At 46.8% G+C, this 72,089-nt stretch overlaps 3 protein-coding genes across 3 annotated transcripts; all 3 read right to left on the bottom strand.

Annotated features, from left to right (window-relative positions):
• Window positions 1-42,044: 42,044 nt before the first annotated feature.
• LOC121048225 lies at window positions 42,045-47,982 on the bottom strand. Its single transcript, XM_042287937.1, has 2 exons — window positions 46,747-47,982; window positions 42,045-42,215 (listed from the first exon to the last, which is right to left on the bottom strand). The coding sequence occupies exons 1-2, from the start codon at window positions 47,980-47,982 to the stop codon at window positions 42,045-42,047; spliced, it is 1,407 nt and encodes a 468-aa protein (XP_042143871.1).
• Window positions 47,983-64,911: 16,929 nt separating this feature from the next.
• Window positions 64,912-65,907, bottom strand: LOC121834194 (baculoviral IAP repeat-containing protein 7-B-like). Its single transcript, XM_042287936.1, has one exon. The coding sequence runs from the start codon at window positions 65,905-65,907 to the stop codon at window positions 64,912-64,914; it is 996 nt and encodes a 331-aa protein (XP_042143870.1).
• Window positions 65,908-65,911: 4 nt separating this feature from the next.
• On the bottom strand, window positions 65,912-66,985 carry LOC121834193 (E3 ubiquitin-protein ligase XIAP-like). Its single transcript, XM_042287935.1, has one exon. The coding sequence runs from the start codon at window positions 66,983-66,985 to the stop codon at window positions 65,912-65,914; it is 1,074 nt and encodes a 357-aa protein (XP_042143869.1).
• Window positions 66,986-72,089: the final 5,104 nt, after the last annotated feature.

Raw genomic sequence — 72,089 nt, 5'->3', positions numbered from 1 at the left:
ACTGTTCAGTATGCATCCTAATGTGCGGTAGATGATTAATGTTATTGAGGTTGGACGCTAATGCTTGACGTCACTTGTAGGCTTCTCTTTCCTTTCGTGAATAGGGGTGAGTAAGGCGTGTTGCCAGGTGGTAGGAACAGCTCCCTCATCGAAAATACTTTGAAGTAGACAGCTGAGGGAGGGATCAAACTGTGCTGCGTTATCATCCTATAAAAGGCAGGTGCCACACCATCTGGACAAGGGCATTGTGATGGCTTGATCTTAGACACGGCTGTTCACAGTTCTTCCTTTGAAAAAATGATCCCCTTCACGCATGGTGCATCATTGTCAGATGGTGTGGGTGCGAAAGCAGAAGATTGTGACGACTCCGTGGTTCGTTGGTGTTGCAGACAGTGTTAAGGGCTGGGGGACAGCAAAGGAAGGTGGCCAACTCTGCTGTTTCTAGGAGAACCTTCTTGAGGCATCTTTCGTCTTCTTCAATGCCGGTTTCAAACCTAAGTTCCCTTTCAAAAGCAAGCTGAAATATAAATATATGTTACAAAGTTTCGCAGGCACATACTGGAGTGTACACGTAACAATACTTCCCTACCTGAGAACCCAGTTTGATTTTTTTCTGGAAGCTAATTGGAAAGCCGAAATCCAGAATGGAGAATCTTGATTCAATTCTGGAAATGTCGGTTCCAGATTGGAGAATCTGGATTCGGTTCTGGAAACGTCAGTTCCTAATTGGAGAATTTGGATTTGGTTCTGGAAAAGTCAGTTCCAGAATGAAGAATCTGAATTCTGCTCTGGAAGTTTTCAGTTCCAGAATGAAGAATCTGAATTCTGCTCTGGAAGTTTTCAGTTCCAGAATGAAGTTAGTGGAACCATCACCTGAGAATTGATATCCAGTTACGCCATGTGATACATATTGTGGGAAAACAAATCCAGGAGGTGAAACTATAGTGGTCACATACTGGGTTTTTTTTAAAACCACCTAGGTATCTGGCTCTATACTTGGAACCTCCATTCAGGGATCTGTTCTGTTAACTTATCCCCAAAGCCAGTTTGTGCAAACTGAAATGAATATTGAAAACAAAATGTGGTTCCTAGAAACCTGAATGTATTGTAAAAGACCCACTTAGCAGAAATTCGCTGAAAAACCCTCAGGCATCCAGGTAAAACATTTCGCGAAACAAAAAATCTCGGATATGTATGTCGTTTATATTTTTTTAGTTGTTAGGCTGGCCCAACAAAGTGCAACCAGCTATGGAAATTTAAGTTATAGGTATTACATTTGGTGGCAGAGTTGCCTATTCTGTAAAGCATATATACGAGTTTGTGGAAACTGGAAATAATATAGAACAAATGGAATTCCTGCCAACCAAAACTTACAGTATGCCTAGAATTGAAAATGCTCAGTCCAGCTAGTGGATAGTGAAATTGATATAGAGCTGTCTTAGCTAAATGTCGACACAGGTTTTTTAGTGGCATCACCTACTGCTATTATGTCTTGCTAAGACGAGCTAAAAAAGGCACGTTCTAGGCAGATTCATGACAACTTGAAGAATGCAGCTGGCCCATCAAGTGCAGAAGGCATTTTTAGAAGCATTGAAATGAAAAAAAAGTAATTGTTTTTTATAATGAAGTCGCCAAACATTTCTACCTTATTGGAATTCGTTAACAGCAGTTAGCATCCTCTGCATCCGCTCTACATTTATTTCTATACTATGATTGATCTCAGAAAAAAATATTACTAGAACCCCCAAGACACCGAAAGGCCATTAGACACTACATAAATTTAAACCAACTTGCACAAATGCTTACTTCAAGTAATAACCTCAAAGGGCAACTCCACCCCAGAAATACATTGCTATACATTCTAATGTGCACGCTCTATTTAATATTTGTGTTTGAAAGCTCACTAGACAAGCATCAGTAACTATCTTGCTGTTCAGTTTTACGTGTGCCAGTTTAAGATTTTCACAAGTACTTGTAGGTGTTAAGAGACAAATCATCGAATGACAGTACAGTAATTAAGAGAGCCAAGAACTTATAACCCTCATACATAACCTATAGTTACTAAAACAATTAACTAGTCAAAATTAACACAGAAGTATGAAAACAAAATCAATCAAATCATATGTGAAATGCTATTAACAAAAGCCTATTTTGTGGTCCACGAATACAGAAGGTTTTTGAAGCTATTCAATTATGATGCAATGTAGACAGAATAACGAAAGGTCTAAGTCTATTTCAGTCTTTTCAACTTGCATTATAATAACAAAAGAGTGATTTTCTCATTTGCCTGCTTGCAGTTAAAAACAAGCCTACCCTACTGCTACCCCTAGAAGCTTCACACATTTTTGTCAGAAAGGTTAGGGAAAGACACATCAGGAGGCTGAGACATGGAATTGATTTACTCAAACAATAGCCATCTTCCACAGGTCGATAATCAAATTAGCCCGACTAGTCTCAGAAGAGCAAATCAAGCACACGAAGTATAACAAATTGTAAACAAAGAAAATCACTTATGAATGTAGAGTTACCTGAAGGAACACCTTAGGAGCAAAACAAGAAGTCTGAAGATGTGAAAGGCACAATCTCGATAGATTTCCCTTGTTGACACAAAGGCAAAACAGGGACAAATTATCACAGGATGTTTGTTTTGAATATTTCAACTCCTAGGGAACCGTCACTTTACTTCGGCACACCTGGTTACATTACATCAATCGCGCTCAAGAAGGTTTGACAGATCACAGACATGGCATGCTGAGGGCTTCCTGAAAGTGAGAAAAAGGCATGGTGCCTTCAGCTGCTGTGGTTTAACAGCCTGCAAGTTCACGTGAGAAAGAAAACAAAGCCTGATGTGCTGCGGGAAAGCACCTGCCAAGTGATGACAACTTCCCTGCACAGAAGTGTTACCTCACCTTTCAAAGGCAACACTCTCAAAATGGTGAAATCGCACATATCCTTTATTTGAATGACCTAGGAGTCTGTCTTTTTACTCCTGGCATAGTTTCGGCTGTGACAAATCTGCCCTTTCCATGCGAAGTGCTTGTACTCTGTAGCCTGATCAAAGGCGGCCCCAGATCCAGCGGAAAGACAACTCTGTTCCTCTTTGCTCAAGGATGCCTTCGAAGAGGAACCGAGCAGGCACACTTCGTTTGCATACTTGAAGTTTTGGTGTTTAGTGTATCCCAGAATATCACAGCACATCACTTTGACGCTGTCACTTAGAAGCGAGGACACCAAAGTTTGATCCCAACTGCTGATACTTCACTACCCTTTCCGGAAGAGCATTTGATCCTTTCACCAGCTTCACAAGCTGCCCGTTACCGCTTTCAAATTCAAAAGCAGAATGGCCCCACAATGGCCCCAGTTGCTGCACTGCTTCCGCTAGGTGGAGTAACTGGTGCAGGCTGAACGTCATTGCTGGAGCTCCATACAGCCTTCCTGTCATGCCCACAAAGGTCCAGAGGAGTTTCTCTGAAAGCACAATATGACATTATTAAAGCTGGCCCGAAGCAGGACACAAAGAAACCGAAGGGGGAGAACTCGCGTGCAACATCAATGGATGCTGGAGTTACGGTGTCCCTCAAAAGTGCATGGACGGCCTCCACCAGCTTCTTTATGTACGGCCAGTATTGGTCCAGAAGGACCCTGTACATGCAGGGAAGCGAGTGGTACAGCAGCCAGTGGCGCCATTCGGAAGCCTTCCAGAATAGGCGTGTGCTCAGTGCCCTTGGGAGTCTCGTGGAGCTGTGTGGTGGCTTGATTTCAGCCAGCTGGCTGTTGATAACAGCAATAGAGGCAGTGTTTCCTGTAAATAAACAGATCAAATGTTACTAAATAAATGAAAGCATTTGCCAGTCTGTTTTTGAAAACTGGGGCAGAATCTTTGGCAATTTAGTATGAAACAATTGGCTTAGATAAATTATCCCTCTTAAAAAGAGTGCAAATTCTATGTGCCATTACTCCGATAAAACATACGCTTGGTTTTCTAATACAAACGTCTAGCTTTATGGTCGAATCCACCCAATATGTAAGTGAAATCAGTGCATACTGCCTGCTAAAGATGACAGAAAGTGCAGCAACAAAGAAAATAGTTTAGACGAGACATAGCACGAAATGCCTTGCGTGGTTTAGCTCCCCAGTTTTGCCCATGCTCTTTTCCCGGTTTATCTTTCTACGTTACACAATCCAGCTGAATTCTTCGTTTTATTGCTCAGTGCAGTCAGTCTGCAGAAGTCTTACGAGGCTTAGCCTCCACAATTCATTGAGCTCTTTTGCGAACTAATAAGCTAGTTAAAGTACCTAGAAGCCACACTGACAGATGTAATGATCTGGTTCCAACCGGCTTGGTGTCCTGTACTGTACTGTTGTAAAATCTCTAGAATTGCATAGCGAACTGACATAATGCCTCCTCTCCTTTTTCCTTCCTTGTGCTAAAAGTTATTTAAAGATTGTACAACATGTTTCGAAATTGGCACCCTGGATTAGAAAGGATGAAACAGGAGATTCTCCTGATGTTCACTTCCAAAGTCTCTTGTTTAAGCTACCGTGATATACTGGGCATGCACCATTGTCGCATAACTGCCTACCCCATATCACACTTTTGAACCGTTTGAAAAGTAAGCAAAGTACATGCAAAGGACTCCCATTAAACAAAAGGGGCAGAAGTCATTTCCAACGAGAAAGGAAATACCAGTGATGCTGATATACTTTTTAGTAAGCTGGTCTCCTCCACCTCTTCCATGTGACAGGGCTATATAACACTGGACGCAAATGTCACCACATGATGTGAGAAGAGCCTTGAGGAACTGACAGAATGCACTGAAAGAATAAAACACGTAAAGGACAAACACAGACACACACAGTTCTTTCAATGAGCAGCGAACATTTATGAGATGCCCATTACGCTACGACCTTGAACGACAAAGAATTGAAAGGAAACGAAAATATTCAAAATTTAATATAAAACCAATTTACTCACAAACTTTAAAAATACCAAATTAAAATGATAGCAAAAAAATTATAGGGAAAAACTTAAGGAAATTTCGTGAAAAAGGGGGAAAGGAAGAAAAAAAAGAAAGGAAATTAATGACGAAAATAATCCTGGAAAATGGGAACAAGAGGGACAAAGGACAAACACAAATCTCCAAATACAGCTAGGTTCTTGTCCAGCTCGCTTGTACCTTTACATTAACTGCATTATAATCAGGAAATTAACCCCTGAAAAGGGGGGAAAATAAATAAGAAAAGAAAGGAAAAGACAAAATTAATTGATCACAACAAGCTTTTTACGATAATTTTTACGCTAGAAATTCCAGCTTTTTTGACGACAAAGCCAAAGATGTCCCAGAGACATTGCTCACGGCATATCTGACCTTAAACGCTTCTATTGTTTCGGGCCCACATTTATCTATGTGTGAACTTAGCTAAGTGGTGTTTTCAAAGTGTGGGGTGCAATCGTGGCAGGTACGGGCATGCAGAACTATTGGGTGGAACGAGTCCGATGATGCCTTGGTAACATCTAAATGGTGTTCCCTAAAGCGAGCATTTAGGCATCTTCCGATGGCCGATGTATTCGCCTTCGCAGCTCAATGGACTCGAATCAAGTTCAATTTCAAGTTTTATTCGCCTCAAATACGTTCGTTCAAACGTATTACATGAGGGGGGGTAGAAAAATACAAACAAATGCAATGATATAATGGAAATAAAAGAACTAACTAAGGTTAAAAATTAACAACAAACAAAAACTAAAAACAAACTATACCGAATTCAGAACAAAGTTTACAGAAACCGGGCACAACAGAACTGGGGACTCAGTGCACAATTTATAGGAAACACAAGCAGACATGGCGCTGAAAACATAGTACCAAAGCCAAAAATTTTTTGCGGAATATTTTTTATCATTTTATTCAGTGACTATGTCGTTTGGGAGAGAATTCCCATTTTTAATGGACAGAGCAAGAGGAGAGTATTTGTATCTATTAGTGCGACCAAATATAGGTGCAATTTTCAAGGAATGATCATGACGCAAAGAAATGTATGAGACAGACTTACAGTGAGTGAGCATAAATGATTGCATGTTGTAATAAAAGTTATGAAAAAGAGTAAGGCGAGCGACTGTCCGACGTGATTCAAGAGAAGTTAAATTAGAAAGAACCAAGTCTAAGTGGGAGACACTGGTTTTCGTACTGTAGTTTCGATAAATGATTCCAATGGGTCTTTTTTTTTATTTTTAAGGCCTTTTGCAAGGCGTTTTGTTCGGCCACGCTACCCATGCATTTGCGACCTCGCTGCACCAGGATAGAAAAGTGCGTTCATTTCGCGCGTGTGGGGAAAGGGGAGGGGGTCAAAGTTTTGACTTCCCAGTTGGGGGTGGGTTTAATATGCAAGTGAAAAAAAAGTCGAAATTTTGGAAGCCGACTTGGGGGGTGCGTTCATTACGCGAGTGCGTTCATTGTGCGAGTAAATACATACCTTACTCATAACTGTTGCAAAGCATGACCTGATGCACACCTCCGCTCTCTTTATATAAACATTGCCCTCGTACTCCACTGAGGTTGAGTGGAGGTAAACATCCAGGAGATCCAGGAACTGACACGTGCCGTGTTTGTGGATAACGTTGTTCATACTGAAATGTTTTTGGTTGACAAACTTTATTACGAGAACGGGAACGACTCCAGGCACATAGCTGTTTTGTGGTGTAAGGCTAGCTGAGTCGCACGTGTGGGTATCAACGCCGATTTGTGAGAAACTGCGAAGTGGGCACCACCAACCATAGTTTTCTAAATACATAACAGATCCTTTGTTCCCTTTTATTTTGCAAAAAGAAAGTTTATGCGAATTTTAAGAGTTCAGAGTCCACAGATTCGGCGATACCTTGCTGGCTGAACAACTTGATGGCTTGATCGAGTGGTTTCGGGTATGCGGGACTACTGGGCAGGACATTGGTGAGGTTGGTCGTTGAACGTGAGTTGGTAGTAGTCCTCAGGGATCGCGTTGTTGTTTCAAGCGAATGGTCAGATGGGGAATCGATTTCTTCTGTAATGCCCCCCCCCCCCCTCCCCTCCCCCGTCTTCCGCTCTGATTAGGTATGATCGTGGCTGTTGTCCGACTTGGACCACAATTCCGGGTTCCCATTTGTGGTTTCGACGGAAATAGACTCTCTCGCCTTGACTCAGAGGACGTAGTGGTTTGCTGTGTGCGTCACCATGTCGGTGCTGACACTTTTGACGGAACTGAAGGCGTGCTTGAACCTCCCTGATGTTGTAGTGCTGCTCAAGTTAACGCGGAGCAGCTGGCTTGAGGGTTGTGATCCTGCGGCCCATTAGCAGTTCCAATGGGGACAGGAGCTGATCCATCGGTGTGTCCCTAAGCTCCATAAGGACAAGAGACAGGTCGTTGCCTTCCTTCGGTGCCTTGGTCAAGCTGTTTTCATTCTTTGAACTGACCTCTCTGCAAGTTCATTCGACTGTGGGTAATCAGGAGAACTTGGATTATTTGTCATGTCCAAGCACTTGAGATACCCTTTGAATGCTTCAGAGTTGAATGGCAGGCCGTTGTCACAGACCCCTTCTAGAATGCCGAATCAAGCAAACTCCTTTTTTAGGGTTGCGATCCTTTGATAGCAGAGGTGTCCCCCTTTTGCTCTATCACAATGTACTTGCTAAAGTAGTCCACTACAAGTAGGTAGGTGACACTGTGGAGATGGAAGAAGTCATTGGTGACGATTTGCCATGGTTGTGTTGGAGACCGTCTGTCTCCCAGGGGCTCCCGTTGGTTCGACCGCTGGTGTTGCTGGCAGAGTTGGCCGTTGGAGACCATTCTTCTGCCAGCACCCGTTCTCCGAAACAATGCCGCGGAGCGGGGCGTTTTCTGCATGGGTCTTTGCAGAAAAAAAAGGCACTCTTATGAACTGATGTGCGGGCAAAGCTAACGCATTTCTTTCTCAGAGCGGGGAGGTTCAGTTGAGAGCATATCTCCCTAGCCTCAGACCTTAAAGACCCTGAAGGTCTTTCCTTGAGTAAAGCAGTTCTTTTTTCGAGTGCAGCTTCCACCTTTTCCTCTTAGATGTCCTCGTTCATAACAACGAAAACTACCATCTTTTCTTACTCTAGCAGCTTTAGCTGGGCGTTGCGGAGCTCCTCTACTGTTGAGTATACATATGACTTGCCTGGAGGAGGCAGGTGGGCACAAACGGAATGCACAGCTGTCCCTACGAAGTTCTGACGATCCTTTTCAGGGTTACTTGCTGCTACCTTGTAAACGGATGTCAGTTGGTCTACCCTCGATGCTGGAAGGTCTTGGGCGAACTTGGGCCCGTGAGACAGAAGTCCCACCGTGTCCGGGGAAAGCTGTTTGTCCAAAAGTACAACAGGGGGTTTCAGTTGAAGTCCGAAGCCTTCTGGCAAGACTTGCGTACCTCCCCAGGATTTTTACCCCTGCGGCCTCCAAGAGCCCGACTGCAGAACTCCTGAGGAAGAGGAACGAGGGTCTGTGGCGTAAAACGTATCGAGGAGTGCTGTCGTGGCCGGGGAGAGTCATTCTCATGAGTCGAAGTTCCTGGGATATCTCTATTCTTGAAATCTGCATGATCCTGTAGCTTGACAACCAAGTATGGGAGTGGAATCCCAGCACAAAGTCCACGGAGGCGTGGGCCACGTTTTTTCGCAAGCAAAGCCCCAGGGAGCGTAGACGGAGCCGCAGAAAGTTAATTATTGAGATGTAGCTGACGGCTTGAAAGAAGTTGCGGGGATTGAACACAGGCTGACGGGCGGACGTACTGAGTCAGGACATGAAGCTCACACAACTTGAATTAAAATTTAGGGAGCTTGTTTATAGAGACTTACAAACACAGAAAGAATAAACCCAAAGAGGTCAGAAACACAGACAAGTACATATCTTTCTTTTTTAAAGTTATTATATGGTTTTCCTCTTATCTTTTATCACGGAGACAGTATAGACCTTTGCAGAAACAGCTCGCTGGCCGCCGCCATTTTGCGACTCGAGTGACCTCTATTAGCCAAAAATTTCTGCCACCCGCCTGAGCTGTGGAAACCCGATCAGCGCGACTCCCCACCTGCATCGTGTGTTCGGAGTTTGCCGGCTTTCCTTCTAAGTGTTTACTCTATTTGCCTGTTCAGGATGCTTGCGTGTTTTTGTAATCTTCCACTGTGAGAACTTGGGAATACCAGGACTTATAGCCTTCTGGACCTTCGCATGAAACGAGCGAAGAGAACGGGCGAAGAAAGCGAACGTCAAGCAGCCCGCGACGCAGGCCGTTCGACGTTCTTCGAGGATTATTTCCGTTGAGATAATCTCCGAAAAGCCTTCCCGGATATGTTCCCGGTCTTGGCGAGAAGTAGCTGATAGGGTCCGGGGAATGGGAACTAAATAGACACGTTCGTTCATTCGCACTAGTGCTGTGTATAAAAAACATCACTCTTCAAAACGTACCCCAAGACAAGCCGGATTCCGTGCGATCGTCGTGAAGTGACTGTCGTCGACACTGTATTTTGGATATGCTGTGTTATTTGAGACCTTTCTCAAATCATGTCCGGATAACGCGGCACCGTGGGGTACGCGTACAATATATGTTGTTCGATTTATGAGACTCGTTGAATTTCATATAGTGAGGGGGCAATACCCATGCAGTTCGGCTATCCTCTGGTGTGGTCAAATATATTAGGCAGTTAAGGTTGACACGGCTGAGTGTATAGTGCCGTTATAATCGCCACAGAACACAAAAGAAAAAATAAAGTGAGGCGATTTTGCCGCCACCAGCATTCAAAATTGCTCCTACGCAGGCTGCCACAGCCTACTGACGAGAAAACCCACAGCTCAGCGCAGTCGGGCAACACTGACGTACAGTCTCAAAACCAGGGATGCGCGCTGGAAATCGCTTTGTTCGAGACTGCCGCTGGAAAGGTCTATATCGAGGTCAGGGGGAGTAAACCTTGTGCGGTTTTTGATCTGGTCTGGAAACTTCAGGGAAGTGTTCTGGGTCTCTTTTTATTTTCGATATTTATAAACGATCTACCCAATGACGTTTCAGTTCAAATCAAACTTTTTGAAGACAATTGTGTGGTTCATAATAAAATGAAAACAAAAGATGATCAGATCAAATTAAACCGTAATTTACAAAAAAATAAAAAAAAAAGAAAATAGGCATTGGTGCGACAAATGACGAATCGTGGGGTTTCCACACCATATCAAAAATCATTATTTATGTCTATAACTAAAACAAAAAATCTGCTGGCCTATAATTATGACATGAATGGTTCTGAGCTTTAAGAGTTAAAGAATTTAAGTACCTAGATGTAGTATTTAATCTTGACTTAAGATGGAATACCCATATAAACAACGTGTGCATCAAAGCTAAAAAAGCACTGTGGGGCGACAGACGCAACTTTGCTGAAGCGACTCCTGAATGCAAATATGCTCCAAAAGCCAGGGTAGTCATAACGGAATAAGTTTACAGTGGCTTAACACAACAACAAAAAATTAACAACAACACAGACGTTTCGCCACCTATCCGGGTGGCATCATCAGTGTGAACTGGCCCGGTGGTTGGGAGAGTCAAAACCAGTCGACTCTAATCTACAAGTCCCCGTAAACGTCCGGTGGGGGGCCCCGGTTCGTCTTGCACGCCTCGGGGTCTCGGCGGATAAACCACGATTCCACGAACTTCCTCGGGCCTCACCTCTGCTCACGAGCAGCATTGTCCAAGTCAAACGTATGCGCAGTCGTCCAGCTGTGGTCAACAAGCTCAGACTTGCTTCTCGTGGCATGCGTGGCCTTCACCACATCCCTTCTGTGTTCCTCAAGTCGGAATGTACCACCACCTCTCAAGCTGAGGGGCAACATTCCGACGTAGTCTCCTGCCGAAAAGTTATACAATGCTTGCGGCGGAGAGGCATCAGAGTTACTGCGAGTTGGGTAATTAAAAATAGAGATCACTACATCAAGCGCGGGGTGGTACATATCCTCAGGCACCATTGGCATTTCACTCCAAGTCACACGTACACCGTTCGTATTTGAAAAACATAAATCTAAAGCATTGCCTTGCTTATTAAGAACATTGTTGAGCCGCTTCAGATCCAAAAAAGAAGAGAAGTCTAAAAGATGGTTGCATTTCTCCTTTCAATAAAAGTTAACAGTCAAAACGTTGCACGCCTGTAGCTCGTTGAGTTTTTCTAACCCAACCAGACAACGCTGAAAATCACCAGGTGGCTTTTCTGGGGGGAGATAGAACAGACCAATAAGAACACGTTCTCTCTTTGCATACTCAATTTCGACGAACAAGCTCTCAGGAAAGTTTTCTAAATCTTGACGCCTCCTTGAGCTGTCGACCGCGACCAACACACCGCCTCCCGCTCCAGCTCCTTGAAACAAGTCACGGTCGTGCCGGTACACAACAAAACCAGGCGGAAAGTAATCGGAGGACCCGATGTTAGGACGCAACCAAATTTCCGTTAGACAGAAGATTGCATAATTAGACACTGTAACGTTACAAAAAAAAGCAATCGGCTTTTGTGCGTAAGCCGCGGACGTTTTGATATAATAAATCTATGCCAGGCATCACTTGTCAGCGGTTGTGGGATGTCCCTCTGAAGCGTGGAGCATGTCTCTCTGAAGGGTTCCTCTGAAAGGTTTAAAAAGGCTGGATTTAGGCCACACAGCTGGATCAGCAAGTTTCTCAAAATCCTCCGCAGCCGCGGCCACATGAAAGGAGCCGTAAGTGTCGAAACGGGTCTTTAGGTGACGGCACTCCACTTTGTCGATTCCAACGGAGGACAGGCGCGAAGAGTCGTCCTTGCAGATAATATCCGGCGCCAGCTTCGTAACAAACAGCGCTCTCAGACTCGTTGACGGCGAAACAACGCACAGCTTGTTGGTCTTGAATGCCCCGGTCAAATAATAATAAATGTAATAATAATAATAGTAATACTAATAATAGTAATTAGACGAGCCATACACGAAAAATATGTATTTTTAGCTCACCGTTTGGACAAAGTCTACAATGCTGTCCGAATGTACTTCTATGTTGCATTCAAGTGCCGTTTGATGGTTCTGCTACCGAGGACCCTCCTCCCTCAAGGCACGGGAGAAGAGGACGCCAAAGCGGTGTTTGCAAGCCGACGGGAGGCTAAATATGTTTAGTATATAGAGACATGGGCCGCCTTTCCTTTGGGGAAGGATCTCTACGATGTCGTGCTCCACGTCGACTCCGCCAAGATTTTTGTACGAAGCGGTTAGATGTCTACGAGTGAGGATGGCGGTATTGGGTTCCTCGTTGTCAGGAGTTTGGAAGGCTCTATAGATGGCTAGTTTGACCGCGCGGCGGGTTTTCTGAATCAATATGATATCGGGGGGAGTTTGGAGGGACTGGAGGCAGTGTTAAAGATAGCCACGCTTCAGTCGGAAGCTGTGGTAATTCCATTGCCAGATAGTGGTTTGGTGCCTACTGAGGCGTGGCGGGCGTGGGAGAGGTAAAGCCATATTGAGGGATGCACTGTTAGAGGTAGGGTATGGATGGTGGGGGTGGTGGAGGAGTTTAGGACCCCAACTGGGATGAGATGTTGGTGAGTTGGTTTATTTGACTGGTGAGTTGGGCCAATCTGGAGGAGTACTTTGAGACAGCGTTTTCTATCGCCGTACAACGGCTGTAACGTTTTGCTCTAAGGTTTGCAGTCTGGCACTGAAAATGCGAGACATTTCGGTCATTGACGCTGAGTCGGTGTAATTTGTCTACGATTTTGAGGCCATAGTATTGATTACTCTACGCTTGACAGACTGGGCGGTGCTGTCAGGTGAGGATATGGCAACTGCAACGGGTAGTGGGGGAGGAGTAGGAGTGGGCGCTGGAGGGGTAGGAGTTGGCGCTGGAGGGGTAACCTTTCTGTTTAAGGAGGGGTCGTAAGTCTGCATTTTCCTTCTAAACGGCAGTGATTTATTGTGTGAGGGTTTGGACCTTTTGCCGTAGAGTTTGGACCTTTTGCCGTAGGGTTTGGACCTTTTGCCGTAGAGAGGGGCGGTGATGAGAGACATCCGACGGGCAAGGAGAATAGTCGGGTCGTGATTGCAGTCGATTAGGTATTGGCTGATGTTCTCCGGTGGACCGTAATCTGGCACATTAAAGATGATTCCGCGTGAGATCTTCGCAGGATTTGCCATATATGTGGCCAGAAAATAGTTCTCTTCGCCCTTCAGAGGGGGTGCTGAGTAGTATAGTTTTGAATGGCATTGATTCGAATTTTATCATCGCGTGCCACGTTGTAATTGGTCTGGGCAGTGTTAAAGACGAAGTCTTGCAGCTTGCCTGTGCTCATCGAGCTTAGGTTGAGGCCACCACGTGCACGGATGATGATCTTGTAGTAGTCAGGGAGTCTTGCGAGCTGCGGCGGGCGCGTCTTGAAGCCAGGCCTTGGCGAGCTGCGGAAAACCGGACGCCAAACGCGCCTCGCCGCTCGACTTGGTCGTTTACGTCGCCATCCGTTGTTTACCCTTGCAAGTTTTTTAGCCCTATGTTTTGCAGAAAGGGAGCTACGCTTTGTAATTTTACAAAAACCAACCTGTGAAATATACCTTTGACACAAAGTTCAGATTGCTATGTGCAGGCGCCAATTTTTATGGCTCATTTTAGATCGAGCCTGGTTATTTCAGTCACCCTATACTTACTGCCAGGTTGGATCACATTGGCATCTTATTAGCCTTCCTTTTCTTCACTTGGCTTTTACTAGTATGCTTTCACAAAAGTAGGAGTGAGGTCCTCGGTCGACTTCGGCGCGAACCTTAGGATGAGAGAAAATGGCAAAATAGCCCGTTTCCCGCCTTTCATGTACTTTATGTACCCGTAGATCATTGTGAACACTACGAATTAGTTTTTAACCTCTAGGTGGTAGTGGAACGACTGGTTGGCAAGAAGCTATCGAAGGAACAAGCGAAAGTGAGAAACCAGAGCAGCCAAGGCGAGCAATGCTGGCGACACGCACGGAGTGACAGCGGATTGGATCTCGGATTGGATTGAAAGTGTCAAAGACAGTTGGTTGTAAATTAGAACGGAGCAGTAACTTGTTACCAGTATAGGGTTGTTGCACAATACCATGGTTCAATGCTGCTACCTCTTCGTGGATCTGATCAAAACCCACTGGAATCCATGTTGGAGGCATTCATTGCTGTTATCCTATGTTTTGTGTCCTTTGGGGCCTTGTCTGCATGGTACTTTGTGCACCCACTCGAGGTTGAAGACAGTCAGTTGCTCTGTGATTGTTTTAGCCGTAAAACTTGGTGTCAACGGAGCCACGGCCAGCAATATTGTTTTTTCTAGAATTCCGGAAATCATTAGGAACCAGGACAAGGCGACGCTCGAGCAATCGGTTTGCCGACATTATGAATGGCTCCCAACGGACACGCCGGCACAACCTCAACCAGGCGGGTAAAGACAGGAGTAGAACACGGCAAGTCCTGGGCGCTAACATCTCCAGTCCCGAGAGAAAGAGCGAAAAAAGGCAGAGAAATAAAGCAAACAAAAAGTTAGGCGTGTTCGTTTTGCCGCGACAAGTTGAAGTTGCTCGAGCACTTGTCAGGTTTATTTAAATTTATCACTGCGCGACTCCTGTGTTCTTCTGCAAAGACAGAAAATAACAAGGTAAAGACTTTACTGGTGATGTTTGGCTGCATCTTGGTGCATATAAAGGCCTCGGCAGCGATAGGGCTCATCGAAATCGCGAACTGGGACCGCCGATCTCCGCTTCTATGTTCCGCCATTTCGAAGCGGCCAAACGCAGGGGACCTTTCGTTTCGGATTATTATGTTAACTCTACACTCTTAAAAAAAATAATTAAAAAAGGAATGGACGGGTGTTGACTGTACTCTTTTTGGAGAGAATCCGGGTTATCGCAAGCTATACTCTCTCTAGGGACCAGGAATATGAAAAATACATGCAAATATGTATCAAAATACAAATACAAAAATACTTCGTCAAAAATGTATTTAATTACGAGTCTAATTACATTTAAAAAAATTGCGGTGGCTTAGCTCGGCTATGCCAGGATATACGCAGCGTGAGCTTAGGCGCATAAAATGAGAGGTGCTATCAAGCAGCTCCGGTGCAGCGTCAGACTTGGCTACTGCGCAACGGATTCACAAAGCTGGGCACGCGGCGCCGCCAGTGCGTCTGCCGTGGCTGTGACGTCACTCCTCTGGAATGCGAAGACTGGCGAGGCGAGCGCGGTGGCGGCGGATCCCGCGGCGACTTGGCCTCCGCCCCGCCAGCTGTGCGCCGTGCGACGTCACTGCTCCTCGCACTTGCGCAGCACGGAGCATGGCTCATTATGCCAGCCACGCGAAACTGCTCAATTTCGGCCAGTGTAGCTCACGCTACAAAAAGCATTTAAATACAAGATACAAATACAACCAAATGTATTTGTTCTCTTCCAAATACTTTTCTAAATACATTCCTCAAAATTTGCGAGAGCGACTTCAGGGCACCTGCAACGGGTTTCTACGTATCTCTACGCACACTCTGGAGTAAGTTTGCGAGGCTCTAGTAACGTAATAGAAATATAATCACAAAAAATGTAATCAGCTTGGACGTAATAGGTGAAAAAGTACAGAGCCTCAAGCAGCTTTTTTTGTCGATTACATGTTGGTATATACCAACAAAGAACCGAGACGACCAAGACACGGAGCACTAGCTAAAGAATTTTTTATTGTTGCAACTCGCACCAGTTAACGAAAATCTAGACGACACGCGCATTTAGAATGTTCCAGGCAATATTATGGATGGAAATCAGGCTGGAAAGCATCACAAGTTGTCACAGGCGCTTATTTAGCCAGTCTGCCTGTGAACGTCGATTTCATCACTATTCTTGCCCTGGACTAGCACCGTAATCACAAAGTCACTAAACGCTTGTGCTTGATTAAGAGACACTGCATTCGGTGCAGAACGTAGTTTTCTTTCTGCTCTGGACAGTGCCAATAAATTTGAGGGATGTATTTTCGCCCACAAAATTGTATTTAATTACAATTGTATTTGAAATACCCACCTTTTAGTATTTAAATACACACGTCAAATGCATTACCCAATTTGTAATTAAATAGAAATTCAAAATACACAAAGTATTTGAAATACATATTTCAATTACTTGTATTTGAAATACCGCCTATCCCTGCTAGGGATAGGTAATCGTTACCTTTCCACGACTAGTGTATGTTTTACTCTCCCATACGAGTGCTCACTTAACTTTTCTATAGTCACACAAATGGTTTTGCAAGAGTCAGGACTGTCTACAGGTTTTGAATTTCAGAGTTTGGTGCATTATTTTAACTGCCCTTTTTTGCTCCTAAATACAATTGTTTAAGCGACAACCAGTCTGTCGTATGTAAGAAAAAGTGTTGCCTGAACTCTGTACTAAAGAGTTAAGCACGCTCTCCAGGAAGAGTTATTGTAACCTTAGAAGTGGTGCCTGCACTCCGTATTAAAAAGTTTAGTGTGCTCTATAGCAAGAATTAATATTACATAACAGCAAACTTAGCAGTTTATATGATCCCTTCCTGGAGACTGCTTTACTCTTTCATACAGAGTTAGGCAACACTTGAAGTGGGGATTTAATTACTCGCACTAAAGAATTTTGTAGAGTAAGTACAACCCCATTTGGAAGTGTTGCCTAAACTCAGTATTAAACAGTTAAGCACACTTTCCAGGAAGGGTTCACACGAACTCTGCTCAAGTATAGTGTTATGTGCTGAGTGTAAAATCACCCAGTAAAAAGTAACGTAAATGCCTGCTAACAGAATTAGGGGAAGGGAAGTCTACAATTGGCTCCTTGTTAGTCAAACGTTTGCTGAAACAAAAAAAACTCTACTGGCAAGTGGCATTTTTAGCCTGTTGAAGTGCGACCACTGTACTTTTATTTTTGCAGCTGTTGTATCAAATTTCAATACCTCCCTTGATTTCTCTGTAATGTGGAATAGTACTTCTGTCCTTATTATGGGAGCTGTTACATACAACTTGAGACAACTCAAGCACTTTGCAATGAACAGTAGCCCTAAAATCTAAAAGCAGCTATGTATATGTTCACAAGGGGAGGGTTGCATTGGAAATGTGGAAGTGCAGCTGAAAAAGGACATAAAAGAGGGAGCATGAGCCTGTTCGGAGGCCATAGGTTTTCATGAAAAGTCAGCATAGAAAGGATAAAAAAAGTAGAATAGAGCTCAATAAGCCAACACTTTAATGTTAGGACATGGGAAAAAAAGGCAAAAATGGCACACATATTCCCTCTGGTGAACAAGTTTCTTACTTTGTGATGAGATCCAAAGCCAAGGCAGACTTTATATCGTACTTCAAATCAATGAAGTGCCCAATCCGTCCGTCACCTCAAATAAGTGGTTCTCCAACACCGCAGTTATGGCCTTTGAGTCCTCTTTGTCAATTCGCATCAGCGGATAGGTCAATCTGTCGTGTCGGTCCTCCTGTGAAGAATGAATGCTTAAATGTAGACTCAGCAGTATGAGAAGGGAGGAAGCAACTCACTAAGTGTAGAAGGGTATGCACTTGGGCTAGTTGGTGATCCATATTTCCGAGGGAAAAAGCGCCAAAAACAATGAACAAGTAGAAGTGTTGTTGGTTTCTGTTACTTTTCCATTGTTTTTAGTCTTTTACCCTCGGATATATAGCTCGCTAAGTGCCCTTAGTTAATAGGAGTGCATTCATTTGTAAGACAAGAGACCATTTGCGAAAATCCCAGGAGCCATTCACAGGATACGTTCCAATAGTTGTCTGGTACTTGTTTTCTTGCCGATTAAACGAGAGTCCGAATCGAACACTTAGGCAGCACTCACTGCTGGCTCACTCAGCCGCAACTACCCACGACTGTTTGTATCCCCTCTGATATGAACATCTAAGAGAAAAATGAACCACATCTCTCTTTTTTTCCTTTGTATGCAGTGGCAGCCATAAGGGGTTGCATTTATTTATGGCAGGGAATCCCCAAGTTTGCATACCCTATTAGTGGCATCGGAAGAAGAGGGCAAGGCAAGGGGGGCAATTGCCTCGCCCTCCCGCTTCTCTCTGAGTGACATTTTAAACTATTATAGCAGACAATATGGGAGACAGGGACGGGGTTTAGCTCCCTAGCACATCACCCCTCCACCTTCCAAGCAATACAAACTCAGCTGGCTCCTGCCCATAGCGATGAAAGTCATAGCTCTATATAGACTAGCCTTAGGGGTAGGATGAATGGAAGTTCTTAACTTGAAACGTGAGATCATGTCCGGTTTTCAGTTTTGAAGGCGTGAGGTCGCATCCATGGATAAGGACATAGGGGGGCTGCGAATGCGGCCGAAGCGCCACCGGCTTTCACACCCGAACTCCGACCAGGCAGCGTTAGCTTTATATGAACGGCGGGTGCTACGGCCGGGGACGCCCCGGGCACGTGACGGTTAGTCTCCCCTCTGGCTAGGTCAACGAAGGCCACCAGGCTAAACCTGCTCTCCGCGAACCCCCTCTCAGCAAGGCCCCCCGGACAGCCCGACGCGCACCACGTATGCCTAACTTGGGCCCGACTTCCTTCGTTCACCTAGACACCGGCGCGGCCGCGCCATCGCCCCCAACCCCATCCCGGTGTCCGGCCGACTATCCGCCGACCCTCTTGGTCCACACCGACATACGAAGGGTCCAAGCACCCCGCTGGGCCAGGAGTGACAGGCACGAGGAGATCGGGGGGTATGATATTGCCCCCGATCCGCTTAAGGCAGGCCATGGCAGCTAGGGCCACCTCCTCAGCCGTCCGGGAATAGCCCATCGGAAACGCCTTTGAAAACTTCTCCTTCTGCTCTTCGGGAGAGCCAGCCAGGCGGCCTCACCGTCTTCGCCTCCTCGGAATTTGAGGCTCTCCGCCGGAGAGAGCGAGTTATGATCTTTGGCGACAAGATCCCTGACATTGAACGACAAGGGCAGGATCGGGCAGCCCCCCTCCTGATGTTTCCCCGCCGTCTGCACCAGCCGGAGCAACGGGTCCCAAACGAATGGGGCCCGCGGCGGCGGCTTAGGGCTCCTCTCGACCGCGAGACTCCGACAGTCTCGCTATGACGTCGAGTCTGCTGTACCCACTCGGCCGGGAAGTCTGGTATGTCAACGGTGGGACCGTTGATACATTTAAACAAGTCGAAGGTCCCGACCACCTCAAGTTGATCTCCCTTCCACGTCACTGCCAGACCCCGCTGCGTGGCCACTGCCGACAAGGTCGCGCGAAGACCTTCCTTGGCCTCCCCAATGTCTGGCAGCGTCACGGACCCGCGTTTGCCAGCAAAGAAGTCGTCAACCGAGATATCGGCCAGGACTGGGTCTGGTAGATCCGGAAAGACACGACGCACTCTGTGAGTGCCAAAGGCACGAGTTATAGTGGTGGACAAGGCCATAGGGTTAATGAGGCTCGGGTCGGCAACCCAAGCCGCTCTGGCCTCCAGCAGGTCCCTGATGAGCGGGTCCTGCTCTGCCTCAAGTGCCTCGACACGCTTAGCAAACAGATCATCTTCCCATGATCCTTGCAGGTCTATGATGCCAGTCAGATTGTTGGTGCAAAGGGGAGTCAGTGGAAAGCGCCGAATGCTAATACGCGTGGACTCTACCAGACGGTGCCGGACAGCCCACATGACAGTAGCAAACGGGTCATCGTCAAGCCTGGCCGCATCTCGGCCCTCCACTGTTCTAAGTTCGACGGCATTCCCCTTCCCACGGAGAATGAGGCCATACTGCCTTTTGAGAAGAGATTTGAAAGAGAACATGGGAGTTCTTAAAAACTTATTCAATGTCCTCTCTCTGAGACTCAACCACGAACGGATAAGAACAAAGCAGCCTCACGAGCAACAACTGTTCTAAACCGTAATTCGCGTAGATGTACGACGCTACCTCAAGTGCGTCCAGGATTTCTCTGGAACGTCCTTCTCCGACCCTTCTCCCACAGATCAGATGTCTTCGATATCGGAGGCCCCCGATTTTTAGATTGGGGCCTCCGACATCGGAGACATTCGGGGGATATCGGGGGGCATTCGTCCAATTGGTATACAATATGTTAGGAACGTTCTTAATATTTAATTAGTTTGAGCAACCTATTGTATTTCAATGCTGACTACCGTATATCATAGTTTATTTCACAACTTTAGAAGTTAGCAAATGCAGGTCACCTCTAAGTTTGGGGACACCATTGATTAAATATTGTAATTACAGCTCTACATGAAGCTAATTTACTATAAAGTACCATTAAACCTTAATAATATAAAAAAAAAACTGTACCTACTGAAATTCACAAACTCAAAAAAAAAAGAAGCAAAATAAATATAACAGTAGCCCAACCAAGAACATACAGCTTCGATTGGTCAGTGTTAAAAAAATTGAAAGAAGTGCCACATTCCAAAACAAAGCACGCATCGTGGCGAGCCCAAGCTGTGCCATAACTGAAACTACTAGATAGCTAGTGAGCTGCTCACATGCACCACTCCATCATGCATGTGCACAATAGATGTGGGCTCTGAATTTCTGATTTGCATGTGGCATGGACTGGTTGCACCACTCTGAAGGCAGGTGTGGGCACGCGCATTATGTGCCAGAGCGCATCCTTCAGTGTGTCCAGTAATGCTGAGGTGAAGTTTGCCCAATAAGTTGAGTTTCTACATGGCTTCATCTGTTGAAAACTGCTCTGCCAGCATTTTGTGATGCTTTGTGTGTGTTCATCAAATTGAAGATTATATATTTATGTCAGAACCGCTGGAGCCTCCTGCTAAACAGGCGTGTTAGTTTTATGAAGGCAACAAGGGCGGCAGTGGCTCCCCGCCCCTGTCTACTCCCCCATCGGAAAGCAAAGAAAGTTCTGTTGAGAGCTGGGGTCTTAAGAGATCGCCAGAAGTTCCATACCATAATTCCTCGACAAGACAAGTTGCGAAGTCCTTCAAGATCATGAGGGTTTTGATTAGCTCCATGGCAGGAGCTGCAAGAACAGCAGTTTCCCTTGTTTAGTGAGCAAACATTATCTCCAGCAGTCACACTGTAATCAATAAATTGTTCATATGCAGTAAGGTTCAAGGTTCAAGGTGTTTAATGGCACAACTTCCACACAGCCGAGTGCCTGAGGCAGCCAAAAGGCAGAAGCCCATACAACCAAGTGCTGGCTGCTTCCTCTCTTTCTCCCCAACTGGAACAAGTTTCTGCACTCTTGGCATTCCTAACTAAGGAGACAATCAGGTCTTTATATGACTTTGATATGGAAACTTGTCATCAGCGTAAGATGGCGTGCAAAACGATGACACTTGAAGAGGAGCAGCCAGACGCTGAATCCTTGTATCCCTCACCATGGTCGCTGAGCAGGTGGCACCATGGTTACAACTGATCCTCGGCCACAGCAGTAACGGTATGACCTAGGACGGTACCCTGGACTAAAGGGTGTTCTGCTGCGGTTCGGATCCAGCTGTGCGGGAAATTGGCACCTTAGAGATTTCTTTTTCTAGGACAGGGTTTATGCATGTTGAAGCATGGCATCAGAAGTTAAGTTGTATCAAGAGCGTTGAGAGTAAGTGCTCGGAGAGCTTGTCCAGTTAACTTCTTGTCCCAGCATCTCAGCATGACTGTAATCTGCTTCAACATTAAAAATAAGTCTGTAGGTAAGTAGCTAAACATTCGGATGGTTACTAATCTGCTGCACCTCTTCTTTTTGTGGAGTGCATGACGACACTCAGCTTAAAAAGAGCTACTAGAATATGAAGATGCCATCAGTACAACGAGAATATGGTGAATGTAGGCATAACGGAATGGAAGTCCTTGTTACACCTGGTCCACAGATCACGGAAAGTTCGTCGGAGTGCTTTTCACTCTGAATGGCATGCACACGAACTCGCAAACCGAAAGGCATTGTTAGGCTCCTTTTGAATTACCAATGGCTTGTCTGGTATTGGTGCTAGGACTTACCAGATCGACCTTGGAAAATATGGCAAGCTATTGTTGAGCAGTGTAATGAAGGTGCTGATGCAAAAGAACTGTGTTTTTCTGTTTTGTAGCAGCTGTATATGGCAGAACTACATCGTACAGCGCATGAATTATGTGCAAAACTAGCTTTTTTAAGTTGATGAGTATAATCAGTGCGTAGAACGCACACATTCATACATGGATATGTTAGCAAAAATAAAAACTAATGTCTCGTTGCAAGGACTCACACAAAAAGCGGAATTTGTTGAGAACCACATGTAAACTGGTAAAATCACTGCAGTACACTAACAACAACAAAAAAGCTATTTTTATGTTGGCACACCACGCTTCCTCCGCATTAAATTGTGCATACGACCGCTGCTGGAAATTCTGAGGAAAGCAGTCTGAGTAGCCGCAGTCGGCAGCGACCCCAGACATGCTCAACGGGGTGCGAACCGGACCTGGATTGGCCTCGACATCATTGTCGTCGCACCCGTTTCGCACCCAGGCCGAGCCTGGGGCGCTCAGCACGTACTGGGCCGTGGCGGGCAGCTGGGCGAAGAGGCCAATAACAGCTGTACGTGTTGAAGTCTTGGAGAAAACACAGACGGCAAGCGTCGACGAGTGGCTTAAGGCTAGGTACTTCTAGCAGAGTGTGTTGGATAGACTGCAGCTCACGCAGGAAGAACTGTGTCTGTCCCTCGTCTATTTTCAGTGTTTTTATTCTCACTGTGTGAACTGTGGCCTAAGGCTGCAGCGTCACGTGGCGAGAGTAGCAAGGGGGCGTTGCCACTCGCAAGCTTGTTGATGTCTGTCGAAGGGCAGCGGGTAAAGATGTATTTAGGAAGTTGTTTGAGCTTGCCTGTCCATAGTCTCAATACTCTCTTTAAAGCGGCGTAGGACTGACGGGATCATGCAAGCCTTCTTTTTCGGGCTCTTAGAAGGCCACCTCTCCTGAGACTCCACCTCACAAGCCTGAGCCTCGCGGCTCATCGCTTCGGGACAGGGGCCCGTTCGTCTGCAGCTCCGCAGGGTGCGCACTGGAACCCGATACCCGAGCAAGCTGCCTTTAATATTCACCACTCCAGGCTTCTTGCGCATCTCGATGAACTCTGTTGACTTTGCGCTTGAGAGCGGCCTTTTCTTCGTTCACCTCACTACATCGCACAGTTCTTCAGATTCTGGAATTGTTGAATTAAGGTGCATTTGGTTATATGCACTTCGATCAACCAGTTACTTATAAAAAGAGGAATGCTAGGGGGGAGAATTTTCGGCATACCTGGCACGTTGACAGTCTGCGCGTGGTAGTAGCCCCCCTTGGTTGTTATGTTGCCGCTCCAGAAGACATTGTACAAAAAGTCTGGGTTGAAATCCCCGCACGTAACGGGGCGGAAGTCTTATATTTCTTCTAGGGACAACCGCTGTCGTCACGGTCTATCTTATATCCCACCAACGCAAATAATTCGCACATCACTAATCCAAGCTCTATGTATAAATGGTAACAAAGCTTCCATGGAAGCTCATAAGGCGCGAATATGGCGGCTCATTGGGTGCAGCGCCATTTGTGAGGTGTGCGGCATTGCCGCTAGTCATGCTGGCCTGCGACGTACGGGAAGTGACGCCTTATTAAAAACAAACAGAAAATGACACAATTGCCTCTTGACTGCAACATCACGATTGCTCTTCGCTAGTGACACAAAATTTAAATGCCTTTCGCCAGTGACACGAAATTGAAATGCTTTTTTTATGTGTTCTACATGCCTGCGCAACTACTGTCCTTCATAACTTGCTTCATACAAAGTAAAGTGAATGGTACTTAAGCAGGCACATAGAATACGGAAGAAAAACAATTAGACACGTTGGCATTGCTACTTGTAGTGCATTAGACATTGGAATCTATCACTTCCATATAATCTCTTTAGCAAAAGAACCACTTTTTTCATCAGTTCTGGGAACCACCAATAAGTTAATATATTTTTGAAATTATCCAGTGTGTTACAGCACGTCAATGAATGGATGCTTATTATTCAAAGTGTCGGAGGGTTAGGCGAGTGGCCAAGAGAAGGCGCCACCGCTTGGGAGACGGGGGGTGCCCGGAAAAAACAATAAACGCAAACTCGCCGGACAGTACTGACTCCCTGCCCAACCGGTACATGGTGGCATGTTCGTAGTTCTTGCCTTCGTCCTCAGTCAGCTTCAAAGAACAAAGAACGTCCTCCCCTTCGCGGCCCATGGCGTAAACGTGTTTACTTGCGTTTCTTGAGAGCGGAGACGCAACTCGGTGATTATCTTGTAGCGTTGCCATCTCGTGAACCACGTCTTCCACGTGTGCGGCTGGTGAAAGTCGAACTTTTCCAGCAGTTGTGTTGAAATCGGGTTGAAGTAGCTGCTTCCCGCTTGAACCGCTGCTTTTTGATCCGTCATGTTGGACCGGCGTTGTTGCGCAGTTACGCGTGTCCGCTGCTCCCACTGCTGCTTCGGTTGTGCGTGCCGTGCCCGCTACTGTTGCTCTTATCGCTGACAAACTAAACCACTGAGAGACCTACTTCGTCATGATGCAGTCTGGTACTGGGGAGAGGCTCAGCAGCAAGCCTTCCAGCAGACCAAGGCAGCTCTCATCACAAACTCGGCATTGGCAATGTACAACCAAAGAGACCACTTGACACTCTTGGTCGATGCCTCATCCTATGGATTGGGTGCTGCGCTCCTCCAGGAGTCCCAAGGCGAGCGATGACCAGTTATGCATCCAAGGCACTAACGGAAACTGAGCAACGCTATGCCCAGATTGAGAAGGAGGCACTAGCCATCATGTGGGCTAGTGGCCATTTCCGCACATACTTCCTAGGGCTCCAATTTCATATTGACACTGACCACAAGCCCCTTGTGCCACTTCTCACCACGAAGCGTCTAGATGAACTCAGACCTCTTCTGCAACGTTTCCGCATGCGACTACTGGAGTATGGCTTAACGATCTCCCACATCCCGGTAAAGAAGATCCACCCGGCAGATGTGCTGTAACGCAAGCCACTTACTGGAGCAGGAGAAAAGGAAGCTGCCGACCTGGAGGAAGCCGTTCTGGAGTATGAAGTTCTCACAGTGGATCTGTTACCTGCGTCAACAACACGCTCTCACGGATCAAAGATGAGATCGGGAAGGATCCTGTCACGTCTGGAGTTCTGCTCTACGGGCTGGCCGAGCATGAGAGCTCTACCACCAGAACTGCGTCGATACTGCGAAATAGCAGGTGAACTCGAGGCTGCATTACTGTTTATTGGTCTGGGGGACGACTACAGCAAGTAATATTAAGCAATTATTTACATTGCAAAAACGCGCAGTTAGGTCAATTGATAATTTACCTTGGACTGAATCGACTTCCCCTAGCTTTATTAAACATGGAATATTAACGTTAGACAATCTTTTTTGCCTAAAGGTTGCAATTTTAGTTCATACTCAAATAAACAGGAATCCCGCAATATTTTACGAAACATATTTATTTAAGCAAACAAATTACAATTTGAGACACCAGCAGTTTTCAAAACCTAAAATAAGAACTAATTACGGTACACAAAAAACATCCTACCAGATACCCGATCTTCTTAACAGAAATTATTGTGTATTCGAATTAGCCCAGACAATAGCGTCCGTGTTTCTTTTCAAAAAATACCTTACGGTATACTTCAATGTGCCTAGTGTGTATTCCTATTATAGTTCACATCAAAATAGATTGTACATTTTTGAGTGTCATATTTTTATCTTCTCAGATATTGTTTTATTTTTTATTTATGCTGTTTTTGATTCATTTCCTGTGCCCTGCTGCTGAGTGCTGTAACGGGGGTTGGGGACCTAGTCAGGTGATTCGTTTTCGCCTTTTGTCCCAACCTCCCTGACCTGACTGTACCAACCTCTCTCGCCACGGTGCGAGCTTGAAACGGGCATCGTCCCATTAAGCCCATTTCCATGCTTTAAGCAGTAATATCGTCCAGTTATTTTAATGAATATTTGTCCCGGGTTTCAGCACCAATATTTTAAATATTCCACCGACGGTGTCTTATTCTCTGTATGTGGATGATGTGCAAATTTCAGTTTCTTCTTGCAACCTGTATAGTTGCGAACGTCAACTGCAACTGACAATCAACAGAATGAGCAAGTGGGCAGCCGAAAATGGGTTTCGTTTCCCCCCGACAAAACCGTATGAGTTTCGTTTTCGCTGCGTCGAGGGTTGTCACCAGACTTGTGCACGTTACTGAAAAATAGTAAGGAATTACAGTTACAATTACTCAAGGCTAAATTGTAATTTATTACAATTACAATTACCCTTCCATAAAAGTAAGTGACCGTTACCCCAAAAAGTAATCCGTTACTTTCGTGGCGTTACTTTCAAGAATATTGCCTTCAATTAAGAAACAAAAGGAAGAGGGTTATTCAAGTTTTTATTGTTGCAACCTGTCCCATTTGCGGACAGGCGGCGGCGGAGTATCGGGTATCGTTAATGGAGTGATCGGACCGATCGACTAAAATTCTCGATTCTCAAAATCGCAAAGCTGTAGAAGTCATCATACATCTAGCCAAAACTAGAATAAGAGTTGATTTTTGCCCATCTTACTATACCGGCATATATTGCCAGGCAATAGCAAAACATCGTTGTAACAGTAAGGTGATAATTAAATAGTAAATAAGGTTTGGCTCGATATTCTCCTTCCTTTGGTTCTGAACAGGTCGAGCCTCGGTTGAGACGTTGGTGAATAAATAAAAGTTTCCAGTAAATGAATATAGTAATCGAAAAAAAGGAAACTGATAACAACAATTAATTAGAACGTCGGTTAAAACAAGGAAATGTAAACGCACGTTTGTCGTGTGTACCTTTTTTGGTGCCGTTTAAAAACGCACGGAGCACGAATCGACTGCATTTTACTCCGGTGTTCTCCAGATAGACGTCCGCTGATGCCACGGGCAGCGAAGGGCATAGAACGAAGTAAGCCGCGCTATGGCCCCACTCTTGAGTTTCACTCTCTCCCCAAGCCCAGAATATCAAGTCTACGTCAGCCACCATTATGTTTTATTTGTAAGAATATCTGCTTGAGATAAGATGCGTCCTGCTGGGGGAAAAACGGGAAGAAGAAGAAAGGAAGACTATTACCATTTTGGAAAGTGCTCACAAAAAGCTGACTCACAAAAGGGGTGACTGAGATGCAGATAACCTGGCTGGAATTCACAAATGAAGTGGCCCAACTCTAGAAGTTGGACTACAAAAAATTAAGTAGCTTTTAAAACAGGGTAAGGTGAAAGAAACAGAAGAAAAAATACATCCTGTTTTCGAGAAGATAAGTGTGCAGCAACGAACGAGGATGCTTGTGGCAATAGCACTTTCGGTTTCGGAGCTGGCAGGAACGAGGCCATGTGCTCACGAAAACCTTTCTTGATGCAGGCGATTGTTCCGTTCTGCCTCGTCACCGCTGGCATCAGTTTCCTGAGTCCAACGTCAGCGCAGCGTCAGCTGCATGCGACGTCAACGACCTATCAGCCTTCCCGTCAGACGATTCCAAGTTCTTCGGAGTTCTTCAGGGTTGCACCCGTCCCACCATCCAGTCAACCGAGTGGACTGTTCGAGTCAGCATATAAGCCGACGCGTGTCACGGAATCCCTGGGTTTCGGAGCTGGCAGGAACGAGGCCATGTGCTCACGAAAACCTTTCTTGATGCAGGCGATTGTTCCGTTCTGCCTCGTCACCGCTGGCATCAGTTTCCTGAGTCCAACGTCAGCGCAGCGTCAGCTGCATGCGACGTCAACGACCTATCAGCCTTCCCGTCAGACGATTCCAAGTTCTTCGGAGTTCTTCAGGGTTCCACCCGTCCCACCCTCCAGTCAACCGAGTGGACTGTTCGAGTCAGCATATAAGCCGACGCGTGTCACGGAATCCCTGGGTTTCGGAGCTGGCAGGAACGAGGCCATGTGCTCACGAAAACCTTTCTTGATGCAGGTTAGTGATTTGCCATCTGGCCCTTTCCGATCTGTTGGTGGTTTCCTGCCAGCTCCACCCAACCAACTATTCTTGATTGCGAGCACTAGGAATAAGCACTTTCATACCATAGTGGGTAATAGACGCAAACTATATTACAGGAAAAAAGTGTTATTTGTGCTCTTGTTGCTGTTGTTAAGTTGCGACGTAGAAACTAATCCTGGTCCTGCAACTAAGGAACAAATGGAACTCATACAATCTATGTTCACTGAACTGCAAAACGGTCAAAGAAGTGTCCTCTCGAAGTTAAATGTTATTGAAAGCAAACAAACGGAGATTCACAATAAAATAGAGAATTTAATTGCAAAAAACGAGCAATTTGAACAACGGATCTCAGATGTTGAAGTAAATAGAAGAAAGCTGGAAGCAAGACTTGACGACCTTGAAAATCGGAGCCGCAGGACAAACTTGGTGTTTTTTGGCATACCTGATGACACAGTGCGAGAGTCATGGGAGGAGTCAGAAACTCTTGTTAGACGCATCTGTAAAGGCAATCTAGATATCGATGTCACCTCAATACAAAGGGCCCACCGTCTAGGTACTTTCAAGGAACGTAGCTGTCGGCCGATTATAGCAAGCTTTCAAAATTGGAAAGAACGTGACAACATCATGCGCAACGCCTTTAAATTCAAAAACTCTGCTTACAGCGTTTCCGAGGATTTCAGTGCACTTGTCAGAGAAAAAAGGCGCAAGCTATGGGACTATTCCAAAGAAAAACGACTAGATAAGAACAACAAAGTATATCTTACCTACGACAAGCTCGTTATCAACGGAGACACGTACGCCTGGGATTTCGAACAAAGCATGCCTATACTCGTTCGTAAAAAGGCTCCACCGATTCAGCAGGATTGACGCCGTGCGAGAGATATCTGTCAAAATGCCGCTTTATCAGATGTAGATGTCTCGGTATTACTTGTGAACTTCCGTAGCATAAAAAATAAAGTGGACGATTTCTTATCTCTAGTCGAGACAATCAGACCCAAAGTTATTATGGGAACGGAGACATGGCTGCATGACTCGGTTTCTAATTGCGAAGTTTTTCCCCCTGGTTTTTCCGTATACCGCAAAGATAGAAATGGACACGGAGGTGGTGTCTGTTTGCTAATTTAATCAGACTGGAGTAGTAGTGAACTAGTTTTTTCCGAAAACGACACTGAGTCTGTATGGTGTCGAGTAGTTTTACCTAAGGGGACCACTTTAGTTTTTGGTACATTTTATCGCCCCCCAGATAGTGATGCGTACTCGATAGACAAATTGGGTGACTTGTTGACGACAATTCCAGATAGTGTATTCTTGGGAGGAGACTTTAATCTACCAGGGTTCAACTGGTCTGATGAAGTTCTTGATACAGATGGACCCCGCGCTTACTCGATGTTTGCTGACATAATCAGTGTATTTGGATTTGAACAATATGTTAAAAAACCGACGCGAGAAAATTCTGTCTTGGATTTAATTTTATGCAATTTTCCTGGCGTTGTATCCGAGGTCACTGTACTTCCCGGCATAAGTGATCACTGCGCGGTTGTTGCTAAGCTCTCGGAGCCCGGAACGCGAAAGCAAGCGGAGTGTCCACGGAAAGTATTTTTGTACGACAAAGGTAATTACGAAGCGATCGATGCAGAGCTTGAATCCTATTTTTATACATTTAGTCGTCTGTCCGAAAATAGTGACGTCGAAACTATATGGCATGCTTTTAGAAATAAAATATTAGAGCTTGCGGAGGTGTATATTCCATCGAAACAAATGAGGAAGCGTAAAAAAATAAGCCTTGGTTTAATGTAGAAATTCGCAGACTTATAGGTAAAGCGAGACGTGCTTACAAAACGCTGACCAAAAGTTGGTCAGTCCAAACTGAGCAGAAGTACAAAGAGATTAACAGGCTTCTCAAATTGCAAAAAAAATTAAGCAAAAAAGTGTTCTTTGACAAGTTTAACGAAAATCTAAAAAGAAACCCTAAAGAATTCTGGAAGTTCGTCAACGCGAACAGAAAGGAAGACACTTCTATTCCTGCGTTGAAAGTTGATGGTAATACTGTGGTGTCTGATAACGCGAAGGTTGAATGCTTTAACTCGTATTTTAAGTCGGTATTTTCGGAAGACTCTCCGCATCTGCTATCTCCAGTGGCCTGCCGAACGCAGCAAAGCGTAATGCCCAGCATTACAATTGACATGAATGGTATAGTGAAGTTGCTGCGCGGAATTGATGCAACCAAGGCTGTCGGACCTGATGGCATTTCCCCTGTTATTTTTCTTAAGTGCAGTGAATCCATAGCGCGTTATCTTTTTGTTATATTTAGTGAAACGTTAAAGACGGGGATGGTTCCAATGGATTGGAAGATGGCAAACGTTACACCAGTTTTTAAATCGGGTTCTAAAGCCAGTGTTGAAAATTATCGCCCTATTTCATTGACATCGATCTCATGTAAGTTGTTTGAACACATTATTTACAGTAACCTTTACTCGTTCCTGGATTCATTACACTTCTTTTCCCCCTCACAGCATGGTTTTCGAAGCGGCTACTCTTGCAACACACAGCTGGTAGAATTTTATCATCATATATCCAGATCACTAGACAGCAGGAAATATGTCGACTGCGTGTTCTTAGACTTTCGAAAGGCATTTGACACGGTCCCCCATCAGTTATTATTGTATAAATTGGCTTTGCTAAACATAGATCCCAACGTCCTGAATTGGATACAAAATTATTTAGAAGGTCGTGAGCAGCGGGTTGTTTTAAACGGTACTATATCCACATCAACTCGGGTTACGTCGGGAGTGCCACAAGGGAGTGTCTTAGGGCCTTTACTTTTTCTCATATACATAAATGATATCACCGAAAACATACAGTCTCATATTAAACTGTTCGCCGACGACTGCGTATTGTACAGGGAAATAAACACGTCAGACGACCTGGCCATGTTACAAACCGACATAAATATTTTATCTTCTTGGTGCAATCAATGGAAAATGAGCCTAAATTTAAGTAAATGCAATCATATTCGTTTCTCGAGAAGTAAGCTGCACGATTCTTATAGCTACCTAATCAACGGGACTGTTTTATGTACTGTGTTTGAGTATGTTTACCTAGGAGTGCTATTTGCGGATTCCCTAAAATGGAACAGCCATATAGAACGTACAATCCTAAAGGCTAGTAAAATGTTTTATTTTATCCGTCGAAATTTTAGATCCGCGTCGCGAAACGTCAAAGAAACACTTTATTTTTCTTTGGTAAGAACGATCCTTGATTACGCGTGCGTTGTGTGGGACCCTTATCACGACTTCCTTATCAATAAACTAGAAAAAATTCAAAATCAGGCCGCGCGTTTTGTACTGAACAACTATGACCCTTATGCTAGTGTTACAGATATGAAGGCCATGCTGGGATGGGAAACACTCGAATGTAGACGAAAAAAAATAAGACTAAAATTTTTCCACCGTGTCTTTCACAACAAAACAGGAATTGATAAAGCCACTTATCTTATGGAGCCATCCTACGTTTCTACCCGTTGTGATAATTCTAAAAAGGTTGCTGTTCCCACTTACAGGACTGTCAGTTTTGCGAATTCATTTTTTGTCAAAACCGCGAGAGAGTGGAACGATCTCCCGGAAGATGTTGTGTCCATTGATGATAATGACGTTTTCTTTTTCCACTCTTTATAATGTTTTCTAAAACCCCCCTACAATAATGCCCACAGGGCGATGTAGGTAAAATGTAAATAAATAATAATAAATATCACATCTCTTTTTAGTGAATTTTAGGGTATACGGAGCATTGTCTGGTGTTGTAACATAATGAAAATGGTCGTAGTCACTCAAAACCGAGAAGGACATTGTTAATTCTTGTCTGTGCACTTACCGCCTCGAGCTTTTCAAAGAGGCATACACCCACTTGGTGTCCTCTTCCCGCCTTCGATAGCAAAGAAAAAAACAAAGGGTCTAAAAAAAGCGGATATAACTTGACCCCACTCCCCCCCCCCCCCCCTTTTTTGTGTAAAAATGTTTTTTATTTCTTTTTTTTTTTACATTGTTGTTAGGGTCTAAACAAATATAAATTTAGGGGCTTGGTGTTGAAAACAAAAATGGTTTTGCGGAACTGAAGGGTGCCAAGCCTCGCTTTGCGCGTGATAGTGTCACTGAGCTCGACTTTACCAAAATAAAAACAACCCTTCCTTTAGAAAAAAAAAAGTGGGGGGGGGGGGTCTTCAATAAAAAAGTAACGGATTAAAAGAAATCCGTTACGTAAAAAATGTAAGGGAATTACTTTAAAATTACATCAGAAAATATGTAATTATTTCGTTACTAAATTACTGATAAATGTAAGGGATTACAAGTAATTTCGTTACTTGTAACGGATTACGTACAAGTCTGGTTGTCACCGGATACTACCTTGCATCTGAATAACCTTAACATCGCTGTAAAGGAGGCGCATAAGTTTCTAGGCGTGATATTCGACAAAAAGCTAACATTCGTACCTCACTTGAAAGAACTAAAACAAAAATGCCTACTATCTTCCAATATTCTTAAGGTGCTGTCACACACTACTCGGGGGCCTGACAGACAATGTCTGCTGCGAATTTATAACTCTAGTGCGGTCCCGGTTGGATTACGGTGCACCGGTATATGCGTCGGCACGACCATCTGCTTTGAGGATGTTAGACCCAATCCAACACTTGGGGCTGCGTCTAGCCACAGGTGCTTTTCGCACGTCGCCCGTGCTGACTCTGTATGCTTAAACGCATCAGATGTCGCTTGAGCGACGCAAACAATATCTTAGTCTGTGTTATGCCTACAAAGTTTATAGGGATCCGTACCAACCTTCATTCTCCGCTCTGCGGACCTCTGCATCACTGCGGCTTTTTGAGAATAAGCCTAGTATTGTTTGGCCCTTGAGCCTTCGGACTGAGAGCATGGCAAGGTCGCTGCACCTTTCTTTTGATGAGCCTCCCTTGTTGAGACAGGCCTATAGGGTTGTTCCTTGGGACTTGGTGCCAATCTCTTACGATTGGTCCCTTTCAAGGTACAGCAAAAAGGTTGTTCCTCCTTTTGTTCTCTTGCGGGAGTTCGCAGAGCTAGGGCAGAAATATAGTGACTATCTCCACTTTTACACTGATGGCTCGAAAACGTCGACTTGCGTAGGGTGTGCAGTTTGTTCTCTCGCTTACAGTTAAGTTAGGCAACTCAACCCTCTAGCAACTATTTTTACCGCCGTATTGTATGGTATCCTGATTACTGTTGAATATATTCCAGAAAATAACATTAACAAAGCAGTTCTGTTTACTTCCAAAGTGTTCTCTTAGCTATTTCATCTTTAGCAGACAGTAAGAATGCTCTTGTGCAGTAGGTTTGTTTTTAGATAAACAAAGCTTTCCATCTAGGACAAGTTATAAAATTCTGCTGGGTGCCCAGTCATGTGGGCATTCCTGGTAACGAGAATGCAGACCACCTTGCACTTTCTGCAAAAAACTACACGGAAACGTCTCTTGGCCTGCCACACCAAGACCTCAAGCCAGCCTTAGAGGGCAACTCTGCCCGAAACTCAAAATGAAATAAATTACTGGTATCGCTGTAGTGACACAAAATACAACACCAGCCAAAATATCACGTCCGTGGGACGCCGCATTCTCAACTAATGCCGATAATAAAAATGAGACTCACCGCGAGCCGCTGCTCCTTAGCGGGCGGCCAGCGGGTTGCTGATTGTAAAGCAACATTGGGCCGTAACATCAGTATCGTTCTCTTTTTTTCCTCTGATCCGGGCGTTGCGCGGAGTGCGCTTCTTTGAGCCGCTACCAGCGCTACTTCGGCTTGTGATTGGCGTGTTTAGCCGTTGCTTTTATCTGGAGCCCGTGTAGCTCCGCTATAGCCTTTTGTTTATTTGCTTGTGAGGACTGCAAGACTCGTTTTAGTGAGCAACTCGGTGCGTCCCAGACTGCCCAGCTGTTCCTCGAAAGATGCCGAGTACAACTTGAAGCTCTGTCGGCTGCTCAAACAACCCGCTGCACAACCCGGAGGTGCTTTTTCACAAGTTTCCAACGGACCGGAAATTGGAGAAGGTGTGGGTGAACGCTGTTCGGCGAGTGGACTTTGGATTTCGGCTTTTACGTACCCGAGGAAAAAGAACAAAAACACACACACAAAAAAAAACAGACGTGTGCAGCCCAGCGCACGTCTGTTCGGGCGCCGCGGCCCGCGCCGGAGAGCCTCGGAGCTTTGTGTCTCGGACTGACCCGCAGCGCGATAGCGAGAGGGTTCCCAGTACTTTATGTCACTGGCAGCACGGCGCAGAGCAACGCCGCTCCATCCACGGAGCCCCGATGACAATTCCCCGCAGGGGGCACCTGTGAAAGCAGGTGTTTGGAGAGTGGCGTCTCCACGGACCCCGAGCCATGCGGGTTCGCCCGCCCACGTCTGGCTGTGCGTGGCTTTCCCGTGTCCGGGGAAAAGGGCATCCTGGTGGTTGAGCCGAGCCCGGGGTAGGGTTGGACCCTTCGGGGCCCCCCGGGTGAGGCAATACACCACTTCGGCCCCTGCTTCTCGTAGACGGGAGTCCTGGTAAGGCCCGGCCAGGATGATTCAGCCTAGTCGCCTTTTCTTCTACTATCCCCTCCGATCTTTCACTCCCACCTTTACTTATACTTCTCTCTCTTTTCTCTCCATTCCCCTTTCACCTTCTTGGCGGCAAGGGCCAACCTTGAGTGGAGAAGGACGCTAGTCTAGACCCATTCTTGGGTATAACATCTGGGTAGGTGCTACTTGAGTAACGTGCACAGCAAAGCCATTTTTGTTATGTGCCGTTACCCTGTCCCATGTTGGGCTCCATGGTGGGCGGCACACCGGAGGTGTCGAAGATCTCCCATTTTTATATGGGTTCCAAAGCAAAACTTCCTTCTGATCGATCTCTGAAAAGAGTTCGCACCGAAGCCACCGTTCCTCTAAAGACTACAGATAACACTCAAGCCTTCTCAAAGTTTCTAGTAATACACTGCGAATACGAACTACCATTTGGAAAGCTGTCCCCATTCCTTGTGGCAAAAACCTTGGAATCATGTGTTGAAAAATCTTACAAAGCAAAGAAGCTTCGCTCTGGAGACCTCCTTGTCGAGGTTGAAACTGAGCAACAAAGTAAAGCGCTCCTTGGACTTACTAGTATAGCTGATCGCAAAGTCACAGTAACGCCACACCGATCTCTCAACACCATTCAGGGCGTGATCTCCGAAGATGATCTGTTGGAAAGTACTGAAGATGAAATCCTTGAAGGACTAAGCAATCAGGGTGTGATTGCAGTGAGGCGTATTACCTTTCGTCGAGAAGACCAAGAGAAGCCTTCGAAGCACCTTGTGCTTACATTTAACTCCACAACCCTCCCCCAGACGGTCAAGGCTGGCTATCTCAACTGCAAGGTTCGACCGTTTATCCCCAATCCGAGACGTTGCTTTAGCTGCCAGCGTTTCGGACATGGGGCAGCCACTTGCAGGGGACGGACAACCTGCGGAAAATGTTCAAGCAATGATCACCCTACTGACAGCTGTGCAAGTGATTTTTCCAAATGCGTGAACTGTTCAGGTGCTCACCCTGCATACTCCCGTTCATGCCCAAAGTTTAAAGAAGAAAAAGAAATACTAACACTGAAAACCAAAGAAAATCTGACCTACTTTGAAGCACGAAAACGCCTCTCATTCCTACAGAGAGGCACCTACGCCGCTGCGGTCAGCAAGGGGGCTGCACCGACAACGGCTTCCGTGGGGACACAGGTCTGCCTTTTAGACCTTTCTGCCCCGCGCAAACCTCAAGCCCCCAAAATCTCACCTGGAATCCCTCAAGAACAGAGGGATTCAACTCAAACCGCATCCTCAAAGGCGACGGCCCCGCGCCGTATGCCCGCACGTTCTCGTGAGAAAACTGTGACGACAGAGTCACAGTGCCTTGAGGGGCGCCCTTCATGTTCCTCGCATCGCGAGGTTGAGGCAATGGATGTCTCCAGCAGTCCGCCGGAGCCTCCACCTGCCCCGAAGGTTGGTAAAATCTCGTCAAAAGTTGAGGACCCAAAGAAAAAGACCAAAGCGACAGGTCCAGAAGCTGGCACATTGCAAGTGCTTAGTCGTGGACGCTGTTTCAACACCCAAAAATTTTCATTAACACTTCATACACCTCACAGCATCACTGTTCTTTGTCGCTCACCTGCATTACCTCACTCACTCTTAGGGATCAGTTGGGACAGAGGAATGATGGCGACTCCCTCGCCAGTGGCGTTGGCCCAAAGTCTCGACCCCCTTGGAGGTCAGAGGGGGCAGCTCCACAAGGATCAGCCAGAGGACTATTGGCGACTCCCTCGCCTGGGGCACTACCTCTATTTGTCTTTCCCCGAAGGCTTGGTCGGAACTGCCCTCCTGTTGACATCCACACCCATTCATGTCCTCTTTCGTTTTTTATTAAATTAGTTTTTCGATTTTTCCTTAGAACCTTAGTTTGTGAGTGGTGCATTACAGCTTTAGCTGCTTATGCGCTAAGGCTACGAACTCGAGGTCTCGAGTTTCAAACTTGTAACCGACAATGAGTCTTATTCAATGGAACTGCCGAGGTCTCCTACATAATTATGACGATGTTTGCTCCCTTTTGGAGGAATATCGTCCACTGGCAGTGTGTCTCCAGGAAACTCACTTGAAGGGAAGTCAGTCAGGAGTCTTTAGGCACTTTCATTTTTTCCGCAAGGATAGAGATCACTCGTCTTACTCTTCTGGCGGCGTGGCCATAGTAGTGCAAAAATCAGCTGCATGTGTTGAGGTTTCCGTGCAGACCGCCTTGGAAGCAGTAGTTGTTCGCATTCTGTCAGACCGCCTGATAACCCTTTGTTCACTTTACATTCCTCCAAACTTTCATTTAAGGTGTGAAGATCTTGAGTCACTCATCGCGCAACTCCCCCATCCATTCATTATTCTTGGCGATTTTAATGCACACAATCCTTTATGGGGCAGTACTAGACGCGATACTCGTGGAGCAATTGTCGAACGGTTTATTTTATCTACAAATTTGTGTCTGTTTAACGAAAAGAAACCCACAAACTCATTTACATCAATTGACCTCTCTGTAAGTGAACCTATTTTATTTTCACTCTTTTCGTGGCAGGTTACAGATAATCCTTTAGGTAGTGACCACATGCCGATTGTTTTAAGACGAAATAACCCAGGTGTGACCCTCCCCAGCCGAACTCCCCGCTGGAAATTTGAGAAGGCAAACTGGTCACAATTCAGTGAATTCTCACTGCTGGCATGCACATCTCTTGACAAGCTTTCAATGGATGAAGTGAACGAATACTTAACGAATTGTATCCTTCAGGCAGCCATAATGGCAATCCCCATGACCTCGGGACGCCTCCCACGCCGTCCCAAGCCTTGGTGGAACGAAGAATGCTCAGAATCACGAAAAAAACAAAACAAGGCATGGAGCATATTTCGACGGTATCCGACATCGAGCAATCATCTTCACTTTAAGCAAATGAAGGCCCGTGCACGGTACATTCGCCGGCAATCAAAAAGAACAAGTTTCCAAGGGTATGCGACATCAATAAATAGCCACACATCCCCGAAAGAGGTCTGGGACCGAATTAACAAAATCAATGGATGTTATACTGCTTTCACCATCCCCCTGTTATCCTGCAACGGAACCTGTCCAGAAAGTCTAGAGGAACAAGCCGATATTCTCGGAGAACATTTCGAGTTTGTTTCAAGTTCCAGGCACTATTCACCATCATTTCTTCGGCTAAAACAACGGGAAGAAGCCAGGACCATAAAGGCACCTGGCAGTGCACGGGAGCCGTACAATAGATTCTTCACCCTTATTGAACTAAAGATGGTCCTTCATAACGTCAAACCCTCGGCAACTGGTCCTGACGGTATCCACTACTTCATGTTGAATCATCTCCACCCGTCTACACTTGATTTGGTTTTATACCTTTTCAACAGAATATGGGAGGAGGGACGTTTTCCATCAGCTTGGAGAACGGCTACAATTATCCCTCTACTTAAACCTGGAAAAAACTCGGATGCTGCTACTAGTTACAGGCCAATCGCATTGACGAGCTGCTTGTGTAAAACCCTCGAAAAAATGATTAATAGACGACTGATGCAGCACTTGGAAAAACATTGCATCCTGGATAAATACCAGTGCGGTTTCCGCTCATTCCGCTCAACACAGGATCAGTTGGTTCGATTGGAGACAACTGTTCGAGAGGCCTTTGTCAATAGACAGTACTGCCTCTCTGTGTTCTTCGATCTCGAGAAAGCATGCGATACTGCCTGGCGGCATGGAATTTTGAGGGACTTGATTGACATTGGTATCCAGGGCCGCATGTTCTTTGCCATTGAAAGCTATTTAGGTAGACGCACCTTCCGAGTAAGGCTGGGGTCTGTACACTCACGATGGTTCGTACAGGAAAACGGTATTCCACAGGGCGGTGTCCTAAGTGCTACTCTGTTTGCTATAAAAATCAATTCTATCGCGCGTGTCATACCACCATCGGTCCACTATTCGCTATATGTAGATGACCTCCAGATCGCTGTTTCCTCATGTAACCTTGCAATCTGTGAACGGCGTGTTCAACTGACTATTAATAATGTGACAAGGTGGGCTGACAATAACGGATTTAAGTTCTCCACGGAGAAGACTGCTTGTGTTTGTTTTTCACGAAAACTTGGTGTGATGCCGACGCCTTCGTTGACCATATACAGTGCACCAGTTCAGATAAAAACTGAGTATAAGTTTCTAGGGCTTATATTCGACTCCAAGCTCTCTTTCAGCCAGCATATCAAAACTCTAAAACAAAAATGCCATAAATCCCTTAATAATTTAAGAGTTCTCTCCCACATGACTTGGGCTCCGATCGACTGTGCCTTCTAAGAATCTATAGGTCGATTGTGCGGTCACGCCTAGATTATGGATGTTTGGTGTATGGATCAGCGAGTGCATCAACACTGAAAATGTTGGATCCAATCCATCATGCAGGGATCAGACTTGCCACTGGTGCATTTCGTACATCCCCTGTGCTGAGCCTCTATGCCGAAGCTAATGAAATGTCTCTAGAGAAAAGGCGAGATGTCCTAGGTCTAATGTATTCGCTTAGGATACGGTCGGTAGTACAACATCCGTGTCGGGAACTAGTCGAGGGAACACGTTTTGAACGAACCTTCCAAAGCAAGCCCGCTGTTAAGCCTCCCTTTTCTTTGCGGAACAAGACTGCGGCCGCATCAGCTAACCTTCAGACAAACCCACCTGTTGCTCAGCTTTTGGGAACAGTGGCACCATGGGAACATGGTCTGCTCATCAGAGACTTGTCACTTACTGAGTACACTAAGAAAAATACCCCACCAGAAGTTTTGAAACAGGAATTCTTTGAGCTACAAAATACATATAAAGACTACACCAGCTTTTATACTGACGGCACAAAAACCGATTCCTGTGTCGGATGTTCCGTGATTGGACCATCACTTAAATGTGTGCGGAGGATTAATTCCAGTGCAACTATCTTGACTGCCGAGTTATACGGTTTACTATTGGCCACAGACTATATTATCAAAAATAGGCATACATACTCTGTAGTTTACACTGATTCACTAAGTGCTCTGAGAGCACTCAGATCCCTTGAGATAGCGAAAAACCCTATAATAACTCAGCTACAACATAAAGTGGTTGCTGCGGCTAGGGACAACAAATTGCAGATAGTCTTTTGCTGGGTGCCTAGTCACGCGGGTATTCCCGGCAATGAAGCTGCTGATCATGCCGCTTCCACATGTGCTACAAGGAAGGTCGATCTTGACGACATACCCTACCAAGACTACAAAGCGACTGTAAAGAAAAGTATCAAGTGTAAAAGGCAAGAGGAATGGTCCCGCGAAACCAACAACAAACTTCATGTTGTGAAGCCGATGCTACAGGAGTGGGCGAGTGCCCGTCATAGGGACCGTTTTTTCGAGGTAATCCTTTGTCGGCTAAGAATTGGCCACACACATCTAACACATGGGTATCTGCTTCGTCGAGAGGATCCACCTGCATGCGAACACTGCTCAAAACCATTAACAGTAGTTCATATCCTTCTTGAGTGCCCCGCATATCACAGATACCGCCAATTCTACTTTGCCCAGTTTTATTCAGCACAGATGCCTTTACACCTTGCTCTTTTGCTTGGAGATGAACCTTTTATAAATCATACAAATGTTTTTAAATTCCTAGAAAGCACTGGACTTTTACATCGACTTTAAACTTGCTTTGCAATTTTAAATTTTTCATCCACATTATTTATATACAGATTCATGCACATCCTTTTATTCTATCACTGGCCACTAGAGCCCTCTTTCCTCTCTAGAAACCATTTATGAAATAGTCACGGACTTTGGCGCTCTATAGCCTTAGATGCTTTTGCGCCAATAAAACTCAATCAATCAATCAATCAACCCCGATGACAATTTAGGCCTAGCGACGAGTACGGAAGACCGCACACACGGCGACAGCCGGCGAGTACGGCACCGAACGAGTTCACTCGTTTTCCAGTCGATAGCCTTTGGGTGTACGCACTAACTCTTGCTACATATGCTGGATAACTACACTATACAGGATTAAAACAAAATCAGCTTACCTCCTATCTTTAGACGGCCAGCGCAACAGGGGTAGGTGCCGCTCGGCCTGCGTACTCGTTGAACGAGAACGATCCTGACGTCACATTCACATAGTGGCTGACTTCCAGTGTTGCCGGAGCCTCGAGCGGCTAGTTTCGGTTTTGTTGGCCTCGCCTCAAACAAAACTTTGAGGTTTCAATATCTTTAAAACTACCCACAGTAACATGAAAAAAATTACACCTTGTAATTAAGGGACGCTGACTGGACTAAAAACAGTCATAATCCCAAAATGGAAAGTATGGACCGGAGTTACCCTTTAAACAAGTCAATTATTAAGTTATGGCAGCTGGATTGGGACACACAGATCGATAACTAACTCCACATTATTAAGCCCAACTTAGAAGTAAGGGAGAGTTCCTCCCATAAGGACCGCCGTTCGGAAGTCCTTTTGTGCCGCTTGAGAATTGGTCATTCTCGATTGACACACCTGCACTTGCTCTACGGTGAAGATGTCAAGCTCTGTGAAAAGTGTGAGAAAGTGTTAACTGCCCTTCATATCCTTTGGAATTGTAGATTTCTTGATCATCAACGCCGAAGATAGTTTCCTTAACTTTTCAGAAACCACCTTCCATTTCATCCTTATTTTTTGCTTGGTGATAGACCTTTGGTACCATTTGCTCGCGTTTTAAGTTTCCTACATGCAATTTGCTTTTTGCACCTGATATAGGTAGATAAGTAAGTTTAGATGTAACTGCATGCTAGGCTTTTTAAGTTAACTTTCTTGGCGCAATATGGCCACAGTCGCTCTTGCGCCATTGAACCCCAATCATCATCACGCGGTTGGTACATACTTGGATAAAAACAACTTGAGGAAGAAGTTTTCACTAGAGCTCGTTGATAGTCAGCCGTCTCATCTCATCTCCTGTTTTATTTCTATGTTTTTTCTTAAGTTCAGGCTGTTTTAGTCCATGCTTTCATTTTTCTATTTTTGGTTGAGAGGCAAGGTGTCTCCGGCGCTGTGTTTTTTCTTTTTCACAACGACCAACTAGCTCAGTTCTCGACTCGCTGTAAGCACCTCTCGCCGTAAGCAGAACCGCAGAGTGCCACAGGAAACTAAGCGTCTGCGGCGTTTCTACGAGAGCGTAGGACGAAACCTACATCATTGCCCTGCGATGCTTCACTAGCTGACCTGCTGCCAGCGTTGCTCACCCGCTGTCGGGCTGCTAACTCGGCTGGTACAACATTTTTAATATTGGTTTTAATCGGGAATGCGACGTTGGTTCCACGTGATATTTTGGGTATGACCTTATTTTGATCTCCTAAAGCGATATCGGCCCCTTTTATAGAATCTATGTTTTGGGGGAGTTGCCCTTTTAAAGTAGTTGGTCAGGGACTGGAGCAAAGCCTATTTTTCGGGCAAGAAAACGGCGTGCCTGAGCACTGCTACCAGGACTGGTACTGACGCTCTGAATATCTTAAAAGCTGTCATCCTGGACACCAGACAGTACACCAAAAAGGGAAAATTTCAGATTGTGATAGAGCTTCATCATCGTTAGCAATACTGCGTCCGCGTTACTGATGCTGAAGTCCTTCCTCTTGTTCGACATGCGAGACTCCACATACAGGTCGCAAATGTTGTAGAATAACTTAAAATGGCACACAGGTTAGTGATACAAGGGCCGGTTTGTTTTTAACCCGTACAATCCCGAGCACTTGTTCTTTCTCAAGCTGTAGGGTATCAGCTTGGCTTCCAATGTCTTTCTTCGAGCTGTGAAGTTTAGCCTTGAAGAGCTGAAACACTAAAAACAACTCTGGTGTCAACAAGAATTATGTTGACGTGACTCTCATACTGGGCACGCAATGTTTACTCTCTCCCCTTTACAAAAATTGTTATACCTTTCTATAGAAAAGTTTCCGAAAAAGTCAATAGAGGATATAGAATGTCAACAGCTTGTCTCTTGCTATTAAATGTCAACAGCTTCTCTACAGAAAAGCATCAGAGAAAGTCTGTTGACATCCTATTGAAAATTGACCCACTTTTTTATTGAAAGTCAGCAGACTTTCTGTGATGCTTTTCTATTGAAAATCTCTTGAAAAGTCACGGTTGAATATTAAATGTCAACAGCTTTTCAAAAGAAAAGCGTAAAAAGTCGGTTGGCTTTTTATTGAATATTGGCCCACTTATTAATTGAAACTCAACAGACATTCTGTGATGCTTTTTGTTGAAAAGCTGTTGACATTCAATATTCCCTGTTGACTTTTTTTACAGCATTTCAAAAGAAAAGTACAGTGCTCAACGAAACGAAATGGGCCAGCGGAACGCGTGGCCTCCAGAACTTGCTGCGCCATCTACCGATAAAAGACGGGTTGCCTGGTGACGCGAGTCGCGCATGCGCAAAACTGATACGAGCGCTCAGCGGCTGTTCGCACACAGGCGCGCAACCCCCGATAATCTGCGCAGGCCATGATTTTGCGGAGTGACCACGTTTATTTTTCCTCAGAGACACTGTCGTGATGATGTGCATGAGTTTATCTTGCTTCAAATATATAAAAAAGAAAAGATAAAGCTTCATTTTTTATTCCATAAAAGATTGATGAGCCAGCGCGTCCGGCCTTTTGCAGCTATAATATATTAATGCAGAGTTTTATTTTTTCGTGGTTTTATTCAATTTTAGCGAGCGTCTGACAGTCATTAAAAAGCGTGTGCTGTGTCAACATAGTTTATTTGACATGTTACACAATGCTGCGCCTACCAGAAAAAAAATAATATAAGTAACGTGCTTGTTTTATTATCAGCACCTTACTCTAATATTTGCAGAACTCTCCATTGGCTTCACAAATAGCATTCATGCGACGCGGAAGGGATTCATAAAGATTCACCACCAACTCTGGACATTGCCGCAGCCTGTCCCATTCTTCCTTCACAGCATCCCATAGCTGGTCAGTCGTGACGGAGTGAAGTCCTCGCCGCGATAGCTGGATCTTCATGTTTCCCCAGATGTTCTCGATGGGGTTCATGTCAGCCCCTTTTGGGGGCCATGGCATAACCGCCACTCCGCGTTCCTCTAGAAGGTCACGCACACGATTTGACTGATGAACAGGACAAAGGTCATGTTGAAAAAAAAAAAGCATCCGTCAGGGAAAGGTCCCTCAAGAACGTAAGGAATGAGCTCGTGCTCAATGACGTCGCAATACGTTTCGGAGTTAAGCCTCTGGATTCTTACAAGTGGACCAAGTCCTTCCGCTGACAATGCCCCCCAGACGTTAACGGTTTGTCGCCCACTCCTGCCCACACGTTGCAAGTAAGGGGCATCATACCTGAAACATCAAAATCACAAATTATAAGATCCGGCTTGTTAAAAATTGTCGTGTTGCTCAAAAGTAACATACCGTGCACCTCGCGGTCTCCAAACTTGTTTTCCTTGGTGCCAGTCAGTTGAGAAAGAGGACTCGTCGCTGAAAACAACGGTTTTCCAGTCTTGAATCGTCCATGATGTCTTTTCCATGGCAAACCGCAGGCGGATATCTTTTTGTCGAGGAGTTAAAATTGGCTTCTTGCACGCAGCATAGCTCCTAATACCCGCTTCTGCAAGACGGCGTCGCACAAGTTGGTCACTGACATTCAGACCAAGTTCGCCTCGAATGTCACGGGCCGTAATAAAAGGCTGGTCGACTGCAGCCGCGACGATCCATCGATCTTCCTCATCGGTAGTGGACCTTGGGCGGACGTCGTGAGGAGCGTCATGGATGCGGCCGTTGTCGTCTCGAAACGCCGTGAAAATTCGGGCCACTGCGGTTCGGGTCCTTCCTGTCATCCGGGCGACTTCTCGTTGGGGCATTCCCGCGCGGCATAGGGCCACAATTCGCCAGCGTTCGTGAATTGGCACTCGCGACGGCATCTTCACGAATGGATACTGATGGCAGTGAACCGACAATTTATAGAAAAATAAATGTGAAGTGAAATGGCACTGTGCTTTTTATTAAAAGAAAAAAATATTGCCCTTTTGTTCCTTTTCTTTCATATTTGAGACAAGATAAAAGTATGCACAGGGCGTCAAACAGATCGCGATAAAACCACGCGGCGATTAAATAATAAAAAAAGGCTATCACTCTGCAAAGATTACCCATCGAGAGTTGTGCACAGCGTGGGAACAGCCGATGAGCGCTCGTATCAGCTTTGCACACCTCCGACTCGCGTCACCAGGCAGCCCGTCTTTTATCGGTAGATGGCGCAGCAAGTTCTGGAGGCCACGCGTTCCGCTGGCCCATTTCGTTTCGTTGAGCACTGTACCATCAGATGTTTTCTTGGCTCAATGGAAAAGTGACACGGAAGATATGAGATGGCAACTATTTTTCATTAGCTTTTCAATTTACTTTAGTGAATATTGTACCACGTTTCTTGGTTACTCGAGGCTATTCATATTGCACGTTTGCCTTTGACATTATGCCATTCATTAACCCTCTTCTGCTGCCTTTTGATCACATTGTATAATTTAAAAAAAATTTGAGATGGTTGTGATACGTCATTTGTGTACTTATAACTATTCCTGATGATTGAAATCGTGCCATTGGATTTCACTCAAGTTTATTAGTTCCAATACTACAAGTCTATTCTTTCGAGTCCTTTGACAGCATGTTGTTGTTTTTTTTTTACTTCGCGTCATCCACCTTGCAATGGCTGCAGACGTAGGCTGGGGAAGGAAAACGTTTTTGCTACAATCAGCCAGAATCAATACTTTTGTTGAGGAACCAAGGAATACGAAGGCAATTACGCTAGACAAATCGGTCGGTGCGACCTTTTCCTTTACTGTTCGTTTTTCAGACTGATAAAAATTACAAAATGCATGAGCTCCCGCCGCTTCTCTTCTTCCTCATCGCCCGGTTGCAACATCCTCCCCGAGCCTGAAGTTGACTTGGACGAATTTCCAGCAAATAAAGTTTCTGCGCGGGTCTCTTTATGAGCGTACCGTTTTGCTGTTTCACGAGACAGGCACGAACAATTCCGTCAGTTCCGGGGTACGTCTCTACGATTCTCCCCAGTTCCCAGAACAGCTTGGATGCTCGGTTATTTTCCACTATGACTACGTCGTCCACTTTCAGGGAGCAAGTATTGGTGACGAGATATTGATGAGCTGACCGCAACTCCAACAGGTACTCAGACCGCCAGCGTTTCCAAAAATGTTCCATGATTATTTTTCGATACTGGAACTGGCGAGCTGTTTCCTTCTGTGTCACGCATCCTGGGCGGTCGTTAGACAAGCTTGTTTCTGGTAGAACTGTCAAACTTTGCCCTATTAAGAAATGTGCTGGCGTGATGACTGAGGGGTCTCCTACTCCCGAGTAGAGATATGTCAGTGGTCTTAAGTTTACCATTGCTTCCACCTCAGCAAGGACAGTCGTCAGTGCTTCGAAGCATAGGCTGCTTCTGCCCAACACTTTCTTAAGTGCTGCCTTGACAGATCGAACGAGCCTCTCCCACCACCCGCCCCACCATGGAGCGGCCTCCACAATGAACTTCCAGTTGATTCTGTGTTCTGCAATGTATGATTTGAAAACTTCTTGCTCCAGTGCACCCAATGCCTTCTGGATGTCTTTTGATGCTCTCTTGAAGGCTAGTGCATTATCAGAATATATGTCCAGTGGTATGCCTCTTCTTGCTATAAAACGCCGGAATGCAAGCAAGAAAGCTTCAGCAGTGAGGCCCGTTGAGAGCTCGAGGTGAACTGCTCGCGTGGAGGCGCATGTGAAAAGTACGATGTACGCTTTGCTGCAGCTACCGTCGTTTCTTTTTGCGTACAGCGGCCCTGCGAAGTCGACTCCGGTTACCTCGAACGGCTTTGCCTTCTTGATTCGATCTGTCGGTAGCGGAGCTTGCTCAACAGCAGTTGGCCTCGCATTCAACCGTGAACATACGAGGCAACTTTTTATTACCTTCTTGGTCAGCTGCCTAGCACGTATTATCCAGTACCTCTCTCGTAGGTAACACATTGTGCTTGTTACTTCCCCGTGCATAACCTTACAATGAGCGTGCATCACAATTAGCTTGACAAAGTCATGGTCGTTCGGTAACAGGACTGGATGTTTCACATCGAGACTTTCCGTCAACCTCTGCAGTCGTCCTCCGACCCGCAGGATTTTGTTTTCGCCAAAGAGAGGATGATACTCTGCGAGTCTTACATTAACCTCTGTCTTATTTTTCTCGCGGAGCATAATATCCGTCTGAAACCTTTCGTTTTGTATCTGCCTGATCCAATACTGCTCTGCTTTGTCCAACTCTGCCGCAATTAATCCACCTCGTATTTTGTCATTTCTCTTCTGTGCGTTGTTAGCGAACCTGATGACCCAGGCAGTGATCCTCAGAACCTTCTGGTAATTCTCGTAACTTCCGGTGTCGAACAATGATGGAACTTCTTGGCCTTTCTCCAACAGCACATGTGTCTCTTCTTTTACTTCGAGTTGAGGCGTGTCTTCCAAGAACACTGAAGATTCAGGACATTCTGAAGGTTCTTGACTCAGCCAACTCGGCCCTTTCCACCAAAGAGAGTTAGCACGAAGCTCCTGAACGCCTAGTCCTCTGGTCAAGAGATCCGCCGGATTCTCTTGACCGGGGCAGTGCCTCCAGTGGTCCGGGGATGTCATGACGCGTATCTCTGCCACCCTGTTTTTTACAAATGGCTTCCATTTTTCAGGGACTCCTCTCACCCAACTGAGGGCAACCGTTGAGTCAGTCCACATAATGTAATCAAGTTCCACGTCATAATATGACTGTTTTATGTATCGTAGGAGTCTGGCTCCAATATTCGGCCCCATCAGCTTCAACCTAGGCAGTGATAAAGGTTTTATCGGTGCCACTCTTGTCTTCGCAACAACTAACATGGTAGCTGTTTCTCCTTGGTCATCGGCTGTTCTAAAGTACGCACAAGATCCGTAGGCTTTCGTGCTTGCATCTACGAAGACGTGTAGCTGTACTTTGTTGGCTCCTGCCTGGATGCCTCGCTTGACATGTCTTGGTATACTTAACGAGTGCAGTTGAACAAGGTCCGCCGTCCGAGCGTGCCATTCAGTGATCAAATCAGCGGGGAGTTCTTCATCCCAGCTGATTCCCAATGTCCACAGCTTCTGAAATAGCAGCTTAGCTGTTAGGACGAAGGGCGCGATCAATCCAAGAGGATCGAATACTCTTGAGGCTGCCTTGAGGATGAACCGTTTAGTGTCCACATTTGCTGAGAGGAATTCAAGCAAAGCTTCAACTTTGTAAATAAAGCAGTCCCCTTCGTGATCCCACATCATTCCAAGTACCTTGGAGGTTGGTGAAGGTGAGAGGCTTTTTTCTTCGGTCAGAAATGTTGGCTCCTCCTTGTTGAACTGCTCCTGCAGTTGCTCATTGTTCGCAGTCCATTTCCGGAGTGTCATTCCTGCCTGTCTCATGACGTTCCTGGAAGTGTGGTAGAGCCTCACGGCATCCTCAATATCGTCGGCTCCGAGCAGTAGATCATCAACGTAGAAAGATGTCCTGAGTTTCTCTGCTAATTGTGGGTCTTCGCAGACCAACTTCAAGTGATGTTGTATTGTAGCTGTGAGCATGAATGGACTAGACGTGGATCCGAAAGGAACCCGAGTCATCCTCCACTCTTGAATTTCTTCCTTGTTGAAAGGGAAACTTGGCTCCTCAGCAAACCAAAGAAATCTACAAGCATCACGATCATCTTCACGGATGGCAATTTGTAAAAACGCTTTCTTAATGTCGGTGGTCATTGCAACTGAGTACCATCTAAACCGAAGCAGGACCTGCAGAAGCTCGGGGTTCAAGTTGGGTCCTGTTCCTAGGCACTCATTCAACGACCTGCACCCTTTGGCATGAGAAGATGCGTCGAAGACGATCCTTAACTTTGTTGTTGTTGCATCTTCACGTATTACTTCTTTATGCGGCATGTAATACATGACCTGCGCGCTGTCGCTTTCCTTTCTGCTCTTTATCACTTCTGCATGCCCATCACGCAAATACTGTCTCATTGCATGATCATACCGCTTGAGTAATCCCTCCTTTCGTGAGATTCTTCTCAACAAGCTCCCTAGACGTAAAATGGCAACTTCCCAGTTGTTTGCCAGCATATCAAAAGTGTCTTCTTTCCACGGCAGAGCCACTTCGTATAGTCCGTTTTTCTTAATGATGTTTTGCTCAATGTGTGTAATGGTGTCTGCATCAGTGTCTCCGAGCTCACTGGCGGCAACTCCCATTCTGTCTAACTCCCAGAAGGGCTGTAGCGCCTCTTCCACTTGGGTTTCCTTTGTCTTCGCTTGTAGGACACATATCATCAGACTTGAATCCCATTGGAGCCTTCCCACCTGTCTTGAAGGACCTTGCAGCGTCCAGCCCATCTTTGTGTTGATCGCTACCAATCCGTCCACATCTGCGCACCTGATCACGTCTCCTGTGCAGAACTTCCACAACTGGTCGGATCCAATCAACAGACTTTTTTCAGGAACTGTTTTTACACCTGGGAAAATTACGTCGTCTGCCAAATTCTTACTGCTTTCTCGCAGAAATCGCACAAACGGGATGTCCGTTGTTGGCGTAGATACGTCCTGGCAAATGACCGGGATGGAAATTGCTTCAAAGGTTATTTCTGTATTGTCAAATTGACTTTTGAGCTTTACCTCCACAACGGGACTGCGCTCTATAACCTTCGAAGCATTACTGGCGAAAGTGTTGAGTGCTATCTTTGTTCTCCGCAGGACTTTCAGCCCTACCCTACCGAAAAATCCGGTATAACTTTTCGCTATCCGGATTATGGAACCGGAAATCTATCTGGATTCTATCTGGACTCTATCTGGAATTTAGGTTTTCAGAAATTATTCCTTTGTCTGCAATCTGGATTTCGGGTTTCCAGTAACAAATTTCCGGTTCCATAATCCGGATAGTGAAAAGTTATACCGGATTTTTCGGTAGGGTAGGCGTTGCGCTACCTCTTCTTTTATAAATGTGCGCTGACTGCCACCGTCGATTATTCCCTTGACATAGCAGCTGCCAGCGTTGGTCACTAAAAATGCCTTGAACGTCTGGAGATATATGCCGTCACTAAACTTCTTTTCTGAGCGCGCGCCCGCGCTGGATGCAGACACGCAAATCGTATCGTTACCTTGGGGCGAACGTTCCTTCATCCGCCTAACAAACTCAGGATCGCACATTGTGGTTGCATGTCTGGCTCTGCAAACTGCGCAACTGAGGTTTTTTCTGCAATCTCGTGCTCGGTGACCTTTCAGTGTGCATCGGAAACATCTGCAGTCTTTTGATAACATACTCAATTTTTCCTCTCTCTGTTTGCTGCAATCAAAAGATGGCGTGGTGTGCTTCTTTGAATGGCAGAAAAAACACTGAGAATGTGTAGCATTTGTTGCGTTATGAAAAGCTGATGCTGATGCAAACGACTTTACCTTTGTCTCGTGTTTACCTCGAGCATCCTCAAGGCTACTTCTTTCTCGGCTTTCTACTTCCACACGCAGGAAGCGAAGCATTCCATTCAATTCGGTCACTGACTCCGACGTAGTATCCGCTGACCTTGAAGTTCCAGCCGCCGATCCGTCTCCTTGGTCTTGAGCCGCTGCGTTGGTGAAAGCGGTGTTGTTGACTTGCCGGTGATACTCCACTGTAACCTCGTAAGGCAACGCCCTGACAAGAATGTCACAGAGCACGGCTGAAAAACTTGACGTGGGAACATTCAAAGAGTTTAGACACCGAACGTTGAGTTGTGTGGTGTCATACAGGTTTCTCAACCCTCTCACGTCATTAGCTGAAGCATCGTGCGGTAGATTTCTGAGGGCATTCAGATGCTGCCGCTCTATTCTCCTCTTCTCTCCAAACCTCTGTTGCAAGATGGTGATCGCTTCGGCATAGCATATTTCTGTTGTTGGTAGCCCGGCAATCGCCGCAGCAGCATCTCCCGTTAGACACCGACGAAGGTAGTGGAACTTATCTGTGGTTGTTAAAGTTGCATTGGTATGGATGGCTCCACCAAACTGCTCCCAGAATGTGAGCCAGTTGCTTTGCTCTCCATCGAAGGTAGATAGCTCCAGCTTCGGAAGCTTTGGTCCACGTCTCGCTGCGTTGTCTTGAATGCCGGTTTGGTTTCCGGTGCTCGCCGCCGAAGCTATTATTCTCTGCGATTGTAGGGACTCAATCTTGGTCTCGAACTCGCTGATCGCCATGACGGCTTCGTCTTGGTATTCTGCAGTGGCGGTGCACTCACTTTCCAGCTCTTGGATTGGAATTAGCGGCTCTATCTCACCGTCAAGTAGTCGGAGCTCTGCATTGCTGGTAGTGAGTCTGTCCTTGATCGAACGCACTCTTGCTAGGTCGGGGCTGGGATCCTGGAGAATCCGATTGGCGTCGTTCATTATCCTAGTGTTCTGTGCCCGCCGAGCCGACCGCCTAGCCTTCAGCCTCTCCATTGACTATTCGTATTTACGAGGCCGTACGGTCGCCTGCCAAGGTTCCGTCGCTGTTCTTTTCCCAGTGGTCTGCTCCCGCCAAGGAACTGCTGAATTCCGTTGCAGCTGCAGGATTGAAATTCCCTGCGGCGTGTAGCTTGGGCCCTTGTGAAGCGGGACACTCCCGGGTTTCGGCACCATATGTTGAGGAACCAAGGAATACGAAGGCAATTACGCTAGACAAATCGGTCGGTGCGACCTTTTCCTTTACTGTTCGTTTTTCAGACTGATAAAAATTACAAAATGCATGAGCTCCCGCCGCTTCTGTTCTTCCTCATCGCCCGGTTGCAACAACTTTTTTCTAAGTGTGACATGACACCTATATATTACACTTATTAAAGCAGCGGCTAAGTAACTAAAAATATATTTATGCAGCAAAGCTGGTATTATCAATAAATGATTGATTACATTATACTAAAAATATATAATTAGAGAACTAGGAAAATAGTAAGGAGATAACTGTTTTTAGAAATAAATGACAAATTTTAGACCATTTGGGGCAGAAAAAGTTAACAGTATTTATTTATTTATTTTGACCGGCCAACAAAGAGTGGGTCACTCAAAGCGTAAGTATAAGAGCTTTAGGTATCAGCAAAGTATAAGAACGAAACAAAATAAACTACACAAGTTTCTGGACTTACTGATGATGGCATTCTTTTCCTTGTCGATGCATTGCTTCGCGGGGATGTCTTTTCGAGCAGTGTGCAAGCCTTTTCATGTAGAGACTTTGTTCGCCTCTCCTCCACGGTGAAAACAATGCGCACCAAGTGCCGGGCAAACTTGTGTGGTTGGAATTCATAGTTTTTGTTGATTGTGGCCAGCAGTGTTGCAGTAACAGCTTTATGCGTGTTACCCACCAGAAAGAAATTGATTTGTGTGTGTGGATACTAAGGCCGCGCGATGCTTCTCTTCACGCTTGGTCGTTTCTGTACCACTTCGCTCGCTTGTATTTGTGGACCGAGGCACAGAAATGAACACAAATTTTAAGCAAACTGCAAGAGTCCATACATTCGTGAAATAGCTTATTAGTGAAGTTGAAAGTACCGGTCGTGGTGATAATTTTCTCGTCGTAAACTTCTGCACGAGTTCGGCCGTCTCCACGCCACCAACAGTAGTAAGTTCGGTCGGCATCGAAATCGTTTACACTTTCGGGTTGGAAGTCCTTTATGGAAGAATTCAGCAGTTTTCTTAAAGCCATCCAGGACATACTTGACTCAGACGATATACATGATCAGCTCGGGTGCGGCAATAGAAACAGGACAGCGAATATGACAAACAAAATCATGAATGTACACAAAGTGAGGAAATGGGAATCCGGGTGACTCGGATCTCGGGAAAGAGGCGCGCATTATAATCTAGTAGTGGAGTAACTCGGTAACTCGCCCTTCCTGGTTACTACAGTAAACATAAATATGTATTTCAGGTATAATTTTTTATTCTGATATATTTGAACTGATAAATAAACATGAAATATGTTCCAACGCCTACAACGCTTTTGGCAATAAAGCACACATCCAGCCGTGACGCACCTGCGCACCGCGGGTGGCGCTAGCGCGCTGGGACAACTCTCCGGAGTTACGTTAATGACGAGTTGTGCCTGAAGCCACCGCACAAGTACTATGCACAAGTGCATGTGTTGATGTTTGTGCTGGACTTGCAATCATGTTATTTTTATGTCTACACATGCGGTGAGCACGATTCCACTGTGTTCGTTCCCAGGAACGACAAGTTTTTGAGCAATGCGATTCCCTCTCTAGAACGGTTTTATTTCAGCTGGTACTGCTAGTCCTTGCACAAAAGTACCAGCTCTAAGCATGTCAGTACAAGTGATGTAAAAGACAGAACAATAAAGTACTGCATTCAATTCACTGCAGACAATATGACTCGCGACAACGTTCCATGTGTTTTTTTGCATACTTGCCGGTCTTTTTAGGAAGTGGTGGTTTAGAACTACGCTGAAATGTAAAGTCCAGTACACAAAATATAATCTTGCAATCAGAATGTTTAGTTTTCTGCTAAAGTGTGTTATTTTTATTTGCTGTTGTTTTATTCTCATTGGCATAAACAATGCTACTTATAAAACGTGCTCCGATTTGACACTTTCATTATAGAATAGAACCACACGGGCATGGAAAATACACTCGTTGCTATCAATCATCTTTGCATCTCGTAAAAAAGGTGTTAGCCATCTTTTACGGCAGGACATCACATATCATACAGAAACACTTAAATCAATCTCTGGCGCAGAATTCGGTTGCGGATAAGAAGCCTACGCTGGTACCCAGGAAGAGCCAACCCCACGAGAGAAATTGGAGCTCTGTACCTAGCCTCGCCATGCGTCTGAATGTACCTACATTTGCTGCCATTTATTCCTTTGGCTTGATAATGGCAGGTTGCAAATTTGCCAGCGTACAGCACATGTTGAAGCGTCATCCATCGGGGGGATCAGAGTAATGGGCACCGTTGTCCCGAGTATATTAATTCGCTGTATCATTCGCTCAACGTGAATTCGGACCTGGGCAAAGTAGTGTCTCGCACACTTCTGGCTCACTGAACTGCGCATGCACCGATAAAAAAGGCGGCATCACGAGCACCGCATCAGTGTCTGCCAGACTTTCCCTGATACCCGGAAAACATTTGTCAGCCAGTATTACGTCCCCGGGCTGCACAATGTTTCAGAACCTAGAGTCCACCGTAAAATGGATGTCGGAGCATCGGCCTCCGTACGCCATTGAACGGAAACAAATAGCCCCATTAGAGGTATAGCAACCAGAAACTTAAGAGTGTAGCCACTCACGTAGCTCGAGTACAGCACGCGCTGCTGGCCTACACTATTCGGCGTCTCTGTTCTCACTTCGTTGGAATCAATATTCATTTTGAATTTAAGGTAGTGGGCTTCAATACACTCTGGCAACATAGCCCCAGTGATGTGATTGCTGCGCCAATTGCGCCAAACTGCGCCAAGGGGCTAACCCTGCCACATCCTGCTACATTTCGCCAAAATATGGCTAATCTGCGCCAAGCCTGCGCCAAAGGACCAATTTTGGTCGCCTTTCAAAAACGGAACTAAACTTAAAACCGCAAGTGAGCATGCGTGAGCTTGGTGGCACAAAAGACGCCGCCGGACACAAAGTACCCTACATCAATTGCTATTCGGTCTTGCATGATTTTTCCCGTCGTCTCGCGTTTCGCGCTCTCGTCGTCTGGGAAATCTCATCCCGCGTCTTTTTTTTTTCTTTTCTTTTTCTTTTTTTTTAAATATTTTTTGCGATAGACGCGTGCGTGTGCACACCCTCCGATGTTAGTGTGCCGAGTGCCAAACATGCCGCGCGGCGAGAGTTAAAGGGATTGTCCGGTCGAAACCGGAAGTACTTAAGTTCTTGCGCTCGTTACGTCGAGGGAGCCTTCATGTAGACTAACATCATTTTTATTTTGATATATGATCTCCCGTTATTAATTAAACCTTTCATGAGCCTATGTACGAAACTGCACCCCGAATTTCGCCAGTGTCAATGGCTGACATCCGTAGGTGCTGCGTGACGTCACAAAACGCAAAGGTTTGTCGGATGGTCGGGATAACAAGCGTTGGTCGATGGATGTCTTGTATTTTGTTTCGAATTATATAGTCGCCAAGGCTACCCTACTTAAATACGGTTCTTTTAACGCAGTTCCCAAGCATGTGCAAAAAAAAGTCACGCCTTTTAGCAGCAAATTACTCGCAGACAGCCACAAGCTTCGAGCAAACGTATATGCCGTTTCGAGCAAACACAACTGCGACGGCCACCGATCGAACTAGGGGCGCTTGCAAAGCAGAGGATGCAGATTTCGCCTCTGAAGCGGCACCTAAGTACACGAAGCGGCCTCTGGGTACACATGTGAGCGGATCCACTGGATCGGTGATGAGGCTGCGGATCGTTCCCTCAGAGGTGATGTCCGCGGGTCGGACACAAACGGCGAATCGTTCAAATGCATGTTGTCACTTGACTTGGAGAAGCTTGGTGAATCGTAGTCACGCTCCACTTTCACAAGCGGGTCAAACAGAATCGGGCTGCACGCGTGCTAAATACAGCTTAAGGCCCGTTCACACTCTTGCGACTGCTTGCGACCTCTTAAACGTGGGTTCCTTAAAACTTCTTAAACCAGAGAACACACTGGCGCCATCTATTGGGAAGCAGTGTAAACTCGGCGGTCCGGCATATTTTTTTTTTATTTCTCGAGCAATATCCTTTCTTTTTTGGCTCGAAAAACTTTTGTCAATGTTATAAACGAGCCTTTCTATGGGTATTACGCACTATTGACCTCGGAAATCCCGCAAAACCTTCGCTTTTGTGAAATGCAGTTCTCGGGTCACCGCATAGATGGCGCCACAACGTCAGTGTGTTCCCTCATTCTAGAAACATTTAAGAAGTAAAGGCCCGTTCACACTCTTGCGACCGAGTACGACTGAGAGAGACGAGATCTCTTAAAACTTCTTAAATGTTTTTAGAATGAGGGAACACACTGGCATTGTGGCGCCATCTATGCGGTGAGCCTGGAACTGCATTTCACAAGAGCGAAGGTTTTGCAGGATTTCCGAGGTCAAATGTGCGTAATACCCATAGAAAGGCTCGGCTATAACATTGACAAAAGTTTTTCGAGCCAAGAAAGAAAGGATAATGCGCGAGAAATAAAAAAAAATATGCCGGACCGCCGAGTTTACACTGCTTCCCAATAGATGGCGCCAGTGTGTTCTCTGGTTTAAGAAGTTTTAAGGAACCCACGTTTAAGAGGTCGCAAGAGTGTGAACGGGCCTTAAGAGATCTCGTCTCTCTCAGTCGTACTCGGTCGCAAGAGTGTGTACGGGCCTTTATGGTATCGTTTCCAGATGTTTGGTTTCGGTATCGCTGCAAATCAAATTGATTGATCCGATTTGGGTGAGGAGTGGATGGACGTAGTTTAATATCGTTGGCACAGCATCACACGTATACCTCAGCGAGCCTCCTGTCCGCTTAGAGCTCAGCTCGTTGCTCTCTTCTGTGAGATGATTGCTGCATAAGCGGGATCTCGATCTTGACAGGAACCTAGTCCCTACGCACGGCGACGATCCACTTCGCTCGACACTTCACATCTCGCGGAAAAGTGTGACACGTCATGTCTTGGCTTGCATGTGCTGCCCGGTGGTTGTGGCACCCAACCGCGCAACAAAAATCTCACCCAACTACGAAAAAAGTCGAGCACAACAACAAAAACGAAGCACGCTGAGGCAGACAAAAATGCTCGCTTTGTGTTTTATGACGTCAGAGCTTCAATGTTGCCAACAAAAACAGCGTTTACGCTAGAATGCGATTAAAGCAGCATAAATTCAATTACTCACGCAGAGCGACATATAAAATTCAGATATTGCGCGTACGATCCGTCTCGAGGCAATAACAATGATATTCGATTGTTTTCTCGGATACAAAATTTGACCGGACAATCCCTTTAAGGTACGTTTATACTCAAACGTAACGTCGACGGGCGTGGCGCAGCCCGCACAGATACGGATTGGTCGCAGATATCGAGTTTCTGGTTGCCGGCCAATGAACGGCGCGCGTTCTGCGCTACGCTGCGTTCACTGCGCTCAACGTCGGAGTATAAACAGCCCTTTACTTGCGCGGCTAGAGTTACTTCGTGAGCTGAAGCGCTCGCGCGACCACCTTCGCCGTGATCGCGCGACGTCGTATGTGTCCGTCCCCACGTCGCTACAGATATGGCGCTTTCTAAACTGAAACGCATCGACATTCCTGCTCTTGTTTAAATCATACGCTGCTATAAAGATCCCTCCTTAACTCAATGACTGCTTGGCGAAGTTTTGATTACCTAGGTTTTTCTCGATAAGCTTTCTTTCGAGAGGGACCCCAGTACGTGAGAAATCTGCCGCGAAAGAAAGTTGATGACGAGAAGTGAGCTAAAGCAAAGAAGGCAATGTCTGCACGCTGAACCCGCACACCGCGCTTGTTTGTCTCGAGTTCAGTCGTTGCACAAATTTAAGCGCTCCAAGAACTTTTTTACCCTGATTCGATCGCAATGTCTTGCATCGATACGCTCAGGTTCTTTTTTTCTGTGTGTTTAGCCTGTACCTCGCCTGCCGGCCTGGCAAGCACGCTCCGCTGGACTGTTTATTGTCGTCTGCTGGACAGTTACATTTTGCATACTATTTTGGGAACCAGTTGGCGACGGAGCGGAGTGGCATGGTTTCGGTTTTGATTGAGCAGCCGTTGCTTCCGCGCGCGTGACGAAGCACGTGTAACTGCAAGCCTGCCGAAGTTGCCCTCACGAGGAGGTGAACATGATTGCACGAGAGGCACCAGCCGGGACGCTTGCAATCCATTGTTTTACATTTGCTTACTTTTTATAAAAATCTGCCACGTCTGGAACCAGTAAAACAATAGCAAGTTTTTTTTTTCTTTTTTTTTTCGGAATTGCTCGGCATTGCCTACAGCACTGTATACTTGTGGGATGTCTCAGCAGCAAACACACAGGCAGTGAGTTCCGCCCCAACACGTCACATCACAACACAACACATAGTGCCCTTCGTTTGTCCAGCACTTAAAACAAATATTTATTTTTCTAAGAATATATTCTCCACAAGTCACTTTTTTAGCTTTGAAACACTGTCTTGGCTGCTCCAAAGGCCACATTTGCTGCTCCAAAACACTGTTTTGGCTGCTCCAAAATGTGCTCCAAAATGGCTTAGACCAATCACATCACTGTAGCCCGCATAATGCTAAATGGAGGCCGAAAACTCCACCTCGCTGTCGCAGCAGTCAGCGTTGTTAGCACAGCTCGAAAGTGGCGTGATGCCGTTGTTCTGTCAACACTAAAAGTACACCAAGTGCAGTGTAGCTCAACCCGAGTTTCAGCTTCATTAGAAAGAAGAGCAGCCGGTTCCCCAGCGTCAAACACAGCTCCGCTCGGGGACAAGGGGCAGCATGCTCAAAAACAAAGCAAATGCACTCATGCTTAAATTTCAAATGCCTTGTAACGAATCCTCTGAATGTTGGATGCCTTCATGACCTCCGAAGAAACTTGTCCTCTCAGCTGGACCTGAATATTTGAAGATACCCATGGCCGGTGCTGTGTCCTAAAGTCGCAAACTTCGCGATGTGTGATTTGTGTGCAACCATCTCCACCTTCGAGGAAGCACGTGTAGGCTGCAAAGCCTCGACTGTAAGTACCGAGATCATCGGTCTGGATGTCCTTAAAGAGCATTTCCTATTTTGCGAATTTAGAGAGGCCAGCCATGAAACGTGCATTGTTTTGGTGCTGAAAGACAGGTGCTCTAAGGGAGCTAAGGCTCTATGTGTGCACTGCGGCGTGTGTTACAATCACCGTACTAATTTTGATCTGCCACAGAATTAGTCTTTCCGCTATTGGCAGTGAGTGGCTGTAACTAGCATCCCGGATTCCCTGACCCCAACTGCGACGGCGCAGGTCAGTCGGCACATATTTTTTTATTATCCGACTAGCTCGGCTTTTGATATGCAGATTTAGTGAATGACATATCACCTGGTTTTCTGATGCTTTCCCGAGTTTCTGTTTCAAAATACCACCTCCCAACAAAAATTAAAAAGAAAAATTGGGTTCGATTTTTGGTCTGGTTATGCAAAACTAAGAGATTGATTCCTCTACGACTTTTTGAAGAGCTGGTTATCTTAGCTCGCGTCTCCAGTTTAGCATTGTCCTGACTTCGATGTATTCTGGTTTGTGTCAGATACCTTACTTGAACCGCAATAAACTCACTTACTTTGTTATTATTGGCGAATCTCACTTCGAGTGATCCATTCGACGGAGAGTGCAGTAGCACTTCCCATGATCATAAAAATCATTAAAGCAAAAGCGAAAGAAGTGTCGAAAGCACGAGCCAGGTTTTTTTTTTTTAAATGCACGGTGTTCTTTACCTTCCGATTGGCTCATACTCGAGTATATTTTTTTATTATTTTTCTACCTTTCGGGGTCTGCATAAAATCAATGCCGGCTCAGACGCAAGTAAATAGCGTACCGAAACAAAATCGATTTCATAGTACGGCTGTAACCGTAACAAAGCTGCCAGTTTTTCGGTTTGAGTTCCTACTTTTCAGCTTCTGTTGCATTTTGCTGCAATCAAAAGATGGCTGGGAACAAGTCGAAATAACAACCAACTCACCACTGAACACTTCTTCTGAAGTTCTACAGCTTTACGCAGCAGCTCCAATTCCCGTTGTGGGCTTCCACTGCAATCTGAATCATGCTTAGAAAACACTGGGCTGGTTCCACCTGTAGATGGTAATCCTGAAGATCCTGCAGTTGAGGCAGCTGAACATGTTGATCGCTCCCACCACCTGCAAACAAGTATGAAAATCAAATACATATCTGCTAATTTTGCGCTATACACTTCCTATCAGAATACTGAGAATCGCAGGTGTCATGTCACATGTTCAATGCCATAGAAGGACGAAATGAATGCCATGGACTCCCAGTTGGGCGAAAAGGTTCCGTTTACAAGGTACACTTTAAGTGCGACATTGTCATCTTTGGTGTGTCATTAGAGCGATTTGAGAAGTGGTTTGCAGAGAAGGCCTCTAGGCCTCATAGAGGCTTCTTAGAGAGCTCTAGGCCTCTAAGAAGCACTTATTTATGTCAAATTATTTTTAAACACCACCGCCACCCCACCGAGCACCACCCGTGAGGGCAGCTCAAACACCACCACCACCGCCACCGCCACCGCCACCGCCACCACCGGCAAAAGCGCCACCCGCGAGGGCAGCTCAAAAACCACCACCACCACCCCAAGCGCCACCCGCGAGGGCAGCTCAAACACCACCACCACCACCCATATTCTCTGATGACGAAGACGCGGAGTATCTGGTACTCGATAGTTATAGCGCCTCGTCGTCGTCTGCGTCTCCACCACCCGTTTCGTCGCCTACCCATCCCGCAGCTAGAAAGAAAAGGGACTCGGAATTGGACGACGCCTCTGATCGCGCAATGTTGTTTACAAACGAAGAATACGGAATGATGGAGTCACCGGCATCGAGCGCTATAGAAACCCCCAGGTATTCCGGCGTGACGCCGTTTCACGTTCCGCAATACAATTTTGAACTGGCCGAAAGTAACGCGGACAAGGTGGAAGCCATCAGGCGACAGTTTAGAGAAATCTTGGGCCCTATGACGATCGAGACCTTAAACCATTACACGGTAGATCAGGGTTTTGCCTACAAACTCGAACGCGCCTTTGAGGAACTCGGCGCGTTGCGCCAACGCGAATTCCTCTACAAGGCGCTCGTGGCAGTTAAGCGCATGACCAGGGTGGACGTTGCCTTTCGCAACGTGATCGAGTTTATAAATTTTGTGCTGCGCCGAGACGACTACAGGGTCATGAACGTCGTGTTGAAAGACAACAAAATCGACGTCGAGTGCTACGAACGGGTCGACATCGTGGAGAAGCAAATCTGCAAGCGGCAGTGGCGAGTCGAATTTAAAGAAAAGTATGGACGAGAACCGAGCCTGGCCGAGGAACTGTCCAGAGATCGCGACTTGAACGCTCGAGCGTTGTGTGATGCGGTGATGGATTACGAGGGAGGGCCCTCGATACTACAATTATAAAAATGATGGAATCGGACTCGCAGAAAAAAATATTGAGGAAATTCATCGAGGACTTCGTGATTGGTGAAGACATTTGGGAACACACTGCCGTCGTTTATAAACCATATCAACACCTGTACACGGGCGACGTGTTGCGATACTTGCGGATTCAAACGGCCATCCGAATGATCATGGACGACGAGCAAAAAAAACCTACGAGAGCCCTATGAGACGCTCTGTTTGAAAACATATCCACGTTCGTTCGTTTCGAGAGAATGAAGAATAAGCGTCGACGGACCGGCGCCCGCCGGACAAAGAAGACGGCTGAGGGATTTTATTCCCTGACAAAAGTCCCGGACATTAGTAGTCTACCGACAGACATGCGATTGGAAATTGAAAAGTCCTTTACTCCTAATCCGAAATTGAAGACTCAGCTAAATAACCTTCTTCTGAGAAAGGAGATCGTACAATACTGTAAGCAGCGTCAGTACGACATATCGCAGTACCCGACAAACGTTCTGGCCAAACGCTACAAGTTTAGAGAGATACCCCGCGACGTCCGCGAACACTTTGAAAAGGGAGTCGTCACCCACAACTCTGTCACCAAGCACCCGCTTTCGACAACGTTTCGCGAAAACGCCATCGCCGTCAAGGTCTCTTCTTACGTGAACAAACTCAAGAACAAAGAGCGTCTTCCGACGCGCGTTCCAGAAAATGTCGAGGCTCTGTTGAGAGGCATGGCTTTTAACGAGTAAATAAAAATGGTCAAATGTTCCAAGTGCGGTTTCTCGAAACGAACCGCCAGAACAAAGTGTTCGAGATGCAACAGGAACGGTCGTAGACTCGATACGAGAAAGCCGTATCGCCTCGAACATTTCACCAAGGAAGATCAAAGGCGCATTCTCGGCTCCATGCGGGTTAAACGAGGACAGAGTCCAACCTACCTGAAACTTTTATTGGGGAAACTAATTCAGGCCTTTGCTCGCAAACACCGACTGCCGGCGTCATGTCCGATCAATCGAGCCAGGCACGCGCTGATAACTCACGCGATCCTCGACAAGATTCGACCATCGAGTCAAAGAACGAGGAGGAGTCGTAGCAAGAGCGTCGCGCGGCGGAGGACTAGGAGCAGGAGCGGAAGCGTCGCGCGGCGGAGGAGCAGGAGCGGAAGCGTCGCGCGGCGGAGGAGTAGGAGTAGGAGCGTTCTCTCCTCGGGTCGAAGAAGAGGAAGGAAGAGGAGTCGCAGCGTCGGCAACAGGAGGAGCCGTAGCATTTCCATCAACCGAGGCCGACTCGGTCGCAGCGTCAGTGTCGGTAGGCGAACAATGTCCAGAAACGCCAGCAGCGACTCCAAGTACATGTATCCCGTGTAATAAAAAAATGTATCAAGTGCGCGTGGATTATTCTTTCGACCAACTCCCGCCGAGCCTGCTCAGGTTTCTCACGAGCGCTCACGAGGGGTTGCGGTCGGACAAGAACCGTCTCATAAAGCGTGCCAACGACGTGATCAGAGACTTTCAGGTCTTTAAGATGCACAAGCGCAGCGCCCCAATTTTCGTCAATCAATTTCCAGTTCACGTGTTGAATGACATGTACTCGATAGTGCCCGTGCGTAACAAGAAGGGCGACGTCATGTGCGGAAGGGAGTACGCCGAAACGGCCAAGGCTATTCGATCTAACTCGTTCTATCCCGTGTTTAAAGCGAGAAGCGACGGCGCAGCCCTGTTGGAAACCAAAGTCGGTAGGACCACCGGAGATAATCATTCGCCCTACGTTTCGGGAGTCTTGGTGGACGTAAACATTGACAAGATATCTAGCAAGTTTCACGACGTGGTCACCAGCCGCTCGATCAAGGTGGGGCAGTGGATCGACGTGATTCGCGACCCACCGCCGTCCTTTCTGGAAACCATAGTCGTGGCCTACGAGATGGTCGAGCTAGGCGAGTTGTATAGGACAATAAACGGCGACTTTACAAACTTGCCCACGCACGACACGTATTATTCCGACAACATCGTGCACCGAGAGTCTGGTGCAAAGTTTCGTCCAAACGCGCGCGACAACGTGCGAAAGGAATTCAAGTATCCCGTTTCCAATCGCCCCAACTACAGGATCGTGGACGACTCGGAAAAGAGACCGCTGGGTCCGTCCACGGATAGCTTCTTCCATTCGACCGGCGGAGGCCGCTACAAATCGACTCTGCGTACCAGACGGACGGTGTACGAGACAAATAATAATAATAATAATAATGAGCCCAAGTTTCACGGAAATTCGGACGACGACTACGCTGAGCGCAACGTGGATAGCGACGACGACGCTGAAGACGGTGACGACGGTGACGACGACGTCAGTGACGAGATCAGGCGCTACAAGTACAAGAGATACTACACCGAAAGCGATCACATTATGCGAGCTTTGCGCAACGTCTAGTACGTGTCTTTTTTGAAATAAACAAACAATCATTCGAGAGGCTTTATTTTTCTACATACACAAAACGTACGTATATATACGCGCGCCTGCCGAAGCGCGTCGACAAACGTAGAACATGACCGGAGTAGCATCCAGCGTGTCCAAAGTGTTTCGCGAGGCCACCAAGTTTGATCAATCGCGAACCTTCGACTGGAGCAGAGTAGTGGCCAACGTTTATTCGGAAGACTCAAATGAGGAAGAGTTTGAACGAGAGAGGGTTGTCCTGTTCTCCGAAATTTGTAAACTTTCTCATGTGTCCGCGAACGCTCTGACCGTTTTGGACCTTGTCGACTATCCGACCTTGGAGGACGCACAATTGTTGTACATTGTTTGTACGTATACGCACCTCAAGACCATACTCCTGAGGAACGCCCCCCTATTGTCAAACTCTGCTCTACAATACTTGGCGACCTACGCTCAATCTCTCGAACATCTTCAAATCAGCAACAACGGTGGCCGTATCAGGAACGAGGGATTGATTCATCTGGCTCCTTTGCGTCGACTCAAGAGTTTGTGTCTGACTGGAATAAGAAACGCCAGTCGAGCTGTCCTTCGAGTGATATTGCAGAACAACGAATCTATATACGCTATCTTGGTGATAACGACGGAACTCTTCGCCTCTAAAGATAACGTGACGCACTTTGTCTTTTGCGCTTCGAATCAGTTGAGTCAGGAAATGTACGATTTTGTTTTTTGTAGCGAAACGTTATCTCCGTTTTCAGATAGCGAGTGAGGGTATATATATATATATGTACTCGCACGTACTACGCTTACAGCAAAGCTAACCCTACCCTCTCCCCCGACATCACGACACGACACGACTACTACCCTATAACCCAAAGCGACAATGGCTCGACTAGACAGGTCCCCATCTCTCCCGCTGGCCGACACCTGCGTACAAGTGTTCGCTCAGTCCAGAGTGTCAAGCGCGGTGGATTGGAAAACAGTGGTGCTTAGTATATACCACGAAGAAGAGGGCTACGCTTGGGACAACGTGGAAGGGCAAATTCACTGTGCGTATACCGAAATTTCAATATTAAGAAGCTTTCCTACGCACATCACATTCTTGGAGTTGGTGCACTATCCAATGCTGCGAGACCGCCACGTCAGTGATTTGGTTCGTTTCTACCCGAACATCAAGACTTTGCTCCTACGTCACGCACCCGGCTTGACCAACGACTCTGTAAAGTGCTTAGCGGACGGTCTACCTAATTTGACTCACTTGCAGATTGATCGTGCCTAGACCTAGACGACGAAGCCTTGATGTATCTCGCAGAAAAGAGGATCATCGACGTTGGCATACGGAGCCTCTGCATGACCGGACTCGGATTTATACGCCGAGAAACGCTTCACCAATTTCTCAACGTGCATCGAAGACTGACTACTCACCGCTAGAGACGTCCCCAACAAGGACGTCTACCTTGGTGAATACACTTTGTGTATTTCTAGCACAGTGTCTCCGTCACTAAGAAACATTGCGCCAACCGACCTAGACGTTATCGAAGGTGTGGACGGTGTTGTGGGTGACATCGAGTACCAAGACCTCGACAGTGACGACGGTGACGGTGACGACGGCTACAGTGACGACTACGACAGTGACGCCGACGAATATCTCGAATCGGACGACGACAGAATGCTGGGTCCGATCGTCCTAAACACCTTCAACTACGACGAAGGAGAAGACTCAATGGGCGAAGAAGACGACTGAGTTCTGCTTGAAAATAAATATTTCGCGTGCTTATATTTTTGAGTCACAAATCGTTCTTTTGCATGCACACTACACTAGTGCCAGTACAAATAGTTTATTTAATGAATTCGAAACATTCCACTCACTGCAGATTTACAAAGGCAACACACAGATTGCTCTCTCGAATTGTAAATCATTGGAAATAGACAATTTAAACATAAGGCGGCGTGGGCACAGGGCAAAGTAACTATACACACCGGACAGTTCATGCAGACGACGCAAATCGTCGAGGACGGATCGGACCGCTTCATGGAGATGCTCGTCTTGTCGATGCGCGTGGGATACGGACGTCCTACGCTCAGCGCCGAAAAAGAATCGCTGTTTTCGAGAAAGGACTTTAGCTTGTTCGGACAGGAAAGATCAAACTTGGAAGTGGCCAATGCTGTTATAAAGTCTAGGCTGTATTCGTTTGAGACAAACTCAATGTCCTTGGTATATTCTAGCAACCAAAATAAATCGCTATTTCTATACACGTCGGACACCTCCTTGATGTAGGTTACGCTCGCGCACAATCGAAGATAGGGGCAGCGAGGGTTGTACTTGGCGTGTTCCTCGACTGGGTCGTCGTAGTCGGCTTCCCACGAAAGCAACCGAAGTCCGCAACAAAAGCATTCCACGGTCCGATCGGTCAGGTAATAAAATCCCGCAGATGCCATGTAATCCACGTCAAAGACGTCTTCTTCTTTCGGCCGAGCGTCGAAGGAGGCGAACCTCGCAGTGTAAGTCTGAAACTCGGGCCTAAAGGCAAGCGCTCGTTCGGTCACCACCGCCGAGACGTCTGGACTCAGCGTGCGTAGCGGTGCGTCACAGTCGGATTCGTGCAGTCCTTGGGGAAGTGTTTCGTCCGAGGCCACGATAGTAGAGAGTTGAGTCTTTTGCTGGCACATCGAGCAGCTGAGAATCCGCTTCTCCGGATCGTAGCCGAGTCCTGCCATGGCAAAGTCCTTGGGTGTGGGGGAACTGTTGCGCAAAGGCCACGTCGCAAAAGTTTTAAAGTCGGACATCACCTTGGCCACAGTCGGGTCGTGGTCGAACAGTCTCCAGTAGAAAGACATGTTCTTAAGCAAAGTAGACTCTAGAAATAAAGTCGATTTTGAGTCTACGGGCCTTGCAATGTTTGAATAATATGGTGCAGTCGAAACACGACACGCAGTGTCCGCACGGCAAGTAGGCAATGTTAGCCGGAGCCTTCATGCATACGATGCACCTCTTAGTTGATTCGTCTCGTGACTTTATAGCGGAATAGTGCGTATCACAGATCGCGCTATCTATCACAAAGTTACCCCACCTACCGATAGCCTTGTGATCGAACGAAGGAAGGGCGTTCACTGGCTCAAACAGAGTGTGACTGCCCAACGGAGTCGCCTTGCTGCTCCGAATGGCACTCACCATCGCCGATACGTTCAAGGGATGCGTCAGGTTGGCCGTGTACAGAGTACTCATAGTCCTGTTGCGGAACTTTGGGTCCTTGACGAGATCGTCGATCTCGGGAAAGTGAGACGCCCAGTACATCTCGCTCCTGTAAAACTTTTCGACTGCATCGTGCACGTAGTAATAGGTCTTGTTCACTCGTAGAAACACGCAATTGGGGGACCTGCGGGCGTGTAGCAGCCACGGATCGTCTTCTTCGCAGTCGAGGATCGAAAATACTTGCACCCCGCAGTAGAAACAAACGAATATGCGGGTCACTATCTGTTCGCGGGAGAGGTAGCCCTGCTCGTCGTCGTGCGAGCAGAAAAAGCCGGCCTTGGCGAACGCAGGGCCTCGAACATCGTGAAAGGTCTTGGCTCGAATCTTCTCGTCGACGTATCTCTTGTAGACCGGGTGAGAGTAGCTCGGCAAGACGGACACGACCCTTGCTACGTTCAGCCGCGGGTCCCTGTACTGCTCGAGAAACTTGCACGGCATTCGGCGGTGAAGGTCCATCGGGTGAAACGTGAGCGTCTCCCAGTCCTGTTCGGCGACTTGAAATTTGCAGTGCCGACAGTAGATGTGTTTCCGGTCAGCGCAATATTCTAGGCCGGCATAGGCAAAGTCTCGAGGCGTGGCTCTGGTGCGAAGTCGCCATTCGGCGAACGTCTTGAAGCGACGCACGACTTCCTTGCTTATGGGATCCGTAACGAGGTGCGCCATAGCGACGATAATGAAAGGAGCCCTCTACTCGGTGCGCAATATATATTCTCTCCATATCTAGGTTGACCTCGACTGGGAGCGGAGTCGACCTCCCATAGGCGGTAGCAATTTTGTTTATTATAAAAATGTCTGTCGCAGAAAATTTTTTAGACCTGTTGAAAAAGGGACGATGTCAACACTCGGTGAATCACGAAGACGCCACCGATATTTTATTACCCGTATTCCGGCAGCGGGGAAATCAAAACGTGTCTTACAGGAGAGATGGCGATAAATACGTGCCCACGCTCCCGAACGACACGTCGACCTTACTCGGCTACTCGTCGAAGAAACTCATGCAGCACATTACCAAGGCGCGCACGACGCTCCTGACCAACGGAGATGTGGAACCGGTTGCAGATATGCTCTTTCGCGTTTTCGAGCTCGGTAGTAACATACTGATGACGGTCGACATGGATCAGATGGCCATCCAAACGCTCCTGAATGACAATACAGTATTTCACTGCGTAATGGGAATCGAATACGTACGAAACAGTCTCAACATACTTAGGAAAACCTCTTCCTCGTCGACCACTCAGCGCGTCATCAGGGATCTGAAGCCGTACGTGGACGCGTACGCTACTGCCATTCTGCGCCTGCTACTCCTCTACATCGAAGGGATATTTTCCCATGCGCGCGAGGCGACTCGCGGTATGGCGGTGGGCGCAAGGACGGCAGCCAAGATTACGGCGGTCATGCTAGTATCCCTCTGCAACTACGCGGCGGTGCGCGTAAAGTGCAACCCCATCTTTCAGTTTGAGAGCGCCATGGGCCACAACTGTCTCGACGTGGCCAACGGTCTCAGCCTCGTGCACAGGATCACGCAGCCACACACCGTCAACGAAAACATTGTCGGGGCCATTCGCGTAAAGTTTTCGCAAAACAACAAGCCACAGGACGTCATCAACCTCCTGGTCGAAGAGAGCAACAGGTTGTACACGAGTAACGTCGAGAACGGAGTGTACCGCTGCGACACCGACTACATGACGCTCCGGACCGTCATGCCGGCCGAGCGGGTCACGGACGACGTCAACATCATCGATCCGGCCATCTCTACGACGCTGCGTGACCACAACGAGCTCATCATGAAGAGTTCCGACACGATCCCCGTGCCGCGTACCAACCACTACGTGCTAGCCCTGCAGAAGGAGAAGGCGCCGGCCACCGAGGTGTCGGTCCTTAACATCGCCTCCATCATAGAACAGTGCATGAGCAACGGGCGCGTGGACTCTCGCTTCGTCGAAGTGCACAAACAGTCGGACCAGGGCACGCAGGAGCACAACAAATTTTACAGCCAGGCCTGTTGCGTCTCGCCCCGTAACCTCGGTCTGTTTCTACAGTGCCTAAACTTTGAGATGATGGACTCGGACATGTTTGGGGCCACCTTACAGTGCCTCAAGATGACCAAGGGCATACCCACTCCGCGCCAGGAAGAAATTGCCACCTACTCAAACACGGCGCTATTTCGGATGGCCACCAACCTGTTTTATCACACGCGTTTCTGCAGGAGCTACCGCGGCGAAAACACCTACCTGTACGACTCGCGCTTCTTTAACGACTTTCTACTCTGGGTCCAGTCGCCCAACTGTCTGGAACACCACATCTCGCCTAGCGTGTCGTCGTCCATCATCTCGTGGTGCACGTCCATGTCTACTGCCATGCACACTACGCGCGACGCCAACGGAGCGAAGTGCGCCATGGCGGCCATATCCACGTGCGAGGTGGATCAACGCGTACTAGCCGACTTTTTGAACATGTTCATCAAGCTCTTTATCGAGGACGAGACCGAGATTAGCGTCATCAACAAGAAATTTCTCGAGAAGGAACTACTCGAGGCTTTTGCCTCCGTGTCTAATTGCTACAACCTGTTTAGGGGGCAGTTTGTTTCGGCGACGGCCTTGCGCCTCTTCCTAGCCCGTTGTAGGTGGTCCGTGGCCGACGACGTGGAAGTCATCGTTCCGGTCGAAACAAAGTTTCTCAACAGACTGATATGCGACAGCGACGACCTGTTGTCCAACTCGATGCGAGACAAGCCCCGTAAAACCATGGAAGACGTCTCCACGATGATGGCGCCGCTACTCTCCAATCCATCCACGTCCGCGCCTCACAGCAAGGACGACGACAGCAACGTGCCCATATGCATTTGAAATAAAAAACCGCCAACGCCCCCATATACATTAACAAAAAGGTTCGGTGACTGATTTGAACGATCGAGGGAGTAAAATGTTGAAACAGGTCACGTTCGTCGATATCTTTTCGCAACAAAAAATGAGGACCCTGCGAGACTATCTCCATTGCGAACTGGACCTTTCGGTATCGATACCCTATAAAATCTGGATCGCTATCGCAAATTTCTTTATTCAAAACAACGTCCCATCGGTCGTAGAGGGAGCAGAGTGTTGTCAGAAAGACAGCTCGTCGTCCCACTATCTACTCGTCTTTTCATACAGGGACAAGGACGCCAACCGAGTGGTGGTGGACTGCATAAACTTCATGAACGTGCTGCGCGATCTCAAGGTGCACGACGTGATATGCACCAAGCACTACGTCTACCTCTACGTCCGTCACTCGTCGGCGCATCACAACGTGCATGCAATTCTACCCTTTCTCCACCACGTTCTGCAAAGCTATGTAAACGACAAGACGACCACTTTGCCACTCGATTACACTTTCGATCCCCTGGAAGAACAAGAATCCTTCTTCGACGTGATTCCAGTCACGTACCACGGCACCTACGAGGTGACCACCTCTCTACCGGCGCTCGTGGCCAAAATCAAACCCAAGGAAGACGGACAGTATGTGTCAGATCGCCTTTATTGCGAGAAGCATTGGATGTGTTACACAATCTGGTCGTCTTGAGGCTCGTCGACTGTTTCTACTACATCACTATACAGAAATTGCAGATATTAAAAGATGTTACAAAGTCAAACATTACGTCCACCAACGACTATGGCATTTACAAAGTGTCGTATTACAAGAAGTGACTCGCTTTCGCTTGTGTTTGTCTGCTTTGCCTAAAATAAACGCTTACGCTAGCTTGCACGCTGCTATACATCTGTGTCTCTATATGTGTGCGTCTGTGTGTGTGTGTGTCCAAACAAACGTTCTTTTATTCACAACATGTCGTTGTAAATGGCGTCGAAACTAGGAAATCGAAGGTTGCTCAGTCGCCGCTTGTTCTTCTTATAGGCCCGTCTGATGAGGCTAGTGGTGAACGTGCGAGACCAGTCGCTGCTCTGTCTAAAGATGCACAAGACGCGTCGTAGATCCATCGTCTTGATGCAGGGACACAGACAGCGGGTCTCGTACCACTTGTAGACGGCAGCAAGGGCTTCCACGTCCGACCAATTGTCGTAGTCGTCATCAAACTCCATAGCACCCATCATGTAGAGCGCCGAAAGCGCCTTGATGGCGCTGGAAACCGCAAGGTGTTCGCCGCTAGATTCGATAACGTAAGCTCGTATGTCCACCGCAGATTCCAACGCGTCGCTGGCCTTTAGGGCCCTTATGACGCTCGCAACGTCGGCGAGACTCACGCGGCACGCCTTGTTCTGCCCCATGGTCGTGATCGGTCGCGTGACGAAAGCGTTTGTTGTCGCGTCCCTCTCTACCACGCGGTCTTCGTAGACAAACTCTACGGGCTTTACGTACCACGCTAGCCGGTCCTGCTGCGTGGTGTAGAGCGCGGTGTACTGAAGCAGCTTCAGGTATTTCGTGACAATCTCCTCTACTTTCTGCCGACGCTCGTTCGCCTTGGGCCAGTCCTTGGACATTGCGGCCGCTCGCCTCCGCGTAGTGGACCCTTCCATAGGTGCCGCGGCATCGACCGCCGCCAGTAAAATGTCAAAGAAGCTAGTCTCCTTCGTTGCGGCGTTCATCATTGCGCGAAACAGGTCCACCTTCTTGCCGTCCACCTTTTTAGATGAGCTTATCATAAACGGGAGCATCTCGTAGCCGCCGTACAGCAAGATTGGCACCACAAACGACAGCGGGTGAAGATCGGAACTACTGACGCGTACAGCGCGAGTAAAGAAATCGTCCTTGATGTGGTAGTAACCCGCCTGACGACTGGGAAGAGACTTGTCCAGCAGAGACACGGCGTGTTGCACGCCGCCAAACTCGAACCTGTGTTCGTCCTGTCGCTTCTTACTCTCGCTGTACTGGCGGGCCGAATACACGTAGACGTCTCGCGAGGGTATCTTTTCCACGACCGCAGCTACCCCGAGGAGAATGTCCGAATCGTCGGTGACAACGACGGACACGTCCCAGCGCTCGTCGTTTGGCGGCGGACACATTAAAGAGTCCACGACCTTGACGTCGCCTTCCCCCACGTAGAACGGCGGCAGGATCGTAAAGGACGAGAGTTGGTACGCTGCAGCCGACTCGTTCGAGTAGCCGTCAATCACCTCTTTGGCGTAGAGTGGGTTCTCGAGAAGCGTGGCATATTCCCTGACGTGCTGCATCACGTCCGAGGCCGCGGTCAATCGGCAGATTGTGGCCATGGCGTCTTTGCCGTAGCGTGCCAAGTTTTTGAGCCTTCCGTTCAGGACAGACTGCAGTCTCGAATTTTCGATGGTCCGAACTCGCTTGGTGTCCTCGCCAGACGAGTTTTTGATGACGTTGGCCAGCTCTCTACTGCGACGCTTGTACTGCTCGGGCCACTTTACCGTCGGCGACATTCCGTCAAACACCACCACCACGTCAACTTCCACACGCCTGTTTAGGGACAGCCCCTTGACGACCCTCTTGACCGTCCTAGATATGCAATGAAACACCGTCGTGAAGAAGGCGTCGTATCGGATGCAGCGTTCGCCCGGTCTCGCCTCGTACTCCTTGTCCCAGTCCAAATCTCGAAGAACAAACGCGTCGTCTTCGATATAGTCTTCGACGTAATCGCCAACCAGATCTCCGTTGGTCTCGCCAACGTAGTGTTTGATAATCTCGAGGTTCAAGGCTTCCCACGCTCGCTCTCGTTCCTCTCGGTCGGCGATCGCTCGTGCGGCATCGATCTTGTCCGCAAACGTCTTGAGATGGTGGTCCGTCAGCGAGTGCTTGCAGTGGTGTAGAA

Source organism: Ixodes scapularis, unplaced genomic scaffold (assembly GCF_016920785.2).
Source record: "Ixodes scapularis isolate PalLabHiFi unplaced genomic scaffold, ASM1692078v2 ptg000597l_1___fragment_1__unscaffolded, whole genome shotgun sequence".
Taxonomy (NCBI): domain Eukaryota; kingdom Metazoa; phylum Arthropoda; class Arachnida; order Ixodida; family Ixodidae; genus Ixodes; species Ixodes scapularis.
The sequence above is the reverse complement of the archived record's forward strand: the minus strand, read 5'-3'. Positions and strand labels throughout refer to the sequence as shown.

Coding starts and splice junctions, on each gene's coding strand:
- LOC121048225 (XM_042287937.1), bottom strand. CDS start 47,982: ATGACACTCCGGAAATGGACTGCGAACAATGAGCAACTGCAGGAGCAG. Junction 42,216..46,746: donor AAAATAAGACAGAGGTTAAT/GTAAGACTCGCA, acceptor TGCCATTTTAAG/TTATTCTACAACATTTGCGA.
- LOC121834194 (XM_042287936.1), bottom strand. CDS start 65,907: ATGTCTTTCTACTGGAGACTGTTCGACCACGACCCGACTGTGGCCAAG.
- LOC121834193 (XM_042287935.1), bottom strand. CDS start 66,985: ATGGCGCACCTCGTTACGGATCCCATAAGCAAGGAAGTCGTGCGTCGC.